The 64,291-nt window shown below is 38.6% G+C and overlaps 2 protein-coding genes across 13 annotated transcripts; one reads left to right on the top strand and one right to left on the bottom strand.

Annotated features, from left to right (window-relative positions):
- Positions 1–1,867: 1,867 nt before the first annotated feature.
- EDARADD (EDAR associated via death domain) lies at positions 1,868–24,438 on the bottom strand. 11 transcript variants are annotated; one of them, XM_075748749.1, is made up of 10 exons: positions 24,034–24,438; positions 19,602–19,664; positions 18,995–19,039; positions 17,888–17,927; positions 14,836–14,936; positions 11,978–12,023; positions 8,615–9,357; positions 5,652–5,921; positions 2,749–2,941; positions 1,869–2,158 (listed from the first exon to the last, which is right to left on the bottom strand). In XM_075748749.1, the coding sequence occupies exons 1-7, from the start codon at positions 24,061–24,063 to the stop codon at positions 8,981–8,983; spliced, it is 702 nt and encodes a 233-aa protein (XP_075604864.1). In that variant the 5' UTR covers positions 24,064–24,438; the 3' UTR covers positions 1,869–2,158; positions 2,749–2,941; positions 5,652–5,921; positions 8,615–8,980. The 11 variants fall into 11 exon arrangements, with proteins under 11 accessions (XP_075604867.1, XP_075604862.1, XP_075604868.1 ...); XM_075748750.1 differs by having other exon boundaries at positions 1,870–2,158; positions 2,858–2,941; XM_075748752.1 differs by having other exon boundaries at positions 1,868–2,941; positions 19,602–19,660; positions 24,033–24,438.
- Positions 24,439–28,370: 3,932 nt separating this feature from the next.
- Positions 28,371–63,742, top strand: ERO1B (endoplasmic reticulum oxidoreductase 1 beta). Of its 2 annotated transcripts, none has more exons than XM_075748746.1 (16): positions 28,371–31,598; positions 36,334–36,453; positions 41,578–41,661; positions 42,049–42,090; positions 46,435–46,517; positions 48,469–48,542; positions 51,215–51,335; positions 51,426–51,472; positions 52,627–52,638; positions 53,462–53,488; positions 54,933–55,025; positions 55,310–55,433; positions 56,285–56,354; positions 57,503–57,589; positions 59,051–59,184; positions 60,070–63,742. In XM_075748746.1, exons 1-16 carry the CDS (start codon positions 31,500–31,502, stop codon positions 60,128–60,130), a joined length of 1,278 nt encoding a protein of 425 aa, XP_075604861.1. In that variant the 5' UTR covers positions 28,371–31,499; the 3' UTR covers positions 60,131–63,742. The 2 variants fall into 2 exon arrangements, with proteins under 2 accessions (XP_075604861.1, XP_075604860.1); XM_075748745.1 differs by having other exon boundaries at positions 55,187–55,433.
- The last annotated feature ends 549 nt before the right edge of the window (positions 63,743–64,291 follow it).

Here is a 64,291-nt window from a genome sequence, read left to right as displayed (position 1 = left end):
CTTTATTGGATAGAAAAAGAAGAGGACAACCATACACTATTTTGAGCCCTCCTGTAATTTCTTGGTAAAGGAGCTGCAAGTCACTGCCCAAGGTTAGGGTAACAACATACGTTGTCATACTTACTTGGCCCAATATTTTATACACAGTTCCAATATTAAATTTCCACCAATTAATGGTGAGCTATTTTAAAAAGGAAGTCCCTAGACTTGACACAAACACATTCTGAAACCTCTCACAGGTCCCTTTTTGTTCAACTCTTCTCCTCTCCACAATTTAAAACACCATTCTTCCCTTTATGCAAGAGGCTGCTTTTCCTTTTTAGGCCTATCCCGCACTTTCTGTAATAGGTTACTTGTGGTTTCTCAATGTTCAGATATGCTTATTTACTTTTCTTCCTAGCCTACGTACCAAAGCCCAAAGTTATGCTGACTTTAGTCTAGGCATACAGTTGGCTGCCCCGCTGGCTGTGTCCATCCTTTGTCTGATGCATGCAGTACTGTAACAGCTTCCTAAGTACTGCTGTTTTTTTGCTGTCCGTACAAGACATCCATGGTTTGGCAGAGACAAAACTGGCTGTAGCACATCAAGTCATAGGGTCATGTTCCCACGACCGTTACAGATAGTGGCCATCACAAGCTGCCTATATGATCTCAAAAGCCTGATGTTGTTGCGTCTTCCACAGCTTTAGTGGAGCTGTTAGTGCATTACAGCATTTTCTGATGGAAATTATTCCCCTAGCTTCTTTGAAAGGCATTGCATTCAAAGTGGACACAGAATCATAGAATCATAGGATCATAGAATGGTTTGGGTTGGGAGGGACCTCACAGATCATCTAGTTCCAGCCCCCCTGCTGCGGACAGGGACACCCTCCACGAGAACACGTTGCCCAAAGCCCCATCCAACCTGGCCTTAAAGACTTCCAGGGAGGGGGCAACCACAACCTCTCTGCGCAACCTGTTCCAGCACCTCACCACTCTAACAGTAAAGAATTTCTTTCTAATATCTAATCTAAATCTACCCTCCTTCAGCTTAAAGCCATTACCCCTTGTCCTGTCACTACACTCCCTGATAAACAGTCCCTCGCCATCTTTCCTGTAGGCCCCCTTCAGGTACTGGAAGGCTGCTATAAGGTCTCCCCAGAGCCTTCTCTTCTCCAGGCTGAACAACTCCAACTCTCTCAGCCTGTCCTCACAGGAGAGGAGCTCCAGCCCTCTGATCAGCTTCGTGGCCCTCCTCTGGACTCTCTCCAACATTTCCATGTCTCTCTTGTACTGGGGCCCCCAGAGCTGGATGCAGTACTCCAGGTGGGGTCTCACAAGAGCGGAGTAGAGGGGCAGGATCACCTCCCTCGACCTGCTGGTCACACCTCTTTTGATGCAGCCCAGGACACGGTTGGCTTTCTGGGCTGCAAGTGCACACTGCCGGCTCATGTTGAGCTTCTTATCAATCAACACCCCCAAGTCCTTCTCCTCAGGGCTGCTTTCAATCCATTCCTCGCCCAGCCTGTATCTGTTCTTGGGATTGTTCTGACCCATGTGCAGGACCTTGCAGTTGGCCTTGTTGAACTTCATGTGGTTTGCATGGGCACACCTCTCCAGCCTGTCAAGGTCCCTCTGGATGGCATCCCTTCCCTCCAGTGTGTCCACCACACCACACAGCTTGGTGTTGTCAGCAAACTTGCTGAAGGTGCACTCAATCCCACTGTCCATGTCGCTGACAAAGGTGTTAAACAGTGCCGGTCCCAGTACTTGCTGGGACGCCACTCGTCACTGTTCTCCACTTGGACATTGAGCCATTGATCACAACTCTTTGAGTGTGACCATCCAGCCAATTTCTTATCCACCGAGTGGTCCATCCATCGAATCCATGTCTCTCCAATTTAGACACAAGGATGTCGTGCGGGACAGTGTCAAATGCCTCGCACAAGTCCAGGTAGATGACATCAGTTGCCCTTCCCTTATCCACCAACGCTGACATGAATCACCACTTCCTGGTACACCAATATTAACATTTCAGTTCAGAGCCTAGCTGATTCAGCTGTTACTTAGTTACAAGTTAATCAGCGGCCTTCCATAACTCTTCCTTGACCTGTCAATACTTGGCTCCAGTGATCATTCAGATCTTTCACTTTTCAGTTTCAAGCCTAAATGCACAAATCTTACAAATCACAGGGAACAAAATAAAAAGTTAGGGGTTTTTTAAATGTGCTTACCCATTCAAAAGCTTAAAATGCTACTGCTACTTCAGAAACTAGTAAGTAGTCTATTTTTTTGTTGCAATGCCCGCTTTTAAAGTAAAACGTTGCAGAGAAGCGTAAGACCAAACAAGATACAGATTAGAGGGCTAAAGGACAAACAAGTTACAGAGAAGTCACTGGTCCTTTTGAAAGGCCATATAACCCTTAAAACATACTCTCCCCTTCTTTTACAAATAGGTGACACAACACTCTAGGATTCTGAAAGCAGTTGGGATCACTTCTTCATTCGTATTGCAATAGATACTAGAGCAAACCTGCACCTAATGCCTGCCCTGTCTGCCTCCCCCCTTCCTCACCCAAAGATGATTGTGCCATGGTCTACACAAACATAGTGCTCAGTCCCCACCTGCCTAGGGAGATAAAAACCAAGCAACATCACGCATCTGCGTGGAACAAAACACTGTGCGATGTTCCCCAAACTACAGACTGTGACCAAACCCAAGATCCCTAGGACTACACCTTTACGCCTTAGCTACACCATCATCTTCACTGCAGTTGCCTTTGGATCTCCCTGGTGGGTACTGCGGATAGAGATGGGCTCATGTGCCCTCAGCATTGCTGCATTTTTGAAAGAGAAAACGAGAGGGCTGTAGTATCACCTTTCACCACGAGATGGTAGGTGTTTTCCGATGGTTAGAGAGCACCAGGCTTTTAACAGACCTTTGCATTGGTGAACTCCTCAGCTTCAGAGAAAGTGGAGACAAAAGTAAATTAGGACCAACAAAAATCTAATAAACTATTTATGGGATTGTGAATGAACTGAAGCCTGAGAGGAGTAGGGGAAGCTCACATGTATTGGGCACAAATATGAAAAAAAATCCTCAGCTTAGACTCAAGATAGTGTTGCTAGTGTAAGGATTTGGGTGCCCCTTTCTTATTCTTATCCTAGCTCTTCCTGTTAAGGAACTTCCTTGCTGTTTAAATGTGTTTTATGTCACCAACAACATGAAACTTTGGCTATTTTTGGAGACAAAAAGCATTCCCAAACTAAATATTGGGTAATTTTGAAACAAACTCATAATAATAATTTAAAAAGCACCTTCAGGTGGGTAAAGTTGCATATCTATCTCATGCTGTACACAGAACACATTTATTATCAAAGTTACTGTCCTGGTTTCAGCTGGGATACAGTTAATCTTTTTCATAGCAGCTGGTGTAGTGCCGTGTTTTGGATTTAGGATGAGAATAATGTTGATAACACATTGATGCTTTAGTTGCTGCCAAGCAGTCAAGGACTTCTCAGCTTCTCATACTGCCCTGCCAACAAAAGGTGGGGGGCACCCAAAAAGCTGGGAGGGGGCACAGCCAGGGCAGCTGACCCAAACTGGCCAAAGGGATGTTCCATACCATAGGACATCATGCTCAGTATATAGCTGGGGTAGCTGGCTGGGAGGCAGTTCAGCTCAGGAACTAGCTGAGCATCTGTTCCGGGTGGTGATCAACTATGTTGTATATCACTTGTTTTATATATTCTTTTATCATTATTATAATTATTCCCTTTTCTGTCCTATTAAACTGTTTTTATCTCAGCCCATGAGTTCTACTTTTTTTTCAGTTCTGTCCTCCATCCCACTAGGGTGGGGGAGTGAGCAAACAGCTGTGTGGTTGTTTTAGCTGCCTGCCGGGTTAAGCCACAACAGTTACTAAGACATTTGGCCTTGTTTCTGGAATTTTCTCAAAAAAAAGTTGAAAGATGCAGCTGTAAATAACTAAGATTTTCAGTCAAGGAAACTTTCTGTACGTACATCAGAGGAAAGATAAAGTTAACACCATAGACATTACTTCTCACCAATTATTTCTGACAGAAACTACCTCTTTCTCATCTCATCTCCAATTTTAATTGTCATTTCCATAGCACCGTGAAGGCCAGTAAACAAAGCCTGAACAAACCCAACACACCAATACTCTCTCATGTCGGAGTTCAAAAAGGCCAAAGCCAAACTTGTTGATCCCATCCTAACAAGACTTGCACTGCTTTATCTTTCTCACATTTAAGATTCTCATGTGACTCTCATTTCTACAGTAACAAATATACATTTACCCCAACGACTTGCCTTTGAAACCAAGAATCACCATTTTAAAGGTAAAATACAGAGATCAAACCAAGTAGTACATCTGCCTGGCTGGTTAATTGCCCCTCATCGTCCCCAACAGAGGGTACAGGCAGGCCTTTCCCAAGTCTGTCAACTCCTCTTTGCCATTAGCTTCTTGTAAGATGGAGTCAATCCCAGTCCTTGGCCAAGGTTCAGGCAAATACTACAGACTCCACCTTTCCAAATAAATTCTTCCTAGTACTGCTTGTATTCAGCCTGTCTGACCAGTAGATCCATACCTTCCCTACCCAGCTAAGGCCAACAACTGGCCATAGCCATGCAGTTAGGACTAGGTGAGCTCAGGGGCTAGGAAAAGCACTTTTCTGTCAAAACAGGCAACAAGCACAGGTACTCATTTAATGGTGCTCTGTCCTACTGTCCAAAACTGACCCAAAACTCAAGACATACAAGATATATTGAAATTAGTTATGAATAACTAACTGCTTTTCTTTTATGGACAGAAGAACATAATATGCTGCAAAATTACGGAAGTAGGCTGCTCTTTAAATTATTATAAATGCCATGCACTTTCTTTGACCTTTCTGCTGACAAATAATTTCCAGCTATGTCTGGCCACAAGTCAACAGTGTTACCCTAATTTAAATCACTATAAAGCAGAATTTACATTTTTTTCCAGTTCCTCATAGCTTGACTTGGAACTGTGGGAGGCAGTCAGTTTGAGACAGCAAAGCGCTGCCCAGGCTGAGCTATGGCTCCTTGTTATTCAGTAGTGATTCAGGAAGAAGTATGGTTTACAGTTTCTGTACAACTTCCAAGCGAGCACCTTGGGCCATGCTAACTACCCTTTTATGGTAGGTTTCCAAAGGACAGTCCCAAATCTGTCTTGCATTCCTTGCCACAGACCAAAGGGAAGTTCAAGCAGCAAGTAAGGCAACTGAACACTGTCACCATTTTGCTGGGGATGCCCCATAGCTGACCTCACAGCAAAACTAGGGGCTCCTGGAGTACAGGACTGCACCTTTGCGGTTGCAGAACAGTTGTTAGGCTCCCCATGTCTTAGATAAACCTGCAGGAATGAAAGAGTATAGTGGTTTGGACATCTTCATAGAAGCTAAAGTGGGTGGGAAGGGCCACTGATTATCCTGCAGGCACAGAGATGGCAGCCAAAGGGAGCCTCTCGCTGAAGGGACAGCAGGTCTCATATAGGAATAGGAGAAAGATACAATGGAACAAAACTGATAGTCTAGCAGAGCCTTTTCAGTGTCCACATGATTCTCTAACCTTCATTATCAGATTGGTTATTAATTCAGGAAAAGTTCACCCAGCGTAGGTTTCATACCTCTCTATAGTTAGTAACCACTGCAAGTTTCTAGATAAACATCTTTGTTCATCATCTTATCAAAATTAACTCATTTTTTGTATGGAAAAGATAAAACGCATGCATCTTCCTTTCTTGAACAGCAGTATCTGTTGCAAACATAGGTGCTTTAAGACGCCATGAGTCTTGCATACATGATGGGGGGTTTTTTTGTTTGTTTTTTACATAGCACAACTAGTTGACAGTTCAGTAGTTCCAAGGTGACTGGTGAGAAGGAAAACAGCTGTTTTCCTAGCTGTAATACAAACAAATACAATAAGTCAAACATCAACAATCTATATTTCTTCTAAAAATAGTATACATAACAGAAGATATAAGAATAAACTGAACACTCAGACCCCAATATCTTGTAAACAGACATAAAACTAAAAAAGTGTGTACATTTCAATTCATGCCATACAAAGAGAAAAAAATATTTCAAGTATACTAATGAGTAATCCAGTGTGTGGTGAAGTTTAAGGCTAACATTTTCAACCTTCAGTGCTGAATTTGTACAGAATCCACATATGAACTCTCAGAAGCAGCTTTATTTCCATCAGACATGAATCCTTGCAGCTGACATTGACTTTTCAAGAGCTTCAAGGGATCAGAACTGATTTCCGTGGGACAACAGTGTTTTTTCAAAATTTTACAAGTTTTAGCAAGATAGATTTCAGTTTAACATCTTGATTCAGAAATGCTGCTGCATCATTTCATGTTCCCATTGTGACTCTTAGGTGAGGGCTCCAGCTCCTTGCTGGACTGGATCTACCAAAGCAGAGCATACTATAATACCACACACATATATATAGCATGTTATGTTACGGAGGAGAAAAGCTGTTGGCATACATGCCAGCACTTATCACTCTGAAGAACAACTTAACACAACGACACATGATTGTAAATCATGCATATTGTAGGCTCAAGGTATGGCAACTATGTTGGACAAGCGGCATTAACAGCTATTTGCATGTACACAGTGGATGCCTCTGTAGGAAGTGAAAATAGCAGGCAGCCCAGCCACCACAGTAGTCCTCAAAGCTGATTCTACAGCTCCTAACTAAAGACAGAAGATTATTTGGAAAAGTTAGAGTTCATAGAATCATAGAATGGTTTGGGTTGGAAGGGACCTTAAAGACCATCTAGTTCCAACCCCCCTGCCATGGGCAGGGACACCCTCCACTAGACCAGGTCACCCAAAGCCCCATCCAACCTGGCCTTGAACACTGCCAGGGAGGGGGCAGCCACAGCTTCTCTGGGCAACCTGTTCCAGTGCCTCACCACCCTCACAGTAAATAATTTCCTCCTAATATCTAATCTAAGTCTACCATCTTTCAGTTTAAAGCCATTACCCCTTGTCCTATCACTACATGCCCTTGTAAAAAGTTGCTCCTGTTGACAGACCTCTATCGGGAAACCCCTGTTCCTAGAAGAACAACATGAGACATTGGAACTGCAGCCCCAACAAGATAAGACAGTACAATTTCCTCTTTAAAATATGGCTAGAAAACTTACTGTTCTAAAGAGTAGCAGCTTTTTTGAGGAATGTTTTTTTAAAAAAAGAGTTATTAAAAATTCCAGTCTTCCATAAGCTTTTAATTCAAGCGTCAAATTTAGGTCACTCTTTTCACCTTTAAACTAGATCTTCATCTTCTTAAGTCACTAAAATAAAGCTAATTTATATCACCTCAGAACTAGTGCCTGACATTGAAAACGTTAGTCTTTACTTCTAGCTCCTCCATAACCATATCACTCAGTATCTACAGTATAGTATTACCAGAGGTCCCTTTTCATTCTCTTACATGAAGAAACTCGGTATACAGCATTAGACTTCCCTCAGCTTTGCTGCTAATTCTTAAGTTATTTCTACTCGAGAAAAGTAAACAGTGCACCAACCTGTACCCTATTCTAGTTTTGCCCCACATCTTGACATACTGTTCACCAGTGCTTTGGTATATAGACCTATGTACATATTAGTATTGCCTGAGATGCTTTTAGAAAGGGTAACAACTAGAAGTAATTTTAAGTCACAACGTTTTTGTGTATGGCATTACAGCTATAAGTATTTTATACATCATATTGTGTAATGGATTTTTTCAGGATTTTTTTTTAAACATTAGAACACAGAAGAATGGTAGGGAAAAGACCAATTTCTAAAATATTTAAAATGTAAACAGCGTAATTCAGAGTATCAAAATTCTTTGAGAAACATCAGTCTAAACCCCTATAAGTGCTTTAATAACCATCCATCTGGACTGCAGATTAATTCAGCTGTTAATTTCCCATTAGAGTGGCTTCAATCAATACTTAAACTTGTGCTAGTTTCATGCAAGTGTGCAACTACTGTGGTGTGGGACAAACTAGGTCAGCCGATGGGACTGTAAAAAAACCCACAGCCTGTGAAAAGGGAAGTTATAGTCAATACTAAGGATATACTGTAGGTGAGGCATTAGCTGTCACCTCACACTGCAAAGCGAGAGGCATTTGAGATAAACAGATAAGTGCACTCAGTGTGTATTTTCTTCAGAACTTTGGAAACTAATTTTAAGTATAAAGCATTTTAATTGTTTTTTTTTTGGTCCTTAGTGGTTATGGGCTGAAAAGTCTCTCTGAACTGCATGATTTCTTCTGTAAGAAATTTATACCCTATGATGAAGAAGTATGCAAATAATTATTTTGTTTAACATCAATTCTTGTTTATAAAAGAGATTTAAAGCTTAGTTTGCCTGAGTGTGATGTTGAAACACTGAATCAATTGTAACAGGCAAATCCAAACTGCTGCTTGGAGCACTGAGGTGTTCCTGTGCCAAAAACAGTGTCATAAAACTTAAAAAAAAGAAAAAAAAAAAAAAAGACGAACAAAAAAAAAAAACCCCTCATCTTCTACTAGGTAGAACATATAAAATTGTGGAAGGGCTGCCAGAAAGGCCTAGAGGCCAAGAGACTTGCCTTCTAATTGTGGCTTTCCCAATAGCAACAGCACACAACTGACATGGTTCACAACTGCTGCGGTAAAATCAGTGGTCTGGCTTTTTCATTCCTCTTCTGCTTAGGAAGCCTACAAACAGCAGCAAAGAAACTGAAGGCATTTGTAGGATCAAGAACACAACTTGCATTATTCCATCCACTTTTGGAAGGTTATCTTTGCAACTCTGAGGGCACAGAACATATGTTTGTGTATACAGTACATAAAGCTTACACAGTATACAAACCGTCAGTACAGGCTCTCTCTCTTGCAAGGGAAACTTCCCACGTATTAGTGGCAGCTAGTCCCAGCATTTAACACGTACGGACTAACTACTTCCTTTGCCCTAGAAGTCATTCTGGTAAGTTTTGTTCCCTCTCTTAGGCCATTCCTCCTCCACCCATTTCAGCAGCACTTTCACAACATCAATTCTCTTATAAAATTTACAGAGATCAATCAGCTGCTCCACAGTCCTGTCACTATTGCGTAGCAAGAACTCCAAGGTGGGACTTTGGGGCTTCTGTTCAAGGAAACACAATTCATCATAAGTCATCCCCCACTTGCTTGCTAAATTTCTCCAGTTTTTCACTGTTGGGTGGCAGGGATCCAGCTTTAGCCTCACTGTGTACAACAAGTCCTCATCATTGAGCATGTCACTGATGGTTGGTGCACGGAATAAGCACAAGGAGCAGGTGCCGTTTTCCTTGCAGGTTTTCTTGAGATCTGCAGTGAAAACCATTACATGGGGAGAAGTTAGGATCTACTGCTGTGGTTTCACTGGGAATAAAAAGTTAAAAGAATAGTGACATGTTAATGCCTTTCCTTAAGAAGTACTCATGAAATTAACTTTCTAAGATGTGTCTCTTCACTACGCTCAGTGGCTATAATCAAAAGAACAGTAATTTCAAAAGTACCATATTTATGCTTTTCTAGAAAAGGCACGCAATTAAATCCAATGTGTAAGCTGGGATATTCTTCTTTTTTGGTTTTGAGAACTACGTTGCTTCCTCAAATCTGCCATAACCCCTGCTTACATCACCAACAGGATTACGTGCACATTATATGCATCTTGTATACCTGTGTTGTAGGATGAAGGAAAAGGTTTTGCACTTCTGAGCTGCTGCCTTCATAACAACACGAAATATTTGCACTAGGAGAATCTCTGCTGACAGGTGCAAACACAACTAACATCTAGTACTTTAACACAATGAAGAAGTGGAAAATGTTCCTTTGCTTTGTAAGGTCTCTTACAATAAAAGCTGTCCCTGCTCTACCAAACAAACCTATTTTAAATATACATTATGGAAAGGAATAAAGTGCACACTCCTCCATGTGTGAGAAAAATAAAAATACCAAGTTGCTGGAAGTAGGTGGTGATAAAAACCTGCATCAAATACCGAAAATTGCCATTTAGAGGTCTCCCACACACAACAGTCAGTATCTCCCCAGCATTGTGAACGATGTGGTGCTATCAGACTATATTATATCATAGAATCATGGAATGGTTTGGGTTGGAAGGGACCTTAAAGATCATCTAGTTCCAACCCCCCTGCCATAGGCAGGGACACCCTCCACTAGGTCAGGTTATTATTATATATTAATAACCCATAAAAACACGTAGAAACCAGTTCTAGTCATACTTCTAGGTAAATACTAAGATCTTTAACATTGCAGTGGTGTAGGCCATTGTTTGAGCATTTTGGCTGCAGACATGACCTTAACTCTCCCTGTTCCTTTTTGAAGGCAGGGAGAATTTGGTGTGTCCAAAGAGTAGTAAATAATGGATGCAGCCTAGAACCACCTTCTAAAGATTCTGCCCTCCAGCCTCATTGTACAGCTTGAAATAGGGAAATAACTGCTCCTACTTGGGATGAAACTCTTAAAAAAAGGGACACTAAAATAAGAAAACAGATATTAATCAAAAGATTAATTAAAAACAACAACAGAAAACAGTGACACAAGTTACAAGTGGTGGATCAGTGCTGGTCTAAGAGACTTGAACTATATCTCTGGCAAAGGGCAAACCTGGTACTCAGTGCCACCTACTCACGCAGACAACTGCATCTGTTAAGGTTGGAGTTTTTTTGTTTGGGTTTTTTGTTTTGGTTTTTTTGGGGTTTTTGTTTTGTTTTTTTCATTTGCAGTAATTATTGTCAGATCGTGTGAAAATTCCAGAAAGATCATCAAATTGTGATTTATTTTTTTTTATTCTGAATATTAGTGCTGATAAAAGCAACTCAGCTGAATGTAGCTTCTGCATGCACTTTGGGTTTTTTTTGGTTTTAAGGGAAGAAGAGGCTATTGTTATTTTTGTAACGTTGCTCATCAGCTTGCTTTTTTAGCAGGCCAAAGACAACTTCTGAAGTTTCCAACAAGTTAGGACGTGCAGCAACAACACTGCTGCAGACACATAACTTCACAGAAATGCTTAGATTCCCTGTTAAGGGGAAACATGTTCTGGTGACATCTTTGCTCACAGGTATTCCACAGGCCTTGCAGCTGTTCTCTACAGAAATATGTAAGTGAACTATTCTGTTCTTGTGCACCCTAAACTCTTGCTGAAGTGAGACACTTTGCTGGCTTCAGTCATACCAAGATTTAGTTATACAAACAAGGCAAAATGAATGTAATTCAATCAAAGTTCTGCCTGAACTCAATAGGCACGAGAGCACCCTATCTGAATTTCATCTTATTTTGCTTTGCAAGGGTGCCAGAGTAAGTTTTATCCTCCAATAGAAGAAGGGAAGAAGGGGTAAAGAAAACACAGGGCACAGTTGTAGGTAAACAAAACTGAACCAACCTGCTTGTTGTGCTATACTATGTGCAGACTATCAAAAGCATTATAAAGAATCTTGCTTTTCTAAGATGCCCTGTGTTAGATACTGATGAGCAAATGAAGACCCACCCACCTAATTGCATGATCCTAATGCTACATGACAGGACAAGCTTCTTTACTAACAGGAAATTCTCAGTTGTTCACTGTTAGATTAACAGGGCTGTATATCATCCACACACCCCCAATGCCAGCTGAGCTCATACAATTATGGGATAAGCCCCCACAGCCTACTGCCAGCTTCTGCTGTTTACACATTTCTTCCAAAGGTGAGGGATGTACTAGATGCATTTGGAAAGCCCAGCTTACACATTTTATATGGTCTGCATTATTGATCACCACCCCCTTTAGAACAAAGAGAAAGCTGTAAATTACATTGGTAATAAAATGAGCTCCAGAAGCATTGATTACCCAGGCAGTTCTCGGTTACGACAAATAGCAATTTTTAAAAAGTATTTTCAAAGAAAATCTAGAAATAAAATATGTAGAACAGTAAAACTGACATATTACCTGAAAGTGATTTGTCAGTACGGTTCTGTGTGTCTTTGTCTTCTGGCTACAACACAGAAAACAAACATAAATCAAAACAATGTATTTGAACACCAGCATAACTATTTGCCTAATCCACAAGTGGCAGGAGATTACTTATAAGAATCCCAAGCTACTTGTAAAGTCAGGCAGGGAATATATCTGGTTTTGAGGAATTACTGACAATTTGCAGTCTTTTCAGGCATTTTCATGCTTTGGCTCACAAAACTGCCCTGTTGGTTGTATCCACTGAATAATGTCACCTTTATTAATGATATGCTATGGGGTTACATGTTTTGAATAATTTGTTCTTAATTCCTCAACAGCTGCTCAACAATTCACATGGTTTGATTAAAGAGAGTTTTAAATTCTTTGTAATGAAAAAACCCCACATGAATTTTGCCTGTAACATGCAGCAGTAAGGGATTGTTTCATTGATCTAGGAAAAGTGGAGGAACGAGGAGCTTTTTTTACAAATTTCTTTACATACATAGGAAGCTTTTCTAGACAACAGGTGGACTTGAACATTTCTGCTGGCTCATGTCTAACCCTCCTCCCGTTTGAAGTAAACATTCCTTCCATGGCTTTTTGCCTGCTAATTAAACATAATGAAATTACTTAGCAGCTTGAGACTGCAACACACGTTGTAACATTTCAATTCTACTATTTAGAGAGCAACATCTAAAAACCGGAAGGACAGCACCTTGATCCTGGGACTGCGGGGAAACTGCAGCTGCCCTTACTTTAACTACGCAAGTGTGGAGCCAGCTGAAATAGCTTTCTTCTGTTGAGGATTTAAAGATGAAAGCAGACAGGAATTTTCCCCTTAGATAGCTGCAATAAAGTATTGTTGATTTTTTGTATTGTGTCACTCTTCCAAAGCTATCACAGTGGGCTTCTTAATATTTTGCAAGCTGTGAATGTAAACACAAGTCAACTGGGTAACAATATAATGTAATGAGATACTCTATTCCTACCTGCTATACCTTCTTTACTAAGAAATCCACTAAAAATAGAATATAGGCAGTTTCAGTTGATGTGGTGAACATGCATACATTCACAGTCCAATTACAAAGAAAGTAAACTATCTCCAAAATATTTAAAGACTTTGTTCGGAAAGGAAAAATTTGCATGCTGTTTTCAGCTTTTCTTTATTCCCTGAAAACTGCAAGATCACATATGCAACATTAATTCACCCCACAAAATGTCTGGTCTCTGCTCAAGACAGATCTAACACTGCACATACCACTGGCAATAAATAATCTTTGCCATTATCACCTAGAAGTAATTTTTGTACTGGCACCACATAAGTCTCCTCTGAACAGAGCTTTTTAAACATGAACTTGGCCTTCATGGCAACATGTAAGCACCCAAAGTTTAAGAAAAATTAAATCTGGAAATCCTGATTATAGTTACTGTTGCCCTGAGGAGCAAATTCCCACAAGGGTAACTCATTGGGAGAATGAGGAGCTACCCAACTCAGCTCAGCCTCCTCAGAGATCTGTTTCAAAAGAAACAAGCAAGCACATTTAAAAAAAAAAAAGAAAAAAAAAAGAAAAAAAAAAAGAAAAGTGGATACTGTTCACTTAGTTTGCAATAGCTAAACTGCTGTCCCGAGTTTCAGTAACATTTCCCAGACTTCATGAATTCATGAAAGTTTAAATTGTATTGTGAAAGCTAATACCTAAATGACCTCAAGAGATGTCACTATACTCATGTCTCATGATAAAAAATTAGAGTGGCTAGTACTGCAGAAAGTACAAAGCAAAGAGGGATATTTACTGTGTCATATATCTGTTTTCAAAATTGGCGATTTTACTGATCAGTTATTATCCACTTTTATCAAGTCAGATGCGCTCAGGTTTATTCAAGATCACTTTCTTGTAATGTAATTGCAGTAAGACAATGTAGTGTTACGGCCCATGAAATGAAGGTATTAAGCAATTTTTTGCCCACAACTAAAATCCAGTCAACCTCTACACGTCTAATCAAAGCCATAAACCTATGGACAATTTGAAGATAAGCAGAAGGTTTTCCAGCTCTGTAGAACCATTAACACTCTAATACACTGAAATATCTTCATAGTGATTCTAAGCTGGCAATAAACGCTCTCTTGATGATGGGAATGAGACTGTTACTTCCATCATCTGTGAAAAGCATACCAAACACATGTTTGTTTCTGATGAAATTCAGCTGGGACTCTGGCACAAAGAACTACTTTTAATTCTTCATCTCACTGGAAAATGTTCATTCATTTCTCTTCAAGTTTTCTGCTCAACCCAAAGAGAATCAATTTGAAATTCAGCAAATAACATTCACTTGAAAGAAAGGAGCATGGGGGTCACTCAGCATTGCCCACCCTATGACAACGTAAGACTTCACCAATGGTGGAGAACGTTTCCACTATGGGAAGAGCAGTGTCCCCAATTCAAAGCAGAACAGTCAAATACCTCCCCCTAAGGGCAAAACACAAGGAGTCTAAAACCTAGGATTCCTTATTACTTCACTTTTTCTCTGCCCTGGCTCTACTTTCAGCAGGAAAGAGGGAGAGCATGCATGACAAAGCCTTCATGCTTTGTTGACTCTTCTTCAGAGCACCTACACACGAATCAAAACCTATTTAAACTACAAAGTACACATTAATGATTAAATAACCTTTCTTTTGCTCTTCTCCACAAAACTCACTTCATTGAACTCTTGAAAAGAGAGCCTGTTTCTGGTCTGTTTTACTGAGTAATTCCATGTTCTCCAGATATAGTCTGAAAAAATATTTATTTGTTAACATACTTATTAAATCAACAGCAATAACTCAGTTCACAGTCAGGTATCATTTTTCTTACCTGTTGGATTAAGCCAGAATCTGATGTAAGGGTCTTGATGTTCACAGATGCAATTTCCAACGTAACTTGATCCGTTAGGTATTCCTCAGCTAAGACAAAGACTGTGAAACACTGGTCTTCCATCCAATACAAATTCAAATAAGTAAAACTATCAAACATAAGTTACAGATGTCTAGCATATAAAATTTACCTCCATGTCATGACCAATCACTGGGAAATGCTGGATTAAAAGCCAAAAATATTAAATTGGCAGAAAATGCAATAATCATGCAGAGCATTACTGCACAAAGAAAAATAATCCTTGCAGAGATCAGGTATTAATGCGGCAGTTGTTTTTTAAAGAAATACCACACTATTTTTGAAGTCATGGGTTGTTTTTGTTTGGTTTTTTTTTCAGAAAGCTGACCAGAGAATATTAATTGAACCAATACATCAAAATAGGCTGAAGACAACTGTCACAAGTTAGTATAATCCTTTTTGCTTTGCTTTTCCCATCACACTTACAGTAATTGTTGAAATATGTACTACATAAATATTTACCTTTTATTCTGCCCCTTTGTGAATTAGGCTCATCCTACCTATCTCCACCACACAGTTTTCTGAAACACTGAAAGAATCCGTTTCAAAGTGTGTTTATCACCTGCCCTGGGAGTCCACTGAAAATCACAACACTACGCAGTACAGCACACACTCTACCTTTTAAGCTTCACTTTAGCCCTAAAAGGATGCATAAGCCCTTTGTGAACCTTGTGCAATCAGACAAATTTCACTCTGCGTGATTAATAAGCTCCTCATCAGCAAACCATTTGCATAATTTCCCTGGGTCAGATGCTGACCAGCCATTAACAGGAGCTTAAGAGATGTTATATTCTACACATTTTACACACAAGAACTCTTCCATAGTGGTCACTAGTTTGTAGTGCTGGTACATTTCCATTTGTTGTTTGTTTAGTGGTAAGATCTCATCGAAGAACAACTATTATCTTTATGAACCATCAGATAACAGAAAGAAGACATATTTCCTTATCTCACTCAAGAAATTGATCTGAATCAAAAAATTCATCCTCACACTTGCAAGAAAAAAAAACCCAAAATAATTATTTTCCTCTTTTCTGGTTTTGTAAGACTGTTGAAACTTAAGGCTAAATAGTATTCTACCCCCAAAAGGGTAAATGTTTAATAAGGATCATCTTTATTCTTTATTACTTTAGATTCAGATTAATAATTAAAAAAACCTTTAAAAGTCTGGCTGAAAATGCAGAGTACAGGCATCAAAATTCCACTTCATTTGTGTGTAAACATTATGTGTGAAATTTGTTCTATATTTGAGTGGAGGCAGAATTATAATCAAAACATGATGTAAACATTAAGCCTAGTCCTGCAAGACAAAAAGTTCCCTCAACTCACCTTTAATTCATAATTGGTAGAAGGTGCTCAGAACTTTATTTAACAAGTTATGGCCCCAAAATGGTCCATTAATTAATTGACACATAAAACCAACAAAACAGCCCTCACATCACCCCTGGCCAATGTACTGTCTATTCAAACATTCTATCTGAAGCAAACAATTTTGTGTTACAGAGAATCAGACGTGCACATCTGTAACACTTTCTAGCTCATAGATTCATATTTCTAAGTCTTTACTTTTATAGAAATAGTTACGAAAAGTCATTCTCAGAAAAAAATTAAATGATAGAAATGGACAGAATATTAAGAGGTATTTGTATCACTTTCAACTCTGAAGGGGAAATGTCGAGCTATACTTACATCTTTTTACACTTAGCAAGAGGAAGCAGAAACTAAAATTAAACCAAGTTAATTTCCTTTCTACAGAATGTGCTGAAATTTATCTTTCCTCTCTGCTTTCCTTTTTAAATTAAATACATTTAAAACATGCTATCTCAGATTAAAAAGAACTTTGACAAATTTGAAATTTAGGAATTTATCTAATTAATTTTGAGGGGGACCTAATGTCACAGGTGGAGTAAAAAACAGGACAGAGGAAAATGTTACAGAGAAATTGCTTTAGTGTTAATAAACGATGTTGAAGGAACAAACCACCTGCCTGCAAATAAACAGGAAGTAGTTTATGATTTCAAATTAGTTTTCATTCCACATTCTCCTTCCCTACTGAGCAGCACTTCTGAGAAGATGCTCATTTCCTCTGTCTCCCTCCCTCAAGCCCCGAAAATAGTCTCTAACCTTTCTTTAACCCTAGTGGTATATTGTTGACTATCCTCAGCAAATTTTCCATTGTGACTAGCTTCTGCACAGTTTCCTGTGTCTGTCCCCACTGCAGACCTGCTGTGCAACACAGGATGGAGAACACACTATCTGCAGAGTGCTCCTCAACTGAGCCCCTGCCAGTGCATTCCCTGGACCAAAGCCAATGGTGAAGCCTAGGATGACAAAAAAAAACCCCACTCCACATGTCAAGGAAACCAAAAGGCAGATATTCACACTGTGTAATCCAAGTATTTGACATCAGTGCAATACAGAACTTGCACTCCCTCACCCTATTTTCAGCGAGGAGAGGCAGGAACTTGTGCAGAGTGGACCCATACTAGGTTCCCAAGTAAATGGTATTAATACCTGCTGAAGGTAAAAGATGGCATGAAGAGTTAATTGGTTATAGGGCTGAGAATGCAATCAGAGGCAAGAGACCTGGAAGGTATTTCTGGATGATATTTTCGATAACGTGAAGGCACCGGTAATCTCCCAAAGCCACCTTCTAACATTATCGCATCTCTACCATCTGTTCTCTGGGCATTGTTTTTTGATGGCACCGCTGTATTTTCCTTCCAGATTGAGAATCAAGATCTTCTGATGACAGTTTTAGACAGATTTTAGATCAAAACTGAACTTTGGTTGGAAATTTCAGAAGTTGTATATATACACCAAATTGACCTTAAATATACAGAAGACAATACTACATTTAAAACATAAACATCTAACTAAGAGTATTTCAATCTGTTGGATAACACCAATGGTTTTATTGCACATAACAACACAGATCTATGATACCCGAATAGACAGAATTCACAATACTTACCTTTAGGTACTCCTGTGTCTTGGACAGGATATTTTTCAGTCTGTCACAAAAAGGCAAGAGACACAGATGTTTGTTATTTTGAGTTTAATTGTGCTGGAGAAAGAGTATATAAAACTGCATAATTATAGTTGTATCTCTTAAATTGCTACTAGTTGATATGTCTACAATCAAGACATAGTGACACTTCTTATGCGGGAACTGAGATGCTACTAACACTACTGATTAGCACATGCAAAAGTAATAGAGATTGCTGCTTTGTCACAGTATTTTTAAAGGTATTACTTTTTAGTGAAAAAGCAGAGATTGGGAAAGAAATTTTGCATTTAAGTAGCACGATAATCTAGAAAAGGCAATGCACACCAGGAGGAACAGAGATGACTCCAAAAGCTCTTTTAGCAGATAGAAGCTTTCACTAAAATGTTACTGTACTGAAAGAAAAAATATTTTTCCCTTCTATAATTAAAAAGCTGATTAAGATGCAATAGAAAACTATTATTACTGAGTTTAAGGGGATAGCTGAGGATTTCCAGGCGTGTTATAACATAATATTGTACCTGAAATCTTCCCTATGACCCCTACCGTGATGTAAAAGTAGGTATGGCTTTTACAGAAGCTTGTAACCAAGCAGATTAAAGACATCTTAATTTAAGGGGGTGGGAATAAACAAACTTTCATTTGTCTCAAACATAGCAACTTTTCACCACCTTTTAAAAACTCCTCTTAGCAAAACACAGCATCTAATTTAGTCAGTCCACAAAAAGAATCACAAAGTCTGCAGCTTTGGCATAAACGCACTAATACACAGACCGCAATAACGGATCCCAGTGAAGGATCAGCATTTGAAGTACTAGTGAAATTTTCAGAGTTTCTTGCTGACTCCCTGTTGCAAAGCTTCAAAACGGGAAAACATCAAGGCAAAGCAATAGCTTGCTCACTTGCCATCCATAAAATAAACCAATGCATTTCAATCTGTTTACATAACTACATTAGACAGCAGTCTTCTCTGGGCTGCACGGCACTGTAACTTTTCCCCAGGGTAAACAATCCATAGCAACATAAAGAAGGAAAATTATTAAAAGACTTCACAGAATTTCATGTTACTTTTACCTGATATACTCCTTGTTTCAGCATAAGACTGGCACATTTAGTATCCTAAGATACAAAAGCTTGTCATTAACTCTGTTACTCCGTTCACCAGCAAGCACTAGAGCGCGCTGTTTGGTCTCTCTCTAGGTTCACCCATGCCTGCTGTAAGGTGCTGTTGTCAAGCCTTACCTTTCCACGACTAACTCACCAGACAAAATAGGTACACGAAGGAATAACAACTTAGTACAACTGAAATTTTAAGCCTTAGGCGGGTTTTCTTATCCCTCCAACCTATATAGATAGAAGAAAGTCAGCACCAGTCTTTCTTGGTTGTTTGGGTTTTTTGGAATGAAAAAAATGGTACTGTCATAGCCTCAAGAGGCTATCCCATGGACAGCTCAGCTGATAACATCCAATTCAGCTTAAGTACCTATTGGTATTTTTATTCACACTTTAATTGCACAGGATTAGTAAATTAAAATTTGTTTATACAATCATATGGATAAGCAAACTCATATATATATATATGCATGGTTTAAATTAATCTTGAATGTTTTACCTCACTTCTGCACTACATAACTGTAGAGACCTAAAATGATTTTAACTGTGTTAGACCAGAAACACATACCATTGTTAAGGAAAGAGTGCTTGGATCTGTATCCTCCACTGGCTCTTTTGCTGCATGATCTACCGGAAATAAGAAAGCTTTATCACTGCATGATCCTCAAAACATTTCTGTCTGGCAATTTAAATTTTGCTGCTTTGTCTGACCAAGATAAAGCACAACTATGCAGCCATTACATGCATTCTGTCAAATTACACTTCCACAAGGAAACATGACAAACTACAAAATGCCAACGTTATTAGCACATAGATTAGAAACTACATGCAACAAGGAAACCCAACTCTAAGCTAACAAAAGATAAACTTAAATGAAAATTCTAAATTATTTTTAGTTTAAAAAAAAATAAAATCACAAAGCAATTCTGCAATAAAGAGTAAAATCCAGAAAATCTGCTAAAAGGTAAGTTTTGTTCTCCAAGTGACAGCACTCCATTTTTTCCTGAAAACAATAATTCAAAGAGTAAACATACCCACTACAACAAAAATACTATAATAAACAGCAGATTGTAGTACAAAACCTAATAAAATACATTTGAGGTAAACATTAATTATTTGTATATAATAGAATCATAAACTTCAATTATATTAACATCAAAAGGATACAAAAATAAATCTTCAAAGTACTTGCAGGTGAATCATTAAATGTCAAACCCTTTGCATCAATAGCTAAATTGACAAATAATAGTGGGGTACTGACCAAAAGTGCACAGAGAATCTGAAACAAATCTCATACAGAAGTCAGAATTCACAAAAACACTCCTATAATTTAACATTGTCCCGACATTTCTTCTGTTGATAAGGATCACATTTTCAGAAACCGAAAAACGTTTTAAATTATGCAGTAGGATTTTGACTCCATTCTTGTCACTCTCGTTCTAAAAGTCCTTATACTTACTGCAAGTACACATTAAATGTTTTCAACCACAACCAGTAAGAGGTGATTAGAATCAATATTTGGCGATTACCTTCTCTCAAATGTAGAAATCAGTGCATTTAGCAGACAGTCCCAGAAATGAATTACAAAATACAGAGTTTAAACACTGAGCCACAAAACAGCATAGAAGTTATACAGACACTATTCTAACCAACTCAAATTTAGCTTAATTGTTTATTTTGGGACCTACTCCTACAAACCTACTCAATAAAATAGAACAACAAGATAAAGCATAAGACAATGCAAGACAGTACAATAAACAGGCCTGAAAATAAGGAAGGTGGCAGCAGTGGGACAGAAGCAGTCCTAGGGACAGACCGGTTCTCCCTCCTGCTTCTGTGAGGCAGCCCCTGTGCAGTGCCCAGTCCCTCTCTGCAATGCCAGGTAGAGCCTTTCTCAGCGCTAGTGCCCACAGGAAAACCACATGTGTTCTCCAGGCAGGTGGCACAGGATCAGAGGGGTCAGATCTGCAAGGCTTGAGCACAGCCTTTGCACACAGACACAACGAACGTTTTAAAAAGGCAGAGGTCTATGAAATTTCAGATGAGCATGTTCACACCGCAATACAAAGTTTAGGAAGACATGCAGAAGAGTTAAAAAAAACAACCCAAAACACCATATTCTTGTCACACGTGCCCCTGCTCCAGAAACACGGTATTAACAGAATGTTCTAGATGAAGCCTGCCCTCATGGCAAGGACCAGCACAAACCACCATAAGCTTCCCAACTCAAATGAAGAGAGGTTGAGTGTCAGATTGAGATATGAGAAAATACAATCAGCTGGCATAAAATGTTGTATGAGAGTAGGGCCAAAAGTGGAGGATCTATTCCCAAGCAGGAACTGTAGTGAAAAGCTGCAAAGGAACTGGAAAGGGAGCTGGGGCAAAGACAGAAGCCCACCCTGCAAGGGAAAGCTGAAAAAGGAGTTACTGGGAACCAAAGAAAGGCTCCAGGGAAGAAAGCCAGCCCAGGCATCCCTAGTCTCACTGTTTCTTCACTATCAGCAAAGACCCAACAAACCCAGTAGCAAAGCATGCAACTGATGGTCAGTTTATTCTGGAGGCCTTACTGCTCCTCCTTATGGATTCTTAGATGCATTTTAAAAAAAAAAAAAAAAAAAAAAAAGTCTTTCTTGTGCCCTCGTAATATAAGAGGAGCCTTGGGGCAGATGAAAAGATGAAAGGAGACCCTGCAAAAGGTCCACACCCTGGTGAACCTTGATGGCTACTGTAGCTATGGTAAGGGTTCCATCCCCTATATTCGGTTACATCTCCGAGATACAGCCAAGGTACGTTGTGACACCGATAATTTACTTTCCACAATCCAGAGGGAAGCACTGAAAAAATGGGAGAAGCTCCAAGCATACAGGCATTTGAAATAAGGACTTGACAGACCCCAGGGGGGCTCTACAAGACGTGATGGGGTACAGGGAGGTACCCGTAATTGACTCCTGCTTTCTAGGCCTCACGCAGAAACACAGTCACTGTGAGTCTGTGACTCTGCATCTTTGTTGCTTAGTATCCACCCTGAAAAATATTTTAAAACTGTATTTCTTTCCCTATACCTCAATTTCTTCCCTTTTGTTTTTCTAGTTCTTTATGAAGAACAGCAATTTCCATGCTTTTTAGGTTGCAGAGCACTACCAAGTCCCAACATTTTCTCTAAGTGGCATGTATGTCTATGAATATTTGTACCTTAGAATAAAGGCTCCACATACTGCCTGTGGATGATTCACTATAGTCTTGTTGACCACTGATAGTAGGCAGATAATTTGAAAACCACAGACTTATTTATTTGTAAGTATGGCAATTAAAATGCCATGTCCCCTCTCTCTTTCCCACACATACCTCCCACAGCATTCTGCAGCACATGTCACACAGCTGGAGGCAGGTGCACAAAACAACAAGGAGGAAAGTTCTCTGTTTATCTCAAATGTGAAACATCCACAGTTTTGCATATTGAAAGGCCAACAGGAAATACAGGTATCATCTGACTGACTATTCAGTGCAGACCATCTGATTTCATAGTTACTCTGACAGACAGCTTGATAACATCATTATCTGGGATCCCTCAAAAAATCACTATCACCATACTCCTCACTGACAGCATACACCACTGGCCTCATTTACTTGCCCACACTTCTGCCAGAAACCACTTGTGAGTTGACTCAGACGGACATAAATCAACACGTGCAAATTGACTCAGACATGTCAGGTTCGATGGTTGCTCCCAAGGTTCCTTTCCGCCACCCAGCACCTGCACACTGACTGCTCAGCGGCTGCCATGGCCCTCGAGCCTGTCCAGTCTAACCTGCAACAGAAGCAGCAGACTTGTACCCATCACCACGGTTTCTCTCTGTTCAATACTGCTAGTCTAAAGGGGATGCAACGCTGTGCATTTACCAATGCGAACAGTTTGTCAATTTTATACATACACAGGTGTATGTATATGTGTAGACACATACACATTCAAACTTCTAATCCTACATCTGCTCTTCATCCTTGTATTGGAAGGAAGTCTGAAGCACAGTTTTGGAGACCTCAGCATTTTGACCTTTAAGCAGGACGGGGTTCATAAAGCACCATGTATTGATGGTATTCCCCTATGTTACAGTTTTTCCTCTGCAACACAGCCTTCGCACCACCACTATTAAGTGAAGTATGTGAGGTCTACCGTAGTTATGGAGTTCAACCATACACATATAAGACCTCTTTCACACCAAGGCAGGACATACACATTAATAGTACAACTTAGAACAAAGTGATCACCCTGACACTAATGTTGTCCATAGAGATGAACCCTTTGATTAAACCCAAATCAACAATGATGTTTTGACCACAGGCACATGAATTTGAGATTTGCATAAGAGGAGGAAATACAGCAAATTATATTAGAATATTCAATTCTCAAAAAAAACCCCAACCCTAAGTCCATCAGCACTTGCACAGTTCTGTTTACTACTCAAAACTTTGTCACTGTCTGAGCAGATAGGTAAGGAAAAACTGTGATGCTGGCACACCTGAGAGGAGGTACTCAAAAGTCAACTGCACCATTAGCCATGAAAGTTAAAGAATGTGGGCTTCCTAACCACCCAGAGTCTGGGATTTTAAGAAAATGGCTTTTTAATATGCTGTTCGCAAGCACAAGCTAACTTACATGCTAAACACTGGAGCAGGCTTGACAAGACAAGTTGCACTAAATCACATCAACAGAGCACATGATAAATTATTACCATGTTTAATTAGCGTGTGAGGAGGGGGAAGGGAGCAAACTAACAAACTCTTATTTTCGGCCGGGGCTAAGCTCCTCACCCGGCTCTCATAAGCCACTGCCGCGGGTTACCCCAACCTGGGGAGGGAAGCGGGGCGACGGGGCGCTGCCGGCCGTAGCCCGGGCAGCCCTGGACTCGCGGGGGGGACCTGGGAGCAGCCGCCCCCCCCCCCCCCCCGCCGCCCCGCGGGGCCCCCCCGCCCGCCCGGCTCCCCGCGACAGCGTCCTCACCTGGGGGCAGCGGGTCCTGCGGAGCGGCCATGGGGCGGGCGGCGCGGTCCCAAGGCGAGGAACGAGGGGCGCCCGCCGACGTGCCCGGAACCCCCGCCGCGCCGCGCCGCCTCCTTCCTGCCGCCGCAGGTAGGGCCGGGCGCGGCGCCTCGCCTCGCCCTCCGCGGGGAGGGACGTCCCACCTCCGGCGCGACTTCCCGCCGGGCTAGAAAGCGTGTCCGCCGGGGCCAAGCGCGGCAGCCGCCGGGAGCCCGGATTCCCCAGCGGGAAATACTGCTCAGCCGCCGACGCGTCAGGTTAATTCCCCCGGTCGGGAGGTGCTCCGTTGTGTGAACGCTCCGTGTTTCATTAACAACACAGACACAGGGTGCGTATGATGGCTCATCAAGTAATACTAGTTTGGACCTAAAGTAAGTTACTTCAGCAATAGAAAATCAAGTGCTCGTTCTCCTGCTCTTACAGATAATAAATAACTCCCTTCCGACAGAGAAAAAGTGATTCGATTAGGATCTAAGTTGCACCTGCAGATGGCTCACAGTGCAGGGATAGAGTTTAAGAACCCAAGTTATCACAGAGCAACAATCATAAAATGCACGGGGTTTTTACAAATATTTTAAATTCATCCTCTTATGCTACAGGCACTTCCAATACCGTGCTGATGTCAAGTCTTTGTATGTAATTGCTTTGGCCCCCCATTGTCAACTCAAAATTCTCTCACTTATGGTTTCAATATACTTGAAGTAATACAGATTTCTTAAATGAGGTCTGTGCATGAAATCACTTTCTAAATAAGAAATATCAGGTATCGCTATTTATTATGCAATACAAAGAAAAGAAACCAACATAACCGAATTTGCCATTATAAAGACCACATTTGTGTGTTAGCCACCTTACTTGTTTATTAACGAGGTAACTTTACAGCCAAATTCTACTCTGTTACACCGGGAGAGCTCCAATTCAGTCAACTGGCTTACACTGGAGTAATTACGAGTAGCCTTTGGTCCATAAAGCATTACAATTGAGTGCTTTCCCACAGATTATGTTCCATCTCTCATGCATGTTACAAATCTAAAAAAAAAAAGTGATAAAGGTTAAATTGCTCTTATTTTCAGAATTTAGATTAAATACAGTGACTCATCCTGCTATTTGGCTATTCATTAATATCAATAATGTTTTTCAATGAATCTGTTATTGAATTTGTGAATTCTCATAAAAGAGCAAGTCTTTGTGAGGAGAGCTCTTACGGTGTACCTTATCATCCTACCAGTGAGAGTACTGACATGGTATTTAGAAGATTCAGAGCATCACCCTTATTTCGCCTGGATAAATGGAGGTTTTACACACATACAAACACATACATATATCTCTATATATCTTAATGTCCAAGACAGAGTTAACAGATTACACTTCTGTAATTCACGATGTGTAAAAACCACAGTATTTTTTTAGGCATATCATTGGAGTCCAGCTATTCATGGTAAGGGTTGACTCTGCTTCTACATTAATATTGAAACTGATTCTCAAAGAACAGAGGCATTTCTTAGTTTAAAAGGGTAACACCAAGTCTAATTAGAAATAAAATTGCTGATTCTGTATGTTTCCCTAGATTTCCTCAGAGGCACAACGTTTTTTGGTAATGGATAATCAGGCTGAGAGTTACAGGGCAGAGAAAGTGTATTCTTACCAATACAGATCTGCACAAATGGTAGAGTAATAATTGGAGCCTCTCCTGTAACTGTAAGGAATGACAAAGCCACAGCAGAGCTAAGAATTTTCTGCATTTTAAACCTGCCAAATTTATGCCTCAATAAAATGAATGTTGTAACTGCCCTGAGGACCTGCATGTATGTATTGCCTCTGTGTGCTGCTGGAAGACTGGTTTTAACCCCAGAAGTAGAGATAGTCAGTGACTACAAACACTTTGGATAAATATATGTATAATCTATATAAAAATGTATTCATTAACATCCTTCAAAATATCCTTAGGGTACTGCTGTTACACAGATGGATGTAAACTGCAGAAACATACAAAGCATTGGTGCTGGGGGCTAAGTCAGGTTTTACCCTCAATGTGGCATTTACTCTTCCAATAACTTACAAGCTGAAATCTTCCTACGTTAGGATTAAAAAATTATTTTAGTAAACAATAAAAAAATAATTTTAGCGGAAGAACACTTGTGCCAGCAGCCCAAACTGGTCAATGTTGTTTAAAAGAATGGGTTTTTTTAAAGCCTATCTGTAAATTGCATTGGCTTTTCAATTTGAACCATTTTTTTAACAAATTATTCATAAAGAACTCTTTAAAATAATGGAATTCAATAATAGAAGTCAATAGTCTAGATAACATTACTGCCTCAAAACTTACGTTAGTCATCACAATTCAACATTTTTTTCCTAGTAGTGAAGGAGGAGCCTGCAATTACATAAATATCTCTCTAGAGCACTGTCAACAGTACAGATTAATCTGGCTGTTGCATGCCTGTTCTTGTATCATTCTTTAATGAATGATATCGAAATCTTTGTTTATAACTTAACTAATTGACCAGTCCAGGAAGCCAGCAATTATTTTGGCAAAACTTAGTATAACTGTATCATAAAAACTAAATCCAGAACAAGATAACTTTAAGCAGCGGCATTCTCTAAAATAGTGGATTAACTTTCTAATCAAATTTCTATACCTAAGTACAATCTGTATCTTATCTTGCTGTGATCCTGCAAGCTCCTAAATTCACTGTAACTAATGATAATGTGAAGAGTTCGAGATTTTTTGAATTTCCAAATACAGAATTAATATTTTCAAACAGTTTTCACAAATCTAGTATACATATGCCTCTTCTCACCCCTTTCCTGGCCCCACCAAAAAAACAGCTGTCTTTGATGAGGACTGAGACTTTTCCCAAAGATCTCAAACTATCTGGTAATACATAGCCAGTTAGTGTATTGTTTGAAATAACAATTAACCCACAGTCTCAAGGGTTTTCCCACCTTCTGAGCACAAGGCTGCAGATGAAACCTTTTTCCTGCCATGGACAATATATTTCTGTCTGGCAAAATATTATTGCTATATCCCCACAAAAAAGATATAAAACCTTTTTCTAACTGATCCTCTGCAGCTTTTCCCCATGGAAACAAAGAACTTCTGTTCTATATCACAAATGCCACTAACACAGTGGAACAGAAATCTTCCCCTCCCTGACAGGGGTTGCTAACAGCCACAGTAATTGCAGGCCTGCCAGTACCGCATGGCAAGCTCATTTATTCTTCCTCATTCATTTGCTTTACACATTTAAAACATCTTTATTTAAGGAATTTCATATTGAGTAAAATACTGCCATTTCAGCATAAGCCCTTCACCTCTTATGTATTTCAGCAGAGTTAGGAAATACCTCCCTGCATTTTCTTTTCCAGGTATCCTATAGATAGCTTTTAACTGTTGGCAGCTGACTGTGCTGCTAGGCCACTTCTTTAAAATTCTGAGACTATTTTAAAGTAGGAGTAATTAACCAGCAGCTAAAAAGTTAAAACTACTTTCTTTGCCAGTAATTATATTGGTTTGTTCTTTTACAGTTGTATAGGAATGTCACAATTTTGACATTTGACAGAAGCAACATTATATGGAGAAAATATAAGAAACGACACACACCTAGACCATCTTACGTAAGCCTGTGGCTAATTTGTTTGCCTTACAGAACTGCATGATATGGGAATGTTCCCACCGCTCCGGGAGCTGTGCTGTGTCCAAGTCAAACACACACCACAGAAACAGTGAAACCTTGCTTTTTCTAGATTGACATCTTGAAACTGAGCCTTATATGATTGGTTTCAGGCTGCAGCTTATCCCTTTGCAGGGTCATTAGCAGGATCGCCCTGCCTGGCTGCTTGTTTCCATAAAATGTGTAGTAATTTAGTTGATATCTCTACCTCACGATCAGATTTGTTGTGTGCATGTGCTTAACTGCCAACAAAGTGCAAGCGCATAAATCTTGGGTTTGGGGGTTTTTTTAACAAGATTACTTATGTTCATCTGCACCTGCTATATTCAGAAGTTGGATAGAGTTAGTAGACTCATTTCTTTGTTAGCATTCCTTCATCAAAAATGACAGGTACTACAGAAATGACAGTAAGACTCCAGAGATTACTTCTGTACTCTTGATTCAGACGATGCAGTCATACACTACAGAGTGCAGTTTAACATTCAACTAGAACACACACACACGAAAGACAGGAATGAGGATACAGATGCATAGCTTTGTAGTTCATTTTTCACCACCTAGAACTTTTAAAATGTACTGCCTCCTTGTACTTTGCTATTCTTTATTTTTACTGCATTCTCTTTTTTTCCTCATGTTCATTGTGAAGATATTGCTGCATGAAACTTTTTATACTAGAAATACTGCTTTATATCACTATACTGAATTTGACCTATTGTTTTGCCACTTATAGGCCATAGTCCTGACATTTCTCCTTTGTCTAGACATCCATGGGTACTTTTCAAAAGTTATTTGTAACAGTTGTCTCAGACTTGAGCATATATTGTGGTTTTAAGGCAGATATCAGTAGGTGAGAACAGGATGTCAGTGAAGCATGTCATGTAAGGAAACATAATAAATTTTATCAAGCCCAACAACAGCTGGATAAAACAGAGGTTTGGGCACACAAGTTCTTCGGTTGCAGCAGGCCTGACAGATCACAGAACGCATGTGCTCCACTATTTGTCTGCTTTATATACTTATATCAGGTGGTTTTCTGAGAGTTCTTACCCACAGCTTTGCCTTGCTGTATCGCCAGATCTTCCTAATTAGGCTACCACAAGATGTTCCATTGCTCAACAGGCACTGCACTCCCACTGTTGCTGTTTGCCAGACTTAAACAGAAGTTTCTGATGTATTGATTCCTCTGGTTTACTCTCCTAAGTTCAGAAAGGACTCAATCAAATGTTAATTTGGAAAAATAAATAAAGGCAAAAGTTTCAAGGGCAAAAAATTTCCAGAAATCCACATTTCAGATTACTGAAATCTAGTTCATGAACTTGGCAAAGCAGCTGGGATTTACCACGCGTCTCTAAACGTGAAATGTGAAGCCACCCTTTTTTGCCTGTTTGTTCACTTAAATTGGTCCATAAAAATTTCTAAGGTACATTTTTACATGGTTGATGACCACAGATCATGTTTCTGTGTACAACCAGAGCGCATAAGTTCAATTCTGGCAAATAAGAGCTGACTAAAAAGCACCCATGAAGCCAGTACAAGAAAAGTAGCAAGAAGGAGCAATTACATCGCCTCTTTGGGACCAAACTATAAAACTACTGCTTAGTCCATTTCGTTATCTCTGTAATTCATAGCTAGCAATCCTTCATCTTTTCAAGCTATTTTCAGCAATGCAAAATCTGCGACATACTGGCATTTAAGGACAAATATAATGGAAAACTAATTTGAACTAATTTGTAAGTAAATAACAATGGGCAATCTAAAAACTTTTAAGTTCTCCAAAACAGTTTCCTCAACCTTAAATCTTGCCTTCGTACTTCAGTAAAGGAGTATTCCCCTCTAACGTAAAGGGTTTAAGAAGAACCTGAATTAGCTGATGGATTGAAAATAAAATCCTAATTCCAGCAACACTGCACATGAAATTAGTGCAATACTCATGCTTCCCCACAGAAATATGAATTTTTTGCAATTCTGGAAGTAAATTACAGATATGCATTTAACTGTTGGGAGCAAAAGATTGTTTCTAAGCGGGTTTTGGGTTTTTGTTTGGTTTGTGGCTTGGTGGGGTTTTTTAAGATTTTGAAGGGAACTAAAAAGAAGCAGCAGTAACTGTCTTAGACCAGTTCCAATAGCTGTTGGCAAAGCACAGCTAGACAAATTCAATTGATGTCATACTGTAACTTTCAAACTCTGAAGTGCAAACCAGTCTCCCTAAGGGGTCAGTAAAAAAAAAAAATTAAAAATTAAGTGTAGCTAAACTGACCTAAGAGCAAGCAGCACCTGGAAGGGATAGTCCTACCCTCTCTTCTTCCTACCAGGACATGTACCCTTGCCTCTTCCCCTGGATCAGGTTGAGAGATGAAGCAGACATACAGTGAGTCAGTTCAGCTGGCTGCTCTGGCAGAAAATGATCCCTGGGGGAGGGAAAAAAAAAAAACAACTCACGCTCAAGTAGCTGAATTGATTTAACATGCAACTTCAGCACTGCTAACTCAGATACATGGGATGGGGAACCTGGAGAAGGAGGGATTAGACAGAGAAATAGGACTGCCTCTTTCCACACAACTCAGTATTTATCTTAGCTGTAACATGAAACCACATCTGAAAACACCTTCTTCCCATCTTGCAGGTTTTGATTTGCTACACAGTAGCCTGTATCTCCACTAAAAAAAAATATGCGGGGAGTTATAACTAAAAAACCGTATTAAAAAAAAAAGCCAGTCGATGGAGACTCTATAGCTTCTCCATTAACTTTCAGCCTTGCTCTCAAAGGGAACATGGAAGAGAATCAGGTAAGGCAAAGCCGTATTTCCTATCTCCCTGCCCTTCTTACTGTTAAAAAATTTATGTACGCCCATCTTCATATAAATAGCTTCTCATAAAAGAAGCTGTGTTGAGAGAAAAGGGCAGTTTAACCTGGAAGAAAAAAGCCACTTCTAAACACCCAACGCAATTCACCTCTAGGGCACTCGCCAGCAGCAGCACACGAGTCTCCAGAAGTACTTTTTGTCTCTGTGAGACACCCGGCCGAAGGCTGGACGCGGGTGCCAGTAAATACCGCACATTTCAACTTCCCGGCGGCGGCCCCCTCCCGCCCACAGGCGCGGCGGTATGGGGGAACCTGCGGGGCGCGCCGCTACCTCACGCAAACACGGAGCGCGGGGCCGACGCGGCCCCAGTCCGTGCCACCGCACCTTCCCGCGCGGCTGACACCCCCCCCCCCCGCGGTTCGGCGCCGCTCGCCGCCGCCCCGCTCGTGCCTCCCCTCACGCGACGTGGGCGCCAGCAGAAGCCAGCCAGCCAGCCAGCCCGCCCACCCCTCCCTGCGCGCACGCGCCCAGCAGCCACTCACTCGCCTCTTGTTTTGGAGGCGCGCGTGGTCCTCTGCGATTGGGTGTCGCGCCGTGCCCCGCCCCGGCATTACCGCGGCGGGGGTTGCGCGCGCGTCTGGACTACAGTTCCCGGGATGCCGCGCGGCTGCCGGAGGAGCGGGCGGGCGGGCGGGCGGCTGTGCGGGCGGCGGTGGCCGCGAGAGGAACGTGTGCGCGCGTCGGTGCTGTGGCGGCGGCAGCGCGCGGGCAGGTTGAGGTGAGCGCGGCGCCCCCGCCCGACGGCTCCCGCCTCAGACAGGAGCGGCCGCACCGGGAGGAGACGCTGCCACCGCCGCCGACCTTCCTGTGGTGGCGGCGGCGGCTGCTGCGCGGCGGGGCGAGGGCCGCCCTCCCCCGTCAGCCGCGGCGGGCGGAGCGGTGGCAGCAGCATGAGCGGCGGCGGTGCCGTCCGGGGCACAGCGGCGAGGGCACGGCTGGCAGCGCGACTGCTGGCGGTGCTCAGCTGCGTCCTGACAGCGGAGGCCCAGGTAGGAACCAGCAGCGGGTGGGACGATGCGGCAGGGTCCCCTCATGGCGGGGCGGGGGGAGGCGGGGGGGAAGGAGAGGAGGGATCGTGGCCGGACGGGGATGCCCCGCTGGCTTCGGATAGGGCTGCGGAGCCCTGCCTGAGGGGAAGGCGAGCAGAAGTCCTCCCTGTCGCGGGCTGGAGGAGGCGGTGAGGGCGCCTCGGAGGGTCGTGGGGGAGAGGGCAGCTGCGAGCCACGTCTTGTGCAGCTTCCCCGGCGGCGAAGTCTGGGGATCCCTCGCTGAAGTCTGTAGCCCACGTCCTTCCTATTTGATACCCTGCGGTTGCTACTTGCTGGGATCCAGCCCGGGGCCGGGCGGCTGGGTGCCTCCGGTCTGTGGGGCCCCGCTCCTACAGTGAGGGGAGAAGTGGTTGACCATGGAGCTACTGGTAGTGCCCTTATATAACGGTCCGGCTACACAGAGAGAAGTTGTTTAATCCAGGTAACACTGCTTGCTGTCTGTGAGGTGTTGTGTTGGGGATCTCTGGGTTGGATCATACCCTCGGCTTTAGCCAGAAACTTTGGTGTCCTTATGAAGTTGATGAGAAGCCATATGTTCAAATGGTAATACCAGTGCCCTGGCTTGGCTTGTGTTTAGGTCGTATCTGTTTGCCTGCATTACAGAGAAGGATGAGAACATTCCTTCTTTCTGTAAACTGCCTTTGCAGCTTCAGAAGGACCAGTGTCTGTAGTTGGGAGTTTGCTATTCATCACCGATAGGTATGACCGTGACTGAAGTAATAGATGGTATCAAGTAAGGAAGGGTTTCAGCTGGGCCAAAGACATTAGAGTGAGTTTATATGGAAATACAATGTCTGTATGGAACAAAGTTTGTTTTCTGTATCTGTTTATTATTTTTCTTATATTGTCTAAATTTCAGCTTTGTATAGCATGCTATATTGTAAGTAACCATCCAAGGCAGTGACTAGATTAGTCTAGTACAGGTTGCTTTTATTGCTGTTTTTTTCTGTTGTAAGCTGAGGTTTTCTCAGGTTTCCCTTGTTTTAGTAGCTATTTTAGCATAACTAAATGCTAATTGAATTTGGATTCTTAAAAAAGCCATTAACAAATCAGCGTGGTTTTCTTATGACAGTTGGCAGAGAGATTGGTTGTGGCTATTTTATCAAATTGTTAGTATATTGTATTCAGAGTTTGAATACCTAGAGTTTGACTTGCACAGGGAAAATATAAGCTACCCAATTAGCTCTTGGAGTCATGTTACCTATAGCTTTTCTCTCATTTTGCAGCTACGGCAAAGTAAAACATTAAGGAACAAAACAAGGTGTCCCAGGTGGTCTTCTAATTGTTGAAGCAATTTAAGTACAACAACCTGATAACACTAATAAGGTTGTTTGTATGAATAGACTGCTTGTTAGTATATGCATTTATTCAGGCTCTTTTTAATGTTGGAGTGCTGAATACGTTTCTCTTTCCAGATTTCACAAGGAGAAATTGATGCAGGTTGGATGTTGACCTTTTCTTCTGAAAGGTTGATTTATCTTGGAGAAGATAAGTTAGAAGTTTAACATCTCCAGTGCCGCTCTGATATCTGTACAAGAACTAAACTAGGTTTGACAATACATGGAAATACTTTGATAAGCATATTGGAAATAGAGAAGAAATAGCAGCTATTCAATGTCAGATGACTTCTTGAACACAAATTATAGTCAGCTAATGCTTTTAGAGTTTATCATAGAGTTCAAAGTAATTAACAGATGAAAAGAAAGCTTGATACTTGGCCACTGTAATGAAAGTTGTACTTACAGTTTGGCTCTGTATTTGTGGACTAAGTTAACTAGTCTAGTTCAATTTAAAAAGGGCAAAATACCAATTGTGCAAATAGCAAAGTAGGTCTTGCAATACGTAATTTCAACTGTGTAATACACTATTCTTATTTTGATGTCTCCAGTTGGAAAAAGTATTCACTGTAAGATCCAGGTGTCAACAAAAATGAAACAATTTTCTGCATGTTCTTAGTGTTCCATCATTATGCAAGTGAGAGCACTGAAGCTACAGCTGGACTAATAAAAAACCCCTCTAACTGGGGTACTTGAAGCCTGTGTTGCTGTTGTGTTAGTGTGCTATGAACTGATTCCACTAATGTGCAGTATTGGTGTTTCGTATGTGCTGTCAAACCATTTTATAAATTGTGGTTTGGTACCGATATAGCATAGTTTAATTTTAGAGCATGCCTTCCAAGGAAACATTGATTTTGCTATTTTATAACTGTTCCAGTTTTGAAAAAGTTGTGAGAAAGAAATGGAGAATTTCATTTGCTCGCTCTTGTTACTCTAAAATAATTTTTCTCTTAATAATTTCTTAGACCAGTTCTAGTTTTTGGGGAGGGTTTATTTCTGAAATTTCATAATGTTCTAAGTAAACCGTACTGCGTTTTAAAAGATGTTCTTAGAATTGAGATTTTATCAGAGGCATCTGACAAAGGTGTGACCTCCATTAGTTAATGCCATCTTAGTTGAATAAAAAGACTGCAGGGTTGTTTTTTTTCCATGGGCATTTCACACTGAGTGTAACTACTGCATGTTTATTTGCAACATTTTACCCTGAAAAAGCATTTCAGTTTTGCATAGATGGTAAAAATATTTTTGTAAGCAGTGGATAGCTTCATGCAGTGATCATCAAAATATTCTCCTAGTCTTTATCTTCCGAGTCCAAAGAAAATTTCTCAGATCTTTCCCGCTGCTTTCAGCTTAATAAATTGTTGCTCTTCACATAACGTTTATTGCATTTATACAGTTTAATAATATTTGAGCAAAATGTTCAGAGGGTTTTTTGCCTTTTTATATTATAATGAAATGCACTTGTTTTGTGGTATGGTGTTACCTGTAAAGACTGCAAAATTAATTTCTGCCTACGTATGACCAATAAGAAAATTTGAAATTTTTAATGAAATCATTATAGATTAAAATGCATGAGGGTTTTATTTCTATAAGTATCAATAATAAAATGTTTTGTCTTCTGACTTTGAAGTTGGCAGTCATGTGGGCTGTGAGCTTTCTTGGCTTTGTGAAAAATCTGTAATTGCACGTAGGCTCTTTCATAGCTGTTTGCCCAGGTTTGAAGTTAGATAACATTAACAAGGCAAGCTTAACAGCATGGAAGACTTTGGGTAAAGTAACTTCCCTTAAATGAGTTTTACTTCTTTGCCATATCTACTCTGCAGAATTGTGACAGCCTGTTTAGTGCCTCAGGAAAAATAGGATCTACATAAGGTGAATTTTCTACTTAAATGCTTGATCGCCATATCCTCATCTCTTTATTCTCACAGGGGGTTGGGGAAAATCCATTTTCCAGGCCTACTTTATGCTTCATGAAAGAGCAGAAGCCTACAATTTGGTTTCTAATGACTCTTTTACATCAAGCTTGGTTATATAAGGGTATCTGTTCCGTAAAGTAGTGGAGTGATTTATCATCTGTAAAACAGATTAGATGATTTCATAATCTCATCTATGTGAAATCTGTGGAGGGGAAAAAACCCACAAAATATTTTTCATCTCCTTTTGCACATAACCTTTTAATAGTTAGGAGTTCTTCTAAGCCCATACTAGATGTCTGGGCTTTCCTATTTTATATATTTTATAGGCCATCATGTACGTTGATGAATTTCCTGCCGGGCTGAAGAGTAGTAGTAGTAAACAGCAGTGTTTGGTTCCATTCCCTTAGATATGGTCTAAAGCCTTCAAACTTAACGTTTGAAAAGCCTTTCAAACATGTTTGTAGTTGTTTAAGAAGCTATGCTTAGGAGTAGGTAGTATAGATTTAATGAAATGTACCATACAAATATTCATAGAATCACACTTGCAGTGTTTTCGCCTTTCACTGAGACACTCTCAGGGTCTCAGCAAAAGTGTTGCCATAGCTTAGTCTACTAAGTTGGTTGGGTCTGTCCTCTCTGCTATGTGCACAGCCCTGCCTTCCTCTCCTGTACTGGCAGTAGCGCTTCTGCACGTGCGTGCGCTCCTTTTCCTAGAGGTGGTCTTAAGCTAGTGCAGTACCTTGAACCAGTTTGCTGTCCTGGAACAAGCCAAGGAATGGGACATGGAAAGTTCTGACTTAGTTTCACAATAGATTTACAGCCTTAAAATATAGGTGTCTGCACCTGGTTTTCCTAGTATTTATTTGTAGAATTTAACTGTGAAGTTACTAACTTCTTGGGCACAAAAGTACCTATTCCCCTTTTTCTCATGCCTCCAAAGGAACTAGCTGGAGTTTTCTTACACTTTGAGAAGAATTACAAAAATAAGATGACAGTGCATGATTGTGGGGGATTTTTAGGCAATTCAACTAATGAGCATTTGGTAGGAGAATACTTGGTATGCCACTCTGGTGTGCTAATATACATGTGTTTATAGTTTGGAAAATCTTGCTGCTCATTCTGCAGAAAGTTCTATATGCTGAATCTGTCAACAAATTTCAGGGCTGAAAGTGTTAATCTGGCTCACTTTGATTAAGCATTGCATTTGGAGGTGGACTTAAGCTCAAAAAAAGTGCTAAGGTCTGTTGTTTTCTAATTCTGAGTGTGTAAGGTGTGTTGTATTTTAATGATGAAAAATATTTGCTATAGAACTGCATTTCACTATTATTTCTTTTGATTGCCATCTTTTTCTCTTTAGAGGATTTTTCTGTAGTTAATATTGCATTTCTTGACTAAAGATACATTTTTATGTATTTTTAATAGCTTACAGGAGTCCTAGATGATTGTTTATGTGACATAGAAAGCATCGATGACTTCAATACTTTCAAGATCTTCCCCAAAATACAGAAACTGCAAGAACGTGATTACTTCAGATATTACAAGGTACAATTAGAATGGTATTTTCCTGTATAATTTAAATAAAATTCAGAACATATAGGTAAGATTACATATCAAATCAACTTGTCTATATTAAGTTGTCTTTTAGAAGCCCACAGTTCTTTAATTTGGTTGTAGCAGGTTTTCAGTCCGTGACAGTTATGCTGGTAATAAGTCATGTTTGCTGTGTTAATCTTGGAGGCAGTGACAGTAACTGATGACTGCTTTCATTCAACTGATAAGTGGTAATTTTAAAGGTAGTATCTTTGTACTGCAGTATCTGGAAAAGGATTGTATATTAGCAACTTTCCGATAGCATGCAGCACTTGTCTTCTAAGAAATGTGCGTAATTTGAAGTGGAAGTACTGCAATGATTTCCTTTTGTAAGTTACTGTCCTAGTTCTGATTTTAGTGTTTTCTGTCTAGAGAACTGTTATTCCTTTGAAAAATAGTTTAAAATATTCAATTTTCAAGTAGTATGTAATATCACTTTTTTATGACTTTAAACATTTTTTTTCTCTATGTTAGAATCTGATGAGCAAAATAAGACTTTGAAGTCTGATACTTCTGTTTTCAGATATGCTTAACTTGAAAATGAGGTTGCATTTTGACTGTGCTAATCAGATCGTTGCCTGCCACTGGAAAAAGGAGGGTACTCTAGGGCAGATGGTTCTGCCCCTTCCCTACTTTTAGCTCTTGGGCTTGTCTGACTATGCATTAGGACAATGCATCTCTTTAACCTGATAGATTTTTAGTTTGGATTTAGTTTGTGTTTTGCTGTTGTGCTTGTTCCCCGTCGTCCCCCCCCCGCCCCGCCTCTGCCAGGATGTAGCAAGTTACCTAGCTGATCTGGAACCAGACAAGTATTAAACTCATATGAGATGGGGTTATGAGTGTGAGGAAGGAGAAAAAAAGCACTAGAATCTTCCCTTTCTAGTCTGAGCAAGCAGTAATGTGTAACTTCACCCTGAACCTCCTCCTGCTACATGATAACAGTTCTAACTTCACTTTAAAGGAGAAACAAGATACATGCAACTTCAGTGATAATACATCACATAGTAGTGGTAATTAGATTCTCCAGAGGCAACAGAAAGGTACAAAACAAAGTATTTGAAGAGGAGCAACAGGTATACAAGGTTTTATACAACAGTAATTTCATCCTGCAAATTTAGAGTTAATCTTCATTTCCATGGTGTGTTGCAATCCTACCTCATCTTTCATACTGATCTTCCTAATAGATGGGCAGTCACCAGGGCCAGTGTGCAGTCCACCCATCACCACACATTATTTAGTACTTCCAGTTGTGACAGGGAAGAATTTGTATTGAACAAGCAAACTGAGTAAGTCAGAACTTTTTTAACCCTTTCCCTTCTGAATAAGCAACAGAGTTTTTTGATATCCCTGCACAGAATCAAGGAAGTGCTGTTAAGCACATAGATGGGTGGGGAAATTCTGAGAGTAGGCAATGATCATCCTCTAGGTCAACTACAATGTAGCTAGGTACTGAATAAGCATAGGGGGAGTATGCTTGTTCTGGGCTTGAAAACACTCCTACTCTGAATTAATTTAATTTGTAATAGGAATTTGGATCGTGAACTTCTGTAACTACAGTCACAGTATTCCCATTGTGTTACTAGTTCAACAGTCATAAAAGAACTCAAACTTTAATGTATAATACTGAATAGACTAGCTAGTTTTTATTTAAAGGCTGAAGAAAACTTTCTTTTAAAAGTCTTGCTGAAATTGTGCTAGGTGGTTTCTAGATAGTAGAACACTTCTCAATGAAAGAAATAAAGAAATAAAAACTTTTGTCTCTACAGTTTTATACATCAAAACACACAAACTTCCTCATGATGAGGAATCTAACTTCTAATCTGTGACAAGTATTGAATAATACTCTAAATGATAATCATGAAATTTAATACTTCAGACCTTGAAGAAAGTAAAAGGATGTTCTGTGTAGTCAGTGCATGATTGGTGTTGATTAAAGTACAAGTGCTATACAGCCTGAGTTTGCCTCAAGTGTGTGTGTGCTGGTTTTTAGTGCTCTAGAATCATTCTGGGACTACTATATCTTGATTTGCAGGTGTTCTTCCTAAATTAATCTGCAATTTAGACTGCAATATTTTATTTACAGTGTTCTTCTGTGTAAGAACAGCAACTGCCTAGTTACTTGTATCTTTCTAAGTGTGTTAGCATTTTTTAATGTTAGAGTTTACTTTGAAGAAAGTTGTAGTCTAACTATGTTAGCTGGTCTTTTTTTTTTTTTTTGGTAGAAATTGGTGGGAGAGGCATCTTATTATATAATAGGCCTAATTGTGAAGGTGGTGTAAAATGTAACACTTTTTTGTGCTTTATTTAAAAGAGTGAATAAGTACAAAACATTCTAAAATTCTACATATTTTTTGTCTAGGGATGGTGTTTGTGAATTGAATAGAGAAAATGGGAGGAGGGGAAAGCAATCTAAAGTCTCTGCTTTTAATGTATCTGTGCTAGCATGGCTTGAACTGTAACTAGCAGGTAGCTGTCGTCGCTCTTAAGTAGTCATACCATCTGCTTAATTTCTTGTTAGGTTTTTTTTTTTGACCGAGGAATCTCTTCAACATTTTAAAGCTGAATTTATAATTCACAGTCATGCTGAAAAAGTACGTCAAAACAGAAACCTAGAGAACAGACTTTCCTTCAGATGTTATAGAGCAGTTAACTTTGTGTGCACATTTTGAAAATACAGAAGGAACTTGCTGAAAGGTTAGGTAGAAGAATTTAGTATAATAAAGGGCAGTTGACGAAGTCAAACATTAAGTTTTGCTCGTTGAGGATCTTTTGTGGTATTGACAGAACATTTGAAGAGGGAATTCTTTTTGGTTTGCTTTAATTTGGGTACATCGTGCCACAGAACAATTTATCCTTCAAGCATTAAAGGTTGTTTCTTTATTTCTGGCACATAGTTTTGATTTTTCTTAGCTGTCAAAATTAAGAGAATAGACTAGAGGGAGAGTAAAATCTAGCTATAATTCATTTCAGATTCTTTGTGTTGTGACTGCTTTGTATCAGAGACATACTTATCTAGTTTTCCTTATGCCTAGTATATTATGTATAAAGCTGGGGAAAAAGATTGAATTTGATTCATTTTTTTTATTGCTGAGGCTCTGGTTTGACAATTCAGTAACCGTAGTGGTTGGGCTTCTATTACTGTATTGCCTAAAAAAAGTAGGCCACTTAAATCCCTGATCCAGTATAAACGTATTCTGCCAGTTAAATGTGTTCAAAGCATAAAGGTTGTGGGGGTTTTTAATGGAGTAATTGTTCAAGATGGCTCAGTGATTTCAGTTTTTCTCCAAGTATAAAGATTGAGTAGTGTGTTTCTTTTATCATGGCAGGAACCCTTCAGGTACCACATGCAGTGGACTCCAAAGTTCACCGGAGCATGGCATTCAGCGTTCAGTTGCGACTTCTTTGCCTAGGGGGCTGCTTTGGCACTACTCTATTGGATGTTTAAGCTTTGTTTCTTGTTTAAGTTTCTCCTTATGTAAATTGAAAGTATAGGATATAGATTACATGAATTAAAAAATGTTCCTATATATAAGGGGAAAACATGTTTTTCTGAAGACTAAATTGATGAAATGTTTAGTTTCAATCTTTTAACCTATTAGGTATAGCAAGAATACTGTTCTTTTACTGTACAGCTTGTATGTATTTTTTTTCCATAAGCTAGCATAAGGATTAGTTTTCTCACTTAAGATTTCTAGATTTAAGTAATTTTTTATAAGCACATTTATAATTCTTAAATTTTGTGTTGAAAGTACTTTAGGGCCTGATGCTATCCTTGGAGTATTAGGCTTAATTTTACAGTGCATTTTATAGAACTCTTGCTGTGTCTGACTACAGAATCAAATTCAGTATCTGCAACAGTTTCAAATAAGAAATGATACATCAAATCATTCAAGATGTAGTTTGTTGGATATAAGTGTGACTTCAGTTGAATATCTTCATGAATAGTATTTATCAACTGAAGAAATCTAGTACAAGCTGTGCTGAACTAAAACAAAGTTAAAGAATAGAAGTAATTTTTGTTTTGTTTGGGTTTTGTGGTGGTGGTGGGGTTTTTTTCTTTACATTGAATGTTTTGAAACTGATTTTTTTATCTGGAAAACAGTGGATAGAGGATAAATGCTTTGTATTTTATTTGTAATGTTACATTGCAGAAATACATTAATTTTGAAGTGTTTCTGGTTGACCGGTCAAGAAAAGCTTTAGTCTGTAGTCTTCAGTTTAGGAGTGATGAGATCAAAGTGTTTTTTATCACTAATGTTTGTTAGTGTGTATAAGGCTAATGTAAAGGAAGGCTGGATTCTTTTTTTTCCCACTGACTTTCACATTGACAATCCAAGTGAAGTGTAGTAAAGTGTTTGAATCTCTTGCATATACCAATATATGTGGTACTCCCTGCCTTTACTGTGCCATTTGATGACAAATAGGAATGCTAGTCATCACAGGATTTGCTGGTAATGCTTCTGAAGTGGTTTCTCTTCATTATTTATATTTGTGCAGTATCAGCTTTCTAATTTGAGGCCATTATGATACTTATTCTTCTTTGACTAGCTATCATGTGTAGTAATGATTGCCTGTTTTTATTGCTTGAAATCTGAAATCCTCCAAGCACTTAGTTGAATTAGTAAACTTGTGCATTAGTCTGTCCTGCATCAAATGTATTTTCTTGATCAGTATAGTACAAGTACAACTGATGGTAAATATAATCATTTTAGGGCTGCATATGTCTGATTTGCCTTCTTTTTAGTAGTTTATTTACTGCTTTGAAGTTATATTAGTGATGAGAGATTTAATTTGTGCTTTAATATACTATGTGTTTGTGTCCACTGGAGACCATTATCAATAACAATTCCACTGCAGCAAGCTTCAGCTTATATACTCAGAGGGACAGTAGTTAAAAGAAACCAACTGACCAACAACAACCCCCCCCCCCCGCCCCCGACTTAAAGTACTAAATTTAACCCTTTTTCCTTGTATCCTCTCCTTTAATTTGAAAGGATTTCCTGATACTGAGAGGTCTTTCTTTTAAAGTTGGCTTATGTAAGTGTTGATTGTAAACTTTTGGTTTTGTGTGTTTAGGTCAACCTGAAGAGACCATGCCCATTCTGGGCTGATGATGGCCATTGTTCTATCAAAGACTGTCATGTAGAGCCTTGTCCTGAGGTATGGATAGAAAAAGTTGATTTGGTTAAAAAGTTTTCTAATTTGCAGTGACTAATACTTTACTAACAATATTTGCTAATGACAACTTAGATTTAAATAAAAGAGTGACAATAGAATTATTTTCCATTTCAAAAGCAGAAATACAACCAAAGTATTTTAAGGTCTTAGTCATTTTATCAATAAAACAAATAACTTTAAGAATAAGTCTCTTCTAAGCTCCAGCGCTGTTTTGGATATAACCTGTTGAAAAGGTAAAGGAGCAAGTTAATTATTTAAAAACAAGTTTTCTTTGACTGCTGTAGGAATGATACTTAATTTGTAGATTTTAATCAAGCATAATCATTTCTATGAACAGTGTAAAAACTGTGATTTATTTTTTGTTTTTAGAGCAAAATACCTGTTGGAATTAAGGCTGGGAGCTCTAATAAAGTAAGTAGTCATTTATTTTCTAAGTTATTTCTGGTGTTTTTGTTTTGTTTTTTTAATCTTAACATTACAGTAGCTGTGTGACCTTTTATTACAAACCTTCAGTCTTGGCATAGTGACAAAATTGTTAATATAACTGATCAGTTCCTGTATGTGGTTTTACATTTTTACCTTTACGTATAATAGTGTTTCTGACATAGCTGGTCATTCTGAGTCTGTCATAGCTTGAGAGCCAGTGCAGACTGAATCAGTGAATGACCAGGGATATCAGTACATGGCCACAGAATGCCTGATGCAAAATTCTTTGTTCATTTCTGAGTACAGCCTACCTTCTATAAAGCCATAGCATGAGATGCACAGATGCAGTAGCAGTGCAGTCTTTTGTAAGAATTATATATAACCACAAACCTCTAATATTAAAAGAACCCGAATGATTACATGTAGTTTTGCCATGTCGAACCTTGAGCAGGTCATTAGTCTAGGGTTGATTTGGTCGTTAGCCTAAAGACAGTTTAGGCTGAAGTGGTCAGTTCATGCTTAAGTAGTCAGTCTGTGCTGTGATGTTGTGCTTACTTCTCTCCGAGCCATCCTTCCTAGATCACCAAGTGATCTTAGCAAAGCCAAAAAAGTAAAAAAGGGTATATGTACCTAGAAAAAAGGTCAGAGTAGAAAGACAAACAACCTTAACCCACCCCCAAATCCCAAACACAGGATTTTAGCAGTTGGTGAGATAACAGTGCCAAAATGAGAGATCTTCCTGTTGAGTCCCTTGGCTGTGTTGTAGACTCATTCTTGCTTAACTATCAGATCTCCATCCTCGCCAGTACTTTCCACCTCACTGGGCAGCCACAGTTGCTGCTTCCCTCACCTGAGTGTAGTTCGCTGAATCATAAATAACCATTGGCATTAGGTTTAGACTTTATGCCAAGAAAGATTACCAAAGATAGCTTAGAGGATTACTTCATTGTGAATTGATGACTTCTGTGTCCTGCTGTCATGAACAGTGCAGGCAACCGAGCTTTAGCTCAAGAGGAAGTCTTGTATCCTGTTTACTTCAGAGTGAGCTTAACAATATATGTATAAAGTGGCTCTTCATTTAAATGTTTCGGTGATTAGAGAAGAAACATCTTCTCACTGACAGGACTTAAATGTCAGTCATTCACCATTTCAGCACAAGCAGCAGTAGTTGTTCTGGGAAAACTTTCGCACTATCTCTGGGCAGAAGATCTTGAGTTATATCTGGATAATCTGTTGCCAGTTCTCTTTTTAATTGACTCTTCTTTTCCAAGCTCGATTGTGGAGAAACTGACTCCTGGAATGCCATAATACATCCTAAAGAGGCATTTAAAGACAGTTTTAGAAAGGATTCTTCTAGTAGACATTTGAACTTCCTGATTGATTAATCTTGAGAGCCATAAGCATGATGTTAATTAGTAGCCAAAGAGTACGCTATTCTTAAGATACTTCACGTGAGCATATTAAATTGGACTTTGGAAGTGAAAAATCAGCCACCTTTACTTTGACCACAATAAAGAAACTGGGATAGCTGCTTTGGGAAGCTGTCATTTGCTGGTATATTTGGTACAGTTGTATCCTTTGAATTGCCTTATAGCTGGTTGCAACAACCTACAGTACTGAAAGTTGGGCAATTCTGTACCTTTCATGTGTAGTAGAACAAAGACACTAATATATGCTGCTTCTCTGTCAGAAAATGAAATATTTCTGCAGGAAAATTGTCATCAGGACTGATGTAAATCTTACCTACGCCACGTTCTTACTTCTTATGATTCAGTTCAAGTTCTTTCTTGGAGCCAGTTAAAAATTGGCAATCATCTCATTTAATATCCCTTTTGAGGAAATATCAGACGCGTCTTAGTATGAATGTTTTGTTTCAAGGCCTATGCAAGCACTGTGCTGTGAGCCCGTGCTTGGTTCATTTGAGAAAGTCCTTGTGGATTATCCTTAAAGTTTTGGGTTAAAAAAAAAAAAAAGGTGTTTTTCCTCTGAGGACATACATGTCCACTTTCTCTCTTTCATCCTGATAGCGTCTGTCTTGGAAAGGTGAAAACAACCAAAGGTGTCTTTTTAATAATAACAGCTATAATCTCTTGAGTAGATCTACTTGGGGTAGAATCCTGTGGAGAAGTTTTCTGTGGTCTAAGTGCTGGGCTTCTGTGCGGTTTCCTTTTGCCCTTCTCTCCTAATGTAGATGAGCTTGTAAACTTCTTGCTTTATTTAGGCTTTTGTGGGGGATTTTTTTTGCTTGTTTGCTGAACCATAGAACAGGTTTTCTTTTGAAAGGTCATCTAGCCACAAAGACCAAGGTTACACTTGCACAGCTTCCCCACTGAAGTGCAGTTAGCAATCTCTTTTTAATTCTTGGCACCAACATAAGCTTTTTGAAGTGGTGCTGGAGAGGGGCACTAGTAGTTTCCCTTTCTATGGTCCTATTTCAGTTGAGTGGTGAACACCTTTTGGGGGGCTAGACATGAAAGAACTGTCATGACAGCTGCTGTATTAATTTTTGAAGCAAGGGACAGGATGCAGTAACTCAAGGTTACAACATTTAATTTAATATTTTAATTCCTGCCCACCTCTTTTCTGTGTTCTCCCAGAAACTGCTCTTAGGAGATCCTGCTTTGGCAGGAACAGATACTTTGTCCTGATGTAGTCAGTGGTTACAGAGTACTGATCCAGTAGCTGGAGAATAGTGAAGCCTGGAAAAATGTTTTGAGACTTGAATGTTCATTCTGTTTGAAACCTTAAATTTAGGATTCAAAATTCTTGGCAGTAATTTTTTTCACTTCAGGGTAGGGATTGGTTTGCAACTCTAGACATGCAGAATGTTTACTTCAGCATCTCGGTATGTTATTTCATCAGCAGTATCTGTTTCATTCTAGGTCAGATCCATTCCTTGTTCAGATTTTTCCATGTAACATCCATATGATGCTAAAGAGTGAGCCCCCACACCTGGCAAATCTAAGAAAATTGACTGAAAAGTTCCTTATAGAGTAAACATTTGTTATGGGCAAGGCCTCTAACAAGGTTTAAATTATTTGGGATTTTTAATCTCCTTAACTTCTTTGGTCTTCAGTAGGTTCTGCTATTTTTCCTTGTATCAGTTCTGGCAAATGCATTTTTAAAGCAAGTCATCGTGCTTACTCATCTGAACAGTTTTAATTAAAGCCTTTATTTTTTGAGAAGTGTTGTGATATGTGTTGTGGTGGTACTTTGCCTCTGGCATCTTGACTACAAGTCTGTCCTCAGAAATGAACTATTCTTTCTTTTTAAATTTATCAAATTATTGTTGTTGTTTGCTATTTCTGAAGGGCTGACCAAAGCCTTTAGATTACGTTTTTATTTTGAACTGGTTTTGGATAGTAATCCTTCATGTCAATATGTATGTGTCCTGAAGTGAAGGCAAGCCGGCAATTTAGCTTTATATAAGCTATCAGTTACTTAACATTAAATCATTTTCTGTATTTCTTAAGGACTGTGATAAGGTGAAAATCTATGTAAATTGAAGGCTCAGTCTGCAAAAGAAGACACACACACACAAAAAACCCCAACCCAAAAAGAGGAAATTTGGTTTATCTTTTGAGAGCACTGATACTATCTATTATGTGCCAAAACTGCTAGAAGGATTTTTTTGAGCTTTAAGGTGACAGACTTAACAAACTTCCTGCTGACATAACCATATTATTGTAGAATAGTGAAATTGAATCTTTAATTCTTCAAATGTTTTCCTTAGAAATATTCTAATAGTAAATATATTTTAGTGGATTACTTTTTTAAAAAAAACCTGTAGAATCAGAGTTCAGCTTATATACTTCGATCCTGGCTTTAAAATAATCAAAATTTGAGTTCAGCTTGAAAAGCATCTCTTCCAGACCTGTGCACATCTAAAGCATGCCAATGAATAGGATTAAATGAAACATGAGGGGAAAATGGCCAAAACTGATACATTTTCCTGCTGAAATGACCAATGAAACTTGACCTATGATTATGCTTTCAGAATAGGAGCATATGTTTATCTGAAACACTTCAGAATTCCATTTAATTTAAACAAACAACAACAAAAAAAAAGGGGGGGGCGAAGGGCCAACCAAACAAAATTTTGACATATTTAGTTCAATTTTCTCTGGTAGTTAAATCCACAGAGTGAAATTAGCCTGGTGAAATTAAGCGAAGAAAACCAGAAATTTTCCAGAATTCCTGCTTCTAGAATCTGAGGATTTTCCCTGATATTAGCCAATTCACTGCTAAACCTAGAAATATCTTTCACAGCACCTGTTTTCAGAGAATTTTAGGTAATTATTTGTATATTAAATATAAACTTTCTTACAGTATTCAAAAGCGGCAAATAATTCCAAAGAATTGGAAGACTGTGAGCAAGCTAACAAACTGGGAGCTGTTAACAGTACCTTAAGGTATGCTGTGATTTACAACAATAGTACAAAAATAGTAACAAAGGAGCATTTCGTTTTGTCTGTCTTGGTTTTGCACCGTGCTGGTTTTTGTTCTTCATTCTTTCCATAGCCCATTAGAAAGTAAATGTGAAATGATGCAAGAACATCTGAAGGTAAAGGTGCTAAGTGATAAGTAGACTTTTTTTTTAAAGTACACTTTAATATTATTTGAAAGAGGTATCTTACAGCATCAAGACTCAGAGGAAACTTGTAAATAACTCACCTTTTTTTTTTTTACTTTGTACCAGTATCAGTCTTTGTTCTTGATGACTGTGCTGGATTAAGGGATTCTGTCCCGCACTGTCCCTCTGTTACACTGATTTGCCTGTTTGTGGTCATTCAGTGAACCAGATCAGGAAGTTTGTGAGTTATTTTTGTTGGCAAAGTTATTTTTAGCTTGGATCAATTCCCTGATCTTGCTTATTGCATGGCACCGTCAGGATTGGGTGGGAGGAATTCTGCAGGATGGTGTTGCCCCTGAGTAGGAAAGTGTGTGGAACAGCACTTAGAAAAACTTGCATTCTACTAGGTTTCCCACCTTTAAAAAGCAGAAATAGAAAAATCAGTTCTTCACTGTTGATGGAGAGGTGTGGTGTCTTTGGCCACAGATTTCAGCAATTCTACCTGGTAGAGATGTTGAAACTCTTTCCTGTCATCCGACAAAATGGGACTGCCATGAAAAAGCAACTGCTTCTGCCTGGTGTGTGGTGTTTTATACAAAACTGGGTAGAGACCTTATCCAAGGTTTTCTGGGGGAAATAAGAAAGTATTAACTCTCTTCCACTGCTGTAGGGCAAAAGAATATGAGCTTGGAGAGCTAAAGAGAGTGCCTTTTGTGAGAGTAGGAGAGATAATTAAAGTTGGGAGAGGGCAAGTAATGGATCCTGCAGGTGCAGGAAGAGTTTGTGCTTTGTAGGCAAACCTTCACGTTCTCTACCTAGTAGTGCATCATCCCCATGTTTTTGTGTTATTTTCCTTTATCAACTGTATTTCTTGTGATTATCAAATCTTGCCTGCTAGTAATTACTGGAGAAGTTTCTCACCTAATGCCAAGTATAAAGTCTCCTATTGTGATTTGGCAGAAGGTTAGAAATGTATCTTGTTACAGAATTGCCTCTGTTTGTAGAATTGAGCTAGTACTAATTTGAGCAAATGGAATAGGTTGTTTTAATTATTTCATGGTGCTTCACTGCACCCTGGAGCAGAGTTCCCAATCCTAACTTTGCTTAAATTTTGCTGTCAGTAGTGTGGCATCAGTAGTTCAGTGCTGCATATATGTGTAGAAGAAAGCATTCAGCTTTTGGAACTGTTTCTGTTTCATAGTGTGGGAACTTCAAAGTACTTGTCTCTCTGGTACAGTACACCTTTGAAAATGCTAGGGTGAGTGGAATACCATTATCATTTAAAAGGCTTAAGACAAATCATATTCATAGAGTAAATTAGCTTGGAAGGAGTGTTTAGACATCCAGTCTCCCACTAAAAAGCAAGGCTAAGTATTGTAGGTTTCATTGAAAGTACAGGTTACAAAAATATGATTCCTTCCCTGCCCCCTGAAGTGACAGCTGCTAAAGTAGTACTTTGAGAAGTGTGAAAAATGTATGCTATGAAAGTATTTTACCAAGCTCTTACTGAAGGAAGAGAAGTCACTGCTGCTGTAGTTTGTTCAAATAAAACGATGGTGAAATCTTTCTTGCTGTCTAACGTTAAAAAGACTTTGTAAAGTATGGCATATGATGCCTGAATCTCTGTGCAGCTAACAAGTGGTAACTCCATATATTCTCAAGTTTCAGATACCGTAATGTAGAATTCAATTCTAAGTTAACTGCTATATGTGGATTGTCTTTCTTTCAGTAGCTCTTATTGATGTTGTTTATTTAAAAGTTTAAAATCAAATGTATTTTTTTCCCCTCAGTAACCAAAGTAAGGAGGCTTTCATTGACTGGGCAAGATACGATGATTCACAGGATCATTTTTGTGAACTTGATGGTAAAATGTTTAAGCTTTTTCAGAGTGTTTGTTTTATTTGCTGTCTCTTAAAAACCACAAAAGATTATAGTTTCTCTGCAAATAACCATTTTTTAAAAGTTTTAATTTTGTGATGTGACAGTTTAAATGGAGATGTGACAGTTAATATTATCTTACAACCAAAGAATGCCATTTTTTACAAGGAGCATTTGGTAGTCTACACAGTGCACATTCACTGTTACCTCCTGTTAGTATAGTGAACAGGAGACTTTTATGGAAATAAAAAAGAAGGTAAATAGGAGGGGGTTAGCATATATTTTTTAAAAAGCTTCTCGCAAAAGAGTTGCATCTAGTACAAATATAAGACAAATTACTTGCAGCTGATTCAGTTTCTTACTACTATATTATTTTTGTTGCTATTCTACTCTCTATGCTTGGACTGAGTTTGTTCCTCTTCCAGCCTTGCTGTGTTTCCAAATGATCTCTCCACTAAATTCACCCTTATTTGTAAGGACTTTCTTATTGGTAAAACACGAGGATACTAGATTTTGTCTTCCCTCTGCTCTGCCTATGTGAGTCTTTTTATTAGCTTGTAACATTCAAAGCTCAAAGGAATGTGTTTCAGATAAACGTGAGAATTGCCAAGCTCAGGAATGACTGCTAAAGGCCTTTTTAAGAAATACCTTAAAAAACCTTTCTGTGCTAGGAAGACGTAGGGCATAATGCAAGATGTGTTTAATCTACCTTTAGGCTAATATTTGGTGTCACCTGAGAAAGTAGCAGCTGCAGTGGACTTACCAACTGCGGTTCTCTTTCAGCACTTCTGCTGCATCTTATCTGTGAAAATTTTCTATATAAGCCATTTCTCTAATAAATAGTTGGTGAGCATTACTGTAGATCTGAACTGTTATATGCAATAAGCTGCTGTTGTCTCTACTATCTTCAAGCTGCCTACTTACATTTTTAAAAGGACTCAGTTGGGAAAGATACAGTTTAGCAGCATTTCTTTTAGAACTAATACTAACTTAAGTAGTTCCTGACTCTGCCTCCATCTCTCCTTATATCATGCCCTGCTGAAGAAAGATGTACTGCCCCCAGCTGTGTTCTTCCAGTGCTTTTTTTTTGCACTGGCTCTGGCATGCTTCTTTCTGCATGGTAAGCTGATTCAGCTTACTTGAATTAGCGGGAAAGTTAAGTTGACATCTACCTCCCAGTTCCCAGATTGTTGTGATGAACTAGCTTATCAGGTGAGTTTGTGAGCTGGAGCAGGGAGAAGTGAGAGGAAATAACCACTGGGAGTGACTGGGAGGAGGTAGAAACTCTTGTTCTCTTCCTCTCCTCTCTTCCTGGTGGTGAGAGAGCTCTTAATTCACTCCACTGTAGCACAAAAACCATATCATAAGTTTTATTATTTATTAGCTTTTTGTTGAGGTTAATGATAAACTAGATAAGGGAATTGATCTAGCTGAAAAAAACTTCATAACCCAGGTCAGCTTTCCATCTTTTTGTTGCGCTGCCCCACAGACTCAGTTGTATGTGGATAATGAGAAGAAAAAGTGGAGACCTGAAGTGACCAGGAAGTGCAGGAACTGCTTAGGTTAGCCATGCTATCAAAGAAATAAATAAAGCTGTAATTTGACTTTGTCTCGTCTGACACTCACTGTGTTATTGTGCGTCTCATGTCTGTTTCTTTTCTTTGTTTTTGCTACTACTGCTGAAGGGATGCTTAACTGCTCAGGCAGAATCATCTCTTTTTAGAGTAGTTTTCACTCTCTGTTTCTGTGGCTTTTTTTGACATCTGAGGAAATACTCAGTGGCACTGCTTGGCCTATTCCTATCAATATGTCTCTGGACTACTGGCTTGTATTGTATGTGGGGTTTTTTAAGCATGAGTTGCTCTTGACCTAGAATTTCAAAGACGAGGGAATTCTTCCTGTTTTTTACCGGTTGTAGCTCGAAACTTAAGTTTCTATTCATACAGAGTTTTCTTTGGATACATTGCCTGAATTTGTTTGTAGTGAACTTTAGAGATAAGGGTGTAACTTGCTGAAATGCTGCTTAAATAACATGTTTCTTGCTATAACCAACAGAGCGTTCTGCGTTCTGCAATATGCTGAAAGTTTGTTCAATTAAGCAATGTGATCCAGACTTTCTGCCGGTATACAAGGGTGTGTGGCAAAAACGGCATTTAGCTAATAAACATATAATATTTATCAGCTACAAGATGCACTTGTTTGACCTTGTCTTTATTAAGAAGCCTATGTAGCAGTATACCCATTTCAAAAAAGCAACCTCCCCAACCAAATACTGCTGAACAAATAAACCCTGAATTTGAAGCCCATTTAAAAAAAAATGCTGTTTATATCATAGCATAGGGTGAGAGAACACATTGCATGACAAGTGTTTATAATGGAGTTGAAGAAGCTATAGAGAAGGTGTTCAGACGTTCTGGAAATTATGGCCACACAAGAGACTTCGGAATAAATTATACACTTTGGGGCTTTCTATTTAGTGTGTATATTGCTGTATTTTTATGTACAAGGCATTTATAATCCAACTGGAAGGCAGAATAGTATTATATGAGACTTCTTATTTATATATAATTCTGTGTGACTGTGGGGTGGGTTTTTTTTTTTAATTAAAGCTTTTTTAACTATTGAGTTAGAATATGTAACAAAAGGTTTCCTATTTAGATGAGAGATCTCCAGATGCACAGTATGTGGATTTGCTGCTGAATCCAGAACGTTACACTGGATACAAGGGGCCTTCTGCTTGGAGAGTGTGGAACAGCATCTACGAAGAAAACTGCTTCAAGTAATTGAGAGGGAGAGAAAGCCTATTTCTTATACTTGCGCTTCAGTTTAGCTTAAAACTGATTGTTGTGTTTTCTAACTTATTTTCTAGGCCTCGATCTGTCTATCGTCCTTTAAATCCACTGGCGCCTAGTAGGGGTAGGTCTTGCCTATTTTTATTTTCTAATGCAGTTCTTTTAACATAGGACTATTGTAGTACGAGTGATACAAATAGTAATCTTCAGTCTGTAGGTGTGCTTTCTGCTTTTTTAATTTCCTCTGTAGAAGTAGCTGTCTATTTGCAATATTTAGACTAAGGTTTGTGATACTTGATTACATACATGCTTAATCTTATGTATGTGAATAGGCTTATTAATGTCAGAGGAACTAACGTGAAAACTGAAGTAAGTCTCAAATTGTTTAGTAAGTGTCAGTAATTTTCCAGTGTGGATGGGAAGCAGTTAAAGTTGATCAAAAATTTCAGCACTCTTGTATTTGTCCCTTGGTTGTTTTTTTTTTTTACTAGAGCATTTAATTTAATCGCTTTACCTCATAGTCATCCTAGTGAAATGTAGCTGTACATTTTCCATCCATACTATTTTGTGTATTACAAATGTACAGATACTTGCATTATTTGAAGACGGAGTGGATACTTAGGAAGGTTTAGTTATCTGCAAGAATGTTAAAAAATAAAAAAACAAGCAAATTATGCCAATGACTTGGGTTTTCACTTTTCAATTACAAATTGAAAACTGTAATCTGATGTTCCAAGTGAATTGGCTTTCCCCTGTCAGTCAGTGTGTCTCATTTACCTTAAGAATTAACTATTACGCTATACATTGAGTTAGAAAACATCACTGCACATTAGAAAATCAAGATAGCTTTTAGTAATTATAAATATTGAGATAATATGTTGCTGGTATACACAAATAAAAAGAATTGTAAGAGCAGTTTAACTCAGGGATCAGAATTTCAGAAAGGAACACTTTCAGATTGTTGGATAATGTGAACTGAAGATGACAACTTCCTAACCATCTTTCTGAAGCTAAAACGTAGCTTTCAACAATGTATAAATCAGCTGCTACTAAGATTTCAAACTCTTAGTGACTTTCATTATTATTATAATGTGTTTAGTCTCAGGTGGTCTTGAGGAGGAGGAAGAGGATGGAAAGTAGCCTATTTTTTTGTAGATTAAATAAGGTTTCTTGCACTTTATCAGTGTTTGTAGTAGAGCCTGTGTTTCATTACTACTTTGATGTGGACATTATCTTTTTAATCCTTATGGATTTATTTTTCTCCTTTTCCCCTCTAAGGAGGAGATGATGGTAAGTCATCTTATTTTGCTTGACTTGCAGAAATGAAGTAAGTATTAAAGAGTTTTGGACATCTGATTTATTCACTTTATTGCTGTTGCATTAGAGGGTAGGAAAGTTACGTTTTTATGCAGATGGTTGATCAGAAAATGTTTTTATTGGGATAGTTCTTTCATTTGGAGTAGGGGGAAGGAGTGGCTAAGAGCAAAATGCAGTTCTGTTATTGGGTCTTATCCTTGTAACAGAATATGTGTTGTGATAATGTTATTAGCAAGATAACTGGAGATGCATAAATTAAAGGATTCTTGAGTCTCCTCCAGAGCGCCATTGATACTGATGTCAGATCCCTTAAAAGAAGAGGGAGTTTTTGGTGTACTTTCGTGAATGTCCTTGATTGAGAAAAAGCATTTGGTCTGTCTACAGTGAGACAGACTTTAAGATTTTTCAGTCAACTGAAAGCTCTCAGGCAAAAGATCCAAGCCTACAGGAAACCTTCAGACAGTAGCAGTCAAAGTAAAGGCTATCAGATATAATTACGCTGAAATGTCACGTCTTTCACCAGTAGTGCATATAAACAGGCTTGCACTTACATACATTTCTGAATGCCCTGACCAGTAGCTTAGTCATGGTCATTCTCGTATTTCTCCTATTCTGACCACAACAGATTTAAACTAAACTCCCAGTTCAGCCACTTCAGTGCCTATTCTCACTTTAATAGATAAATTATTTAGCTCTATGTCCATATGGCAGCTGTTGTTAGTATGCATAGTAATATAAAGATACTGTATTGTTGAAAATGAATACTTTCATTTAACTGTATACTTTGTATTTACAGGAGAATCTTTCTACACATGGCTAGAAGGTAAAAGCTCATAGATGGGTTAATACAATGTTAAATTCACTAGAAGAAACACTGTATTATTTTTTCATCTCCCCAAATATTTTTCATAGTGTAGGCTTTTTACAAATTGTGCAGAACTTCTGAGTATCATTCAAAGAATATTTTTTTTCACAAGGGTCTCTGGAAGTCTTCTCATTCACTTAGATGGTATATTCCTCCAACACTTCAGTGTTTCATCTTTTATAAAGGGGAAGTTCACTTCAATACTAGTTACTTTGAATTTTCTGCTAATTTTAGGCATTTAAGCAGGGACATTACTAGTCGTAACATTACTAAGTGTTTCTATTAGGAAACAGCTTTGAAAAATGTTAAAGTTTTTGATGGTTCTTTTCCTACTATTTAACGTAACTATAACGTGTTCAGAAAGCAAAGCAATTTGCTTTTTATTCATATTAAAATGGAAATTATTATTGCAGTGGTAGTAGTCAAAATTGCATTTTAGAGGTATGCAGAAAAGTAAATGAGTTAAATGTACTTGATTTTAAACTTAGTTCATTCTGTCTTTCATAAGCCTTTACTTGTCCAGTTGGAAATCTCTAATTGGTGCTATTGTAGGCAAGCATACAAATGTACATGCTTTTTAAAACATGATGTCTGTAAATGAGGCCATATCTCAGTGTCACAGATAGGTTTCACCATCAGCTCTTCCTGCATCCGTTTGTGGAGGTTGGAGTGGCAGGGAAGTCACCCAAACATATCTTTGAGAAAGGAACAAACTCCTAGATTCCAATTGTAGTCTCTATCTGTGGGTCTAAGTGGTGTTATAAGTAATGTCTGCATTTAAATTATATTTTGGCCACCCATTGCCATTGTGTTTCTTTTACGCTGTAGAAGTCTGTATCCATCAAAGTGATTTTTTTCAAGGTTTTGTTCTGTGCATTTAAATCTTCAGTGAATTTACAGTAGAGCTGGGAATAAATATTTTTGCTGTTTTCCAATGCCATAAAGTTTTCTTGGGTTCTTGATGTTTTTCTGTAAGGCCACTACTCTAATTCAGTGGTAGCTTTAATTCTAATGAGGATGGGTCACAGTATAGTTCTGGCTTCAAAACTGTCAAAATTCAAGACTATTTCAAACTTATTGCTCAAAAAAATGTAAGCATCTTATTTTTGTGTGGCAATTTATCTGTACTAATTAACCAGGTACTTATTTAACTTTATTAATTAGAACATTAAAATACTATGTAAGAAATGTCAAACTTCATTCTTAGGACTTCTTTATATAAAAAATAGGAGGTAAACTTTTCCTATGATGGATATAAGGGCTTAATAACAATGCTGAAGTACTGCAACTGTAACTCTTGAAAGTTAAACGATGCAGACTTACATCACTGAAATGTCAAAGTATTTTAATACATTATTTCCAGTATTTAGTTTGGGATCCATTTGTCTTTTTTCCTGGACAGGTCTTTGCCTTGAGAAAAGAGTGTTTTATAAACTCATTTCTGGACTTCATGCTAGCATCAACTTGCATCTGTGTGCAAATTATCTTCTTGAAGGTAATTTAACTCTAGGTGAAATTGCTGAATGAAATTCTACAATATCTGTAACATGTATTTGGTTTTTTCTGAAATTTTTTTATATATACTTAATTGCTTTATTTTTTTAAATATGTAAGTATGTTTACTCCCCTTGCCCTTTTTTTTTTATCTTTGTGTAGAAACCTGGGGAAAGCCTCGCTGGGGACCGAATGTGAAAGAGTTCACTCGCCGCTTTGATCCTGTTGAAACAAAAGGAGAAGGACCAAGGAGGCTCAAAAATCTGTATTTCTTATATTTAATAGAGCTGCGTGCTTTGTCAAAGGTTGCACCGTACTTTGAGCGTGCAGTTGTTGACCTTTACACTGGAAATGGCCATGAGGATGCTGAATCAAAAGCTCTCTTACTAGATATCTTCAAGGATACAAAGTAAGGCATAGGATTTTTTTTTTAATCAATAGTTTGAAATTCTCACTTACATTCGCAAGTGGGAGTAGATGACTTCTTGATAGGATGGGACAAGAAGGAGAATGGAATGAAGAAATTAATTTTAAGTAATGGGAGAGACCAAGAGGAATTTGTACATTTGATGGGAAGAGATTAATATTTTTGAGGTTTGAATATACCAATCTTTAAAAAACAAAATACAAAAAATGACAACAAAACCCCAAAACAAAACCAAAAAACCCCATACACAACACCCTGGGCTGTTCCCTATTTGTTGCTTTTTCTGATGCTTCAGTATAAGATGCACATGATTTATTTTGAAATGGAAAATAGTACATGTAGTCTTCTAATAATCTAGCGAGTAATCCAGCTTTTATCATAGACTTCACCTCTGGGGTTTTAGCCATCCCTTCTTCCTTCTGTTTACTCTGTAAGGTTCTTCAGTCCAGTTCCTTTGCTCACCTTCTTGCTACTTTTTGTGGTTGGTAACATGCTGTGTGGCTTCATTGCTGTCCCTAATCATAATGTTGCTAGGTATTTGAGATGTGGTCAGACAACCAACATTAAGACAATTTCAGTGCATATTAGAAAGAAATCTTGATCAGTGGAAATGGAGTGAAGAAAATTATCATCAAAACTGTAAATAACATATTTCAAGTTACAGTGATTGAATAGTAAAACTGCTACCACTCAGTAAATTTTTAAAAGCTATTCTGCAAAGACTAGGAACTCTGAAAAATATTTTATAATGATGGCATCAGTGGCTCACGAAGCTTGATGGAGCACTGTAGTTTATACCAGCATTTGGGTATTTTGCATTTTGTCTTTATTAGGTCCTTCCATATGCACTTTGATGAAAAGTCCATGTTTGCTGGAGATAAAAAAGGAGCCAAGTCATTAAAGGTAAAGCTGACTTCTGAATGACATCCAAAATATCCATTTTGGCATTAAATTGTATTATTTTAGACAACCTCTCTACCTGCCAGAAGCATACTGCTAAGACTAGAAAAGGCAGGGATAAAAACATACAGAATTATATCTGAGGCCTCTAAATCTACTTTTTTGTCAGTTGAACGCGAGTTGTTGTCCTGAGCCAAGCAGGCTGAAATCTGTGGTTTAGTGCCTTGGGTCTGCTGTCAGGACTGCAGTGAGGCAAATGAGTTTAATTGGTATTACCAGTAGATGCAATGGTGGTTTTTAAATAGAGATACATAAGTGTCTGGAAAAAAAACCCATGATGTTTGCTTAAAAAACAGATGCCTTATATAGTATAACATAATGTTATATAATAGAATACTTAACATTAGAAAAGCATGGTTCCTAGACATGGGAACCTAATGTGAATGCTGTTACTACCTAGCAACTTCCAGTGTGAATTTGTCAGATTGGTATGCACTACAATTCCACAGTTGGAGTGTGGCTCGGTAATTAAGGTCTGTTTTAACAGTTGTTATCACCTTTAATACTTAGTAGTAGTATGGCATTTCATCAGCATTAGGAAGAATGCTATTAGAAAGATGTCAGTAGTTTATCAGCCCAGTTAGTATTTTTCTGACCTTAAATATTTAATTGAAATCATCATAATTAGTTCAGTGCTGTGCTTGCTGTCACTCTAACTGAAGCTGTGAAGTGACAATCTACCCATAGCTTTGGACGGGAAATGTCTTTTGTGAGTTGTAACTTGTTTTCCTATTTGTCAAAAAGGTAGGTTGGTTCAAAAGGGATTTGAATAATGGAAGAAAAATTGGGCAGGGACACAGATGCAGTACTTACGGGTCAGAAAATTTTGAGAAAGTTGGTGGAAACTCAATATACAGAATCCAAGCATTACCCTGCATGTCCTGTATTTTGGGGGGTATTTCCAAGGAATTAACTGTTAGCAGTGGCTTGGAAACAAGATTCTAGGTTTACGTTTGTTATGGCCTGACCACATAAGGTAGTGGTTTTGTTCAGTTTTGGTTTCTAGCGGTACCAGATTAGTTAACCTTCTGTTTCTGTGAAGCTAAGAGATACTTTAAGTTAACCATTTTTATTTTGTTTTTAACTGATAGGAAGAATTCAGATTGCATTTCAAGAACATATCCCGCATAATGGATTGTGTTGGATGTGACAAATGCAGGCTGTGGGGCAAACTGCAGGTACAGTTTATTTTATGTGCATGTGTGTGGCAGGGGGAGAGGTTAGAAGATAAGCATCTATTTCAGTTTGGCAGGATGCCTCTTACCTTAGCATTCAGACTTTCTGCACATGGTTGGTTGGTCTTTGATATCCTTACCTATATATTAAAAACAGACGTCTGTTTAGTTCACTGTTAAACAATTTTTTTTTTTTTTTTTTTTAAATAATGGTTAAACAAATGTTTACTTCGTTTACTTTACTAAAATGTATAGTTTGTATTCTCTGAAAAAAATGTGTTTAAAGCAGATGCTTCACAGCAAAGTCTTACTAGCAGTCAGTAATCTTATCTGTGTTCAGCGATCAGATGAGCCTTGTAGAATCACCTGTGGGAAGCCTTCCTGGAAATACAGCACTTGCTTAATTGTTAGAAAATCCAGGATGAGATTTAGCTCCACAAATTGAGGCATAGGAAAAAAGAAATTCAGATTTTCAGTTTATGCAGAAGGCAGCAAATGAATGCAAAGGTGCACAGCAAAGCTGAAAGCTGAAAAACATTTCCAGTTTCTGGACACTTACTACTTTTATTTTATTGAGAACAAGCTTTTAAATCTCAAGACTAATGTTAAATCCAGACTGAGAATAGTTGTTACTTTGGGGTGCCTACTCTACTGCACTGCTATAGCATTATAGTTCAGTTTTCAAAGAAATTTATAACATCAAAAATTTGGTGGTCTCTGTTGAATTTCGGAGTTCTGCCTACCCTGTCCTAGTTAATGCTTCTGATATATTATTGTTTTTTCCTTCTCACACTACGTTAAACAGGGCTAGATTTCCTGACCTATAAATTCTCTTGCAGCTACCCTCAACCACTTTTTGTCAAAATCCAGTGGTTGTTTCTGTAGTCCATTAAAAAGGGGAAAAATAAGAATAGCTTCTTCTATTGTATTTCTGTATAGAAAATAGGGGTTGAATCTGAAATTGCAATGTCTGCCACTGTGACTGGAGGTGGAAAAAGCAGAAGTGTTGTGATTCCTCATAATAAAACCTAGTTTGACTTTGAAGGGGGAGGGGAGAAGAGAAGGGGAGATCAGATCCACCAGCTCCTGCCGTAGTGGGGCATCTGTAAGGTAAGGGGTGGGAGGGAGGTGGAGGTGGTGTAACAGGCATGTTTTCATATCCATCTCCTGTGGCTGAGAAGAAGAGAGAGGGGAAAGGAAGAGATTAAAAGCACTAGGATGAAGAGCAGGTATACCTGAGGAAACAGATGTTCTTAAATAAGTGAATGAACCTGGTACGCAGTTGACGGCATGCATTAGTGTCCTGGTTTGTGTGCAGTTACTTGGGTTGAGGGAGTGCCAATATGTAAGAAATGGTACTACATTTTGCCTGGATTTGTAATTTTTAAACTTTTTTTACGGTTTTCTGAGCATTCAAAGGAGTGATCTTATTAATGTTAAAACATTGGAGGTTTTTTTTCCTAGACTCAAGGCTTAGGAACTGCTCTGAAGATCTTGTTTTCTGAGAAAGAAATACAGAGCCTTCCTGAGAATAGCCCATCAAAAGGTTTTCAACTCACACGTCAAGAAATAGTTGCTCTTGTAAATGCCTTTGGAAGGTAAGTTTTTATCATTTGTGTAGTAGAAAAACCATAAAACTTCAATGTTGATACTGAAGGTCTGTGAAAACATGGTATTGTACATGTAGCTGTAGCTTTTTAAAGGCTGAGTTACAGTTAGTGATAACTGATAAACTTAATGCTGTCAAACTGAGTATGTGGAGTGTTGATTATTAGCCTTGGTCATCATTCTGTGTTTGGCTCTAATTCATGTCTTTATCTCAAATCTCATAAATTCCATCTTGTGAAAGCTGGATTAAGTTGTAAGCATTAGACTTTGAACTCCTTTTTGAACACTGACTACAGCTCTTCTACATTTTGCATTTCTATTTTAAATGTATGCGTGCGTAAAAAGTAGTGAAATGGAAGAAAAACAGTTGATTTTTTTTAACGCTAGCTGTCATTTAGCCCTTAGGCTTTTGGATTTTTGTGTATGATGTGATTATTTTTGTTGAAGCATTAGTTTTGATTAATTTTTTAAAAATTTACCCCATTCAAGTGATAAAACATTTTAACAGCTTTAAAAGATGTGTAGAACTTGCTTTGTTCTTCACGCTAGTTCTTCAGATCTTGAATATAACAATCTGTTCCTGTTTAAAAGAATGTAATAAATGTTATTACCTCTCGTTAAAGATTTTTAGACGTTTCATGAACTCAGGACAATTAAACATACATAGAAACTTTAATCCCTATAATATATTATGTAAATGTAATGGAGAGTCAGATAGTAGTTCCTTTGAGGGAAAGTAGTATCTTAAGCGCGTTCATCTTTAGAACAGAATTGTGTTCAGAAAAAAACAAACAAAAAGCCCCCATCCAAGATGATGATTTGCACTTCTGTTTTGCAGTTGACATACTAACACTTAAGGGGTTTTTGTTTTACAGGCTTTCCACGAGTATAAGAGAGTTGCAGAATTTTAAAGTTTTATTACAACAAACTAGGTAATGAAGGCTTTTGCACAACCCATTAGTGAAGACCATTTACATGACTGCGTTGAGCAGAAGGAACTGATCCTTACAGGACTCACATGAACTGATAAAAAGTAAAATCAAATACCAACTTGAATATTTATGTTTAAACTAGGAATGGTTATTAATTAGAAAAGATATTTATGAATGAAATATATAGTTTTTAAATGTGTAAATTATGCTGATCTGTTTATTTTATAAGTTCTCTGCTCACAGTTCTATTGTACTGAAACTTCATAAATTTTCTTTATTTTTTTGTCTTTGAGACAGTTATTTTATATGAAAACATATGTATCTCCACCCTGACTTGGCCTGTCCTGAGAGAGGTGGTTCACCTCTCACGTCTCTCCAGTACTGAGCTTCAGTATATTCTGAGGATCGGGTATGCTGATTCTGGCTGTCTAAAACAAAAAGGAAAAAAAAAAAACCAAGAAAAAAAAGGGCGGGGAGGAACCCAAGGAAATAAGGCTCTTGTCGAGTTCTGATTTCTTACTGTAATAATGAAACTTACTTAAAAATAGGAAATTTACTGAGCAGAAAATTTGATTTCATACTAAGCTCCTTTACATCATGCTGATACCAACATTTTTTTCCTTATGTGCTGCTTGTCAGAATTTCCTTTTTTCTTGAAAATATAACTACCTTTTCTCTGATGCAGCACAGTTGGAAGTGATTCTTCTGCAGCCCCTTGCCTACCTGCATTTGCTTGGGGGTGAGGGTCAGGGCAGGGGGAGATGGTTAATGGAGTGCTGCTAGCTGAAAATTCAGCCTCAGTCCATCAAATTCGTATCTATGCCATTTTATTTTCTAGATTGTAATCACAAGTTCAGTTTCCAGAAATTCTTTTTAATGTCTAAACTGTTAAAATAGCACATTTCAATCTTTGAGCCGTGGAAATAGATTTGCTCTTTATGGATTATGTTTTAGTGCTACGTTAAAAGGTCAGTGCAAAAATTAAGAAGTTGTTTTTGTAGTCACTTTTACAAAAAGATGCTTTTTAAAATTCATAATCACACTGACATTTAATACCGCATACTCTATCTATGCAATCCCTAACTGTATCTTCTTTAAAAGGATATTCAGCATAAAAAAACGGGTATGTTAATAACAGAACTTTCATAAAATAAGAAATTATTCACGTATCATTGTCCACAGATGTCAATGATAACTTACCATTGTCCAAAACAGAATTCAGAAACAGCACTACTGATTAGTAGCAACCGAATATTGGTTTAAATTTAAAATGAAGTAACTTCTTTTTTTTTTTTTTTTTTAAACCAGCATGTTTCAAGGTGAAGTTAGGAGTTATGAATGTGGGAAGTGCTGGTACAGTGTTGATAGATCTTTTGTTTTTAAAAATAATTCTTCACAAAATAAAGTGCTCTTAAACATTTTTTCACCCTACCAGATATTTAGTGACCTGTTTATATAATTGATTGTAACTGTATTTGCTTCCATGATGTGGTCCTTTACAGCTGAGACTTTCTGAAAGCTGGGATACGCTCTATGTCCTTTGTTTCCAGACAAGCATCAAATTTCTACCTGACTGGAAATGAGAGAGACTATCCTGCTGATACTGCTGTTATAAAAAATACTGTTTCTCAAGAAAGTAAACCCTCTTGAGTCAAACTGGGATAAGCTAAACAAAAGAGAAAAAAACCAAAACCCCACCCCCACAAAGCTTTGGTGATAGTCGCACAAATTGGCAACGGACTGGAATCCGGTCGGAAGTTCCTTTTTAAGCCAGTAGACAATTTGACATGGTGTTTGAGAAAGCTGATGCCAGTCTGGGGATGTCATGTTCTTACCCAGCAGCCTCTCTTGCCTGTGGGCACCTGCGGCTAGTCACCGCAGGCTTCCTTTTCCTAGTTAATGGAGAAGAGCAGGTGATCTCTAGGTGGATTCACCTGGCCTATTCCAAGCGCTGTATTTGCACCCCAGAGTTGATTTTTCTCCATTACATTGAAGTGGGAATCTAGGTAACTAACTCGGATGTGAACAGCTGTGTTTGATAAATGAGTTACACCCCAAGTTTCTCACTTTTCTGAGGAACTGTATATATTGAAAGTGTGGTTATCAGTTGGCCATTAATTCCTTGCCTTTTGGACTGACCTGCAAGGGCTAGAACCTGTAGGCTCACTTGTGTGAAGAATGCTGATTAGCTGGGATTTATCTGTATTGTTATATATTATAGTGCTTAAAGCTTTAGGCAGGATTTTCTAGTTGAAAAAAAAAAAAATGGTGGTGTCTGCACCACCCCAGGAAGGATCCAAGTCTTCGAATTGTTTCTTCCCTTTTCCCTCTTGCTTTGTGAGGAAAGCGAACTGCTCCCAACCTTCTTTCTGGGGATGCAACTTGCTATTTTTCTTTTTTCCACCTGTGCCTGGCTAAAATCTACGGACACTGAAGCAGCATCACATACTAGCATCACACACTTGCTCATGGGAGAGTTGAGAGATTCGGACATGCAGAGCCTGGACACCTGCTCCTTCCAACCCTCGTTGGTACAGTGCAGGCAAGGTTAATACTGCTGGGTAAGGACGTAAGGAGATGAGAAGCTTTTCTTCCTTTCCTTTGTGCCATGAAAATGCAGGAATCCAACTGAACAGCAGGCTTGCATACGGGGAAGTTCTGTTGCATTTGAAGGTACATCTCACTTGGTGATCAAATACGGAAGGCATTTCACTTCACTGTCATTGTAGCAATAGGACTAAGATTCTTCTGGTTACAAATCTAGTTGAAACAATTTTCCTGTCACCATCTTTTTTACTGTATTTGATGTACGTTCTGTGACTATGCTGCCTATGAAGTTTTGCCCTGTGAGTCAGATGACTTAGTTCTTTATATGTTAAATTAAATTTTAGAAATTTACAGATCCGTTTTTATACTAAAGAATAACGTTAGTTACACTCTCCATAACCTGTGAACTATTTTAAATTCCAGCTCCCTGCTGGAGATCAGCTTGTCAACATTGTCTGCCATTCATTTCAGAGTAAAAGTACATTTCCCTGTACAAATGACGCAGTGATTGTAATCCCAGGGGTAGTGAGAAGACAAAGACAAAAATGTTTCGTTTTTCCCAAGTCATGAAGACTTATATGAAATGGTAAAGACTTGGTGCAAACTACGTAGGTAAAACGTAGGGCGCCGTTGCTGAACAACTCACTCTTCAGTGCCTGAGGAGGAAGGTGAGAGTATAGATTTAAAACAGATTACAGAGACTTGTGTAAGCTGGTTTTCCTACTTCAACTGATGGTTTGTGCTGTATGTCATTGTATGTGCATGAAACACCCTGTGCCACACTTTCTTGAGTTGTGTTTTGATGGTTGGGTTGCCTTTATCTGACCTTGCTTTGTGCTTTTCTGGGAAATAACCTGTAATATGATGTAAATAAGCTAGATGGTTCTGTTTATAAAGTAGCAATCAGCAATTCATCACTTTACAATTCTTCCATATAGCTAGCCTATTAAAATGTAATATTTATTAAAATCAAAATCAGTGTTGGAACTGCTTACTGAGATCTAAACACTTCTGAATCTTTGCTATGTTTGAATCTATAAAATGCGAATTAAAGTATTTTCTGCTACAACTTCTTTTTGTGAATGTAGTTCTTGGGGTTTCATTTGAGATTTTTTTTTTTCTCTACCTTTCAACTATACTTGGCAGAAATTATACTTACATTACTTACACGGCAGTCATTTAAGCTTAAGATGATGAGCAGACTTTCATTCTCACTTTAATTCCACTCAAAAGAAAGATGACTGTAATGTGTGCACCTGTTGCTGTTTACAGCATACTGTAGCACATCTGCACATCAGAAATTCATGTGGCAGAATTAAAAGGTGTTTCTGTATGAGTATGGCCATATGTAGGCACTGTTTAAGCCCAATTGTTTTAAGAGGCAAAAAGGCTTATTTTGAAATCAAGTTTGGTCCATTCTGTCCCTTTCTCAGAATTGCTTATGAAATCAATTTTGTAAAACTGCTTTTAGTTTGTTTACCTAGTGGGGGGTCTTTGTGTGGAATTATTCCCCCTAAAGGGTTTCTGCAGCTTTCTGTTTCATTCCATGTGTGTATTTTTAACAAATTATCTTACTAAAATTTGATACAAGTATTTCATCCTCTGTTTAGGTGGGTAA

This window comes from Balearica regulorum, chromosome 3 (assembly GCF_011004875.1).
Source record: "Balearica regulorum gibbericeps isolate bBalReg1 chromosome 3, bBalReg1.pri, whole genome shotgun sequence".
Lineage (NCBI taxonomy): Eukaryota > Metazoa > Chordata > Aves > Gruiformes > Gruidae > Balearica > Balearica regulorum.
The sequence above is the reverse complement of the archived record's forward strand: the minus strand, read 5'-3'. Positions and strand labels throughout refer to the sequence as shown.

Coding starts and splice junctions, on each gene's coding strand:
- EDARADD (XM_075748747.1), bottom strand. CDS start 24,063: ATGGCCGCTCCGCAGGACCCGCTGCCCCCA. Junction 19,665..24,033: donor CGCAGGACCCGCTGCCCCCA/GGTGAGGACGCT, acceptor TTCTTATTTCCG/GTAGATCATGCAGCAAAAGA. Junction 19,040..19,601: donor GCACTCTTTCCTTAACAATG/GTATGTGTTTCT, acceptor TTTGTATCTTAG/GATACTAAATGTGCCAGTCT.
- ERO1B (XM_075748745.1), top strand. CDS start 31,500: ATGAGCGGCGGCGGTGCCGTCCGGGGCACAGCGGCGAGGGCACGGCTG. Junction 31,599..36,333: donor TCCTGACAGCGGAGGCCCAG/GTAGGAACCAGC, acceptor TATTTTTAATAG/CTTACAGGAGTCCTAGATGA. Junction 55,026..55,186: donor TGCAAATTATCTTCTTGAAG/GTAATTTAACTC, acceptor ATCTTTGTGTAG/AAACCTGGGGAAAGCCTCGC.